General features: G+C 46.7%; 1 protein-coding gene across 1 annotated transcript; it reads right to left on the bottom strand.

Moving 5' to 3' along the window:
- Nucleotides 1–272: 272 nt before the first annotated feature.
- Nucleotides 273–27,595, bottom strand: LOC142289955 (chymotrypsin-like elastase family member 1). Its single transcript, XM_075333899.1, has 8 exons — nt 27,556–27,595; nt 27,299–27,396; nt 25,784–25,884; nt 25,265–25,390; nt 13,906–14,042; nt 8,553–8,698; nt 7,475–7,624; nt 273–340 (listed from the first exon to the last, which is right to left on the bottom strand). Exons 1-8 carry the CDS (start codon nt 27,593–27,595, stop codon nt 332–334), a joined length of 807 nt encoding a protein of 268 aa, XP_075190014.1. The 3' UTR covers nt 273–331.
- Between the last annotated feature and the right edge of the window lie 44,494 nt (nt 27,596–72,089).

Raw genomic sequence — 72,089 nt, forward strand, 5'->3', positions numbered from 1 at the left:
TCTCACTAGAGCTGTCACTCAAGGAGGAATGAATGCCCTACCATATAGTAAGGAAACGATATGGACACTGCATCTGAATTGCTCAAAGACTGAGCTGAGCTGCTCCAGAATCAACTTAACAATACCGCAATAAGCTTGACATGAAACAGGATAAGCATACTTTTAGTTTTGAATTAATAAGGATAATAGACTCTGTACGACACAAAAATGAATAAAACTCATTTTTTTTACTGGTTCTTTATTTTCTTTCTCATTCAAACCAATACAGATGTTATGTTTTGTTGCTGATGTAGGTTTTACTCTGGGGACTAAGATGAATGATGTTGTCCATTTAGATGTTCTAAAAAAATGAAAACAGTGAAGTTAAAATCTTTAGGATATCTAAAAATGTAAATGATTTAATTACACAGTTTATAAAATGGCTATCTGAAGCCTAATAGCAGACTTAATATGTAATGTCATTGTTTAACTAATTCCGAAAACTAAGCACTTTTGTAATGTACATGAATTACAAATGTCCACCATTTTTTTCTACTCTTACTTCCAGTTTTTACACTTCTGATAATGTTGAATTTGAGTCTGCCAGAATGCTCTACGAAACCTCAAACAAAATGTCTTCAGGGGGCTTCAGTCACTCAACCTATTCTTACCCTGCCCTGAAATGGAATTTCATCAAAGGGCTGGCGCTGTGATTACTCCCTACAGCTGCTTTTTCTGCCCTGAAAAAGGACGTCATAACTTAAGTGGCTGGTATATGATGTATTAAGGCTGTTCTGGTGTATGATATACTAAGCATGTACGGGTTTTCAATTCTGGCGGATGCTCAGTATGCTCTCCCTGCTCACCGCGTTCTCGCCCTTTCAATGTGCACTGATATCGCTGGCTCACTTCTCTTGTGCAGACTGAGATCTCCGCTAAATGATGTCCATTAGAGATGTCATGGAGTTGAGATCTCAATCTGCTCATGCGTCATCTCTGGCACCATTTTATTTAAGACCAGCTAGAGAATCAATCTGCGCCCGCGCCGCCCACAGCAAGGATTGCACAGACACAAAATTTCAAACAGGAGGCAGGTCCCTCACAAAGCCATAACCTGTCATTCAAACACCAGAGGCAGGTGGAGAGGCCAGGACAGCAGCAGAAGACCCACTTCGCAGTCCTGCACGTGTTCACCTAAATATTATTATCTGAAAACTTCAATTACGGATTATACAGTAGAAGAACAACATAGCAGATTTCTTCACTAAAGATATAAATTTAATCTAAAAAGTGGCATCATGGCCATGCCTTTACTTTATCTTGGAAATCTTGCTGATTGGTTCTCTTTAACGTCACAAAAGCTACACCCAATAAATTAAGTGATACATCATTGCAATCATGATTTCCTTTCCTACACTATGCTGCTCTCAAATGAGGTAGCAAAAACCTGGTGACAGATTTCCTTTAAGACTTAGGGGCACTTTGCACACTGCGACATCGCAGGGGCGATGCTGCGATGCCGAGTGCGATAGTGCCCGCCCCCGTCGCAGCAGCGATATGTGGTGATAGCTGGCGTAGCGAATGTTATCGCTACGCCAGCTTCACACACACACTCACCTGCCGTGCGACGTCCCTGTGGCCGGCAACCCGCCTCCTTGTTAAGGGGGCGGGTCGTGCGGCGTCACTGCGACGTCACACGGCAGGCGGCCAATCAGAGCGGAGGGGCGGAGATGAGCAGGATGTAAACATCCTGCCCACCTCCTTCCTTCCGCATATCCTACGGAAGCCGCAGTGAGGCCGGTAGGAGACGTTCCTCGCTCCTGCGACTTCACACACAGCGATGTGTGCTGCCGCAGGAGCGAGGAACAACATCGGACCGTCGCGTCAGCGTAATCATGGATTACGCCGACGCTGCACCGATGATACGATTACGACGCTTTTGCGCTCGTTAATCGTATCATCCAGCCTTTACACACTGCGATGTCGCATGCGATGCCGGAAGTGCGTCATTTTCAATTTGACCCCACCGACATCGCACCTGCGATGTTGCAGTGTGCAAAGTGCCCCTTAAAGCTGCTTTACACGCAGCGACATTGCTAGCGATGTCGCTTGTGAAAGCACCCGCCCCCGAATCGCTGCCCATGGCATACAAAATTGCTAGTCACACATACTTACCTTTTTAGCGATGTTGCTGTGGCCGGCAAACAGCCTCTTTTCTAAGGGGGCGGTTGGGGGTCACGAATTCCGTGACCCTAACGACATCTCGTTAGCGATGTCGTTGCGTGTAAAGCCCCCTTTAAGGCCCCGTTACACGCAACGACATCTCTAACGAGATGTCGTTGGGGGTCACAGAATTTGTGACGCACATCCGGCCTTGTTAGCGATGTCATTGCGTGTGACACGTACGAGCGACCGCTAATGATGCAAAATACTAGCCAAATCGCTGATTGTTGACACGTCGTCCATTTTCCAAATGTCGTTGTTGGTGCTGGACGCAGGTTGTTCGTCATTCCTGAGGCAGCACACATCGCTACGTGTGGCACCGCAGGAATGGTGAACAACACCGTACCTGCGTCCTCCGGCAACGAGGTGGGCATGACTTTCATGAGGCTGCTCTCCGCCCCTCCACTTCTATTGGACGCCTGCCATGTGACATCACTGTGATGCCAAACAAACCGCCCCCTTAGAAAAGAGGCTGTTTGCCAGCCACAGCGACGTCGCTAGGAAGGTAAGTATGTGTTACGGGTACTAGCGATTTTGTACACCACGGGCAGCGATTTGCCCGTGACGCACAAATGACAGGGGCAGGTGCTTTCACGAGCAACATCGCTGGCGATGTCGCTGCGTGTAAAGTGTCGCGGGCGGTGGGGACGCGCTCACCACGCTCGGGTCCGGATCTTCTGCTGCTGCTCGGTGGCTCGAGCGGTGGACCGGACTCGGGGACTCGAGCAGCACACCTCGCCCGTGAGTGAAAAGGGATGGTTTGGTTAGGGAGATTGTTCATGACGCCACCCACGGGAAGTGGTGATGATGGCACCACCGCTGCTGGTAACGGGGATCCCGGGAGAGATGGTAGGGTGCAGCTAGGATGTTGTCCCCTCCGTGGGTAGGGGGTTGGTGATCCCGGGGCCCGGTGGTGTAGGCCGGATGGCTGGGGTGCAGGGACTGTGCGGCATGGTGCCGGACGGCACTGGTGTACTCACTCAGACAATCACTGACAGAGTCGTTGGTAAACCAAAATGGCCGGATGGATGGGTCCCGCAGCCGGCTGCAGTGTTGTTGTTGTGCTCTCCCCGGATGGCTGATGGTGGCTGTCTTTCCCTGCACCTTTTAGAAATGTTCTGACTCCTGTGGTTGCCCACCGGTAGTCCACTCCCCGGCATATAGGTGCCGTAGGAGCCCATTTTGCCCGCAGGCGCTGGCCCTTGGATCTGTAGCCTGTGGCGGTGGCTGTATATCCTCTCTGGGTGGAAGGTTGCCTTCAATCGGGACTTGGTTGTTAGGAAACCCCTGGGGTTCCTGTCACACTCGGATTTGACTATTGACGGCGGCTCCAAGCCTGGTCGGGGTCCGATGGCCCTGCCTGTGTGCTTAGCTTCACTCCGTTCCCCGGTCCGGTACCGGCGGGCCGACGCCCGACCCCGGTTCTTACGGCTCTGCGGAGTTCCACCAACTCCTGCAGACGGCCACCACCGTCTGCCAACCTTGCTGTCAGTGCCTGGGCTCCTACCCAGACACCTCAAGTATTTACTCCTCTCACTTTCACCTCCAAGACTGAACTGACACTTTTCCCGCCTGCAGGCCTGTGAACTCCTCGGTGGGTGGGGCCAACCACCTGGTTCTGCCCCACCAGGTGTGGACATCAGGCCCTGGAGGGAGGCAACAAGGGTTTTTGTCTGACTGTTGTAACTGCCTAGGGTGGGGGTGTGTATGTTGGTATGTATGTGACTACCTGGCTAGTCCAGGGCATCACAAAAGCAGCCTTATGTCTTAAAGGAAATTTGTCACCAGGTTTTTGCTACCTCATTTGAGAGCAGCATAGTGTAGGAAAAGGAATCATGATTGCAATGATGAATCACTTAATTTATTGGGTGTAGATGTTGTGACGTAACCAGACTTTTTAGATATAGCCCAGATCAGAATGCTTATACCGCTCACACCACAGCTTTCTGTGTACACTTGATGATGACAGTAAGCTGCTAATCAGAGCTAGGGGCGGGGATGGACCTGGTCTCCCAAGTGCACCAGACCGGGCAGTGATAACCTCTCGCTGATAAAAAAAAAATCATTGTATTGAAACAACAGCACACAACCTAATAAATGACACATCCCTGAAATCAGCCCCTACCTCAGCCCCTACCTCAGCCCCTACCTCATGCTGTCCTTAGATGACAGCAAAAGCCTGCTGTCATATTCCTTTTAAAGTACTTCTTTTCTTTGCCCTTTTTTAAGACAGTCATTTAGGCTAGACAGTAGACAACAAGGTTTGATATCTACATCTTGTACTAGAATAGTTGAATTAGCTAAATGGTACTTTAATGTTACATTTACATGAACCTTTTTCTAGAGTGTTTTTTTCTGTACACCAAAAAACAAAATGTTGGCAGGAAAAACACTACATAAAATATGCAATTTTTTAAATTGTTTCATTCATTGTGTTGCCATTTAATTATATGGGTGAAAAATGCTGCAAACACACTTAATTAATTGACATGCTACAGATTTGAGAAAAAGAAAAAAACCCAACTCATTTACTTTATTGGTACTGTAAATGAAGCTTTTTATCGCAGAAAGAAACCTGGAGAAAATTCAGCAAAAATGACACATTTGAAAATACCTTAAAATTTCCCAACACAAATATGACTATGAGTGACCTTACAGGTAAAAAAAAAATTATCCAATTATTGATTTTTTTTGTGATATCAAAGAAATAAACACTGTCTTCTGTGATTGCAAAGTTGTTTGCCTTATTGTGCAGTTGAAAAAAAAAATGGCTATGTAGTTCTCATCTCATTATTACATATTTTTGCTTGGATAACCCCGTTTCCTATGGCTTATTAGATTCATTGAGCCTCTTCTGTATGAGCAAGAGCAGAAAGCCCCCAATACTAACATGGTCCACCATTCAGTTTAATTGTGCCATCTAATAGCAAAAAAACCCAGCCAGCTCACCTTGTCATTTCGGCTCAGGGTGTGCGTGGAGCACGAAAGTCAAGCGTGGTAGACATAATACAATGTAAGAAAAATAAAGAATTCCAGCTCCTTAAAATTCCAGGATACTTTAAAACACAGCACTAAAGAATGTACATAGTGCAAGTAAAAGCAATGCTTTTCGAATGTAGGTGCGTTGTTTATCGAAGCTCAAAACTTTGATAAAGAACACAGCCATGTTCAAAACGCGTTGCTTTTATTCACACTATGTACATTTTTTGACAAAAGACACAGACGGAGAAAAACCGCTCACCACTGCAGAGACAAGCCTGTATAGGTCCTCCAGGTAAATCCCATGGACAGCACGGATCACGGCAGCAAGCCGAATGGACAATAGAACAAGGTAATGGAAAAGATCCAGCTGAACTCCAACGGATAAATAAAAATTCTTCTTTATTTCATCTTAGATTAAAAAATATCCATGTTACAGATAATGACACCGGCTTGTACACAGGCCATGACTATGACCTGAGGAAGGCGTCCCGCCGAAACGCATAGTGTTGTAATTATCTGCCATCTACCAGTGTGTACGAGCCGGTGTCATTATGGATATTTTTTAATCTAAGACGAAATAAAGAAGAATTTTTATTTATCTGTTGGAGTTCAGCTGGATCTTTTCAATTACCTTGTTCTATGTACATTTTTTAGTGCTGTTTTTCTAATAAAGTATCCTGGAACTTTAAGGAGCTAGAATTTTTCCTTTTTCTGCCATCTAATAATAATAATAATGTGCAATTCCTCTTCATTGGTTCCATGGATGCAGCATCACCCAGAAAAAACAGCTGATGGTCATAAGTCTCTAAAGCATCATTATCAGGCATCAGAATGTTTCTCATAGATGTTTCCTATAAATCACACTGTTTTGTCTACCTGTCTTCTGCATCTTAGGCTAAGTTCACATTTCCGTTGATTGTATCAGTCACATGCGTCGCTTGACGCATGTGACTGATGCGCTGTTCAACGCTGTACAACGGATGACAAAGAACAGAATTCTTTGTCGGATTCCGTTGTGTGCGGGGGGCGGAGTTCGGGGGCAGAGCCGAGCGGGGGGCGGGGCCAGGTGCTGAGGATGTCAGTGGAAGTGCTGCGATCTGCATGGCTGTGGACAGGTGAGTGTATGTGTGAGTGAGTGTGTGTATGTGCATGTATGTATGTATGTATGTATGTATGTGTGTGCACATGCAAAGTGCGGGAGGGGGCGGAGCCGAGCGGGGGGCGGGGCCAGGCGCTGAGGATGTCAGTAGAAGTGCTGCGGTCTGCATGGCTGGGGACAGGTGAGTGTATGTGTGAGTGAGTGTGTGTATGTGCATGTATGTATGTATGTATGTATGTATGTATGTATGTGTGCACATGCAAAGTGCGGGAGGGGGCGGAGCCGAGCGGGGGGCGGGGCCAGGCGCTGAGGATGTCAGTAGAAGTGCTGCGGTCTGCATGGCTGGGGACAGGTGAGTGTATGTATGAGTGAGTGTGTGTATGTGCATGTATGTATGTATGTATGTATGTGTGTGTGTGCACATGCAAAGTGCGGGAGGGGGCGGAGCCGAGCAGGGGGCGGGGCCAGACGAAGGTGTCAGTGCTTGTCTGCATGGCTGGGGACAGGTGTGTGTGTGTGTGTGTGTGTGTACATACATGTGCGGAGTGCGGGAGGGGGCGGGGCCGAGCGGGGAAGTGTCGGCCTCCCTGCACACGTAACCAGCCTAAATATCGGGTAACAGCAAAGCACCCGATGTTTACCTTGGTTACCCGATATTTACCTTGGTTACGGGCCTACACCGCTTAGCGCTGGCTCCTTGCACCGTAACCAGGGTAAATATCGGGTAACCAACCAAAGCTGGTGACGTGTGCAGGGAGCCAGAGAGCATGCGCAGCGAAATCCGACGGATCTCGCTGCTCAAAAAACGTTACATGCTGCGTTCCTCCCGCCCGGCGGTCAGTCGTTCCACGACTGATCAGTCGGGCGGAGGGTGCAACGCAGCATCATCAGTCACAATCCGCTGCTCATACAAGTCTATGGGAGCAGCGGAATCCGCTAAACGGATTCCGCTGTTTACAAGAGCAGCGGATTGTGACTGATAGATTTTAGCGGAAATGTGAACTTAGCCTTACCAGATCTTTCTGCTTAATTAAAATTTGACCAACATTATTAAAATTTGAGTTACTGATGTATACGCTTGAAGACATGAGGCTCCTTCTACCATTACCTAGTGATCACATCAGTAGTTTTCATTTTTTTAAACTCATTGCTAAAACTTTGACAATATAATTAGAAATATCCACCACTTACGCTGTTGATCCAGGAGGTGTAAGAGGAGACTTTGGTAAACACGGATGGTTTCTGGTAGTAGTTGCATCCAAGAGAAGATCCAAAGCTGACAATACCATGGACCTGGTAGACACCATTGACAGCACAGTTGAGGGGTCCACCGGAATCACCCTAAGATACAAATTATAACAAAATGTACAAATTATTATTATTATTATTATTATTATAGCGCCTTTCATTCCATGGCGCTTTACAAGTGAAAGAGGTATACATACAACAATCATTAACAGTACAAAACAGACAGGTACAGGAGGAGAGAGGACCCTGCCCGCGAGGGCTCACGGTCTACAGGGAATGGGTGATGGTACAATAGGACAGAGCTGGTTGCGCAGTGGTCTACTGGACTGAGGGTTATTGTAGGTTGTAGGCTTGTTGGAAGAGGTGGGTCTTGAGGTTCCTCTTGAAGCTTTCCACGGTAGGGGAGAGTCTGATGTGCTGAGGTAGAGCGCTCCAGAGTATGGGGGATGCACGGGAGAAATCTTGTACGCGATTGTGGGAAGAGGAGATAAGAGAGGAGCAGAGAAGGAGATCTTGTGAGGATCTGAGGTTGCGTTCAGGTAAGTATCGGGAGACTAGGTCACAGATGTAGGGAGGAGACAGGTTGTGCATAGATTTGTATGTCATGGTTAGTGTTTTGAACTGGTGTCGTTGGGTGATGGGAAGCCAGTGAAGGGATTGGCAGAGTGGCGAGGCTGGGGAGTAGCGAGGGGAGAGGTGGATTAAGCGGGCTGCAGAGTTTAGGATAGATTGGAGGGGTGCAAGAGTGTTGGAAGGGAGGCCAGAGAGCAGGAGGTTGCAGTAGTCGAGGCGGGAGATGATGAGGGCATGCACTAATGTTTTTGCTGATTCTTTGTCATAATATATAATATGCTATAATACCAATGACTGCCATGATGGACAATCTATATTTAAATTTATACAAAGCAGAATATATGACTATATCTGTTTCCATGTTAAAAACGTACTTCATATTATGTGTATACTGATAGTAGAAAAGATATGCGACTGATGTCAAACATTGTAACGAGATACAACTCACATTGCAGGAAGACTTGACTCCATCTCCACCAGCGCAGACCATGCTGGACTTCACAGTGCTGCCCCACCAGTTGCTGAGGGAGCAGGTTGAGTGGGCAACAACAGGCAGAGTAGCTTGCTGGAGAATAGCAGCAAGAGATCCACCGGCTGCAAAAAATAGGATCATATTATAAGTAGGGTAAGCATTTATTATAATCAATGTAAAGACTGTACATACAGTCATGGCCGAAAGTGTTGGCACCCTTGAAATTGTTCACAAAAAATTATTCCAATTACACAATTATACACTCTTATTTCCTTTATATTTATTGGCACAACACAAAAAAACAGAGAAGAAAAGGAAAATTAGACATAATTTGACACAAAACCCCAAAAATGTTGGCATCCTCAACTTAATATTTGGTAGCACATACTTTGGAACAAATAACTGCAATCAATCATTTCCTATAATCATTAACAAGCTGCTTATACCTCTCAGCTGGAGTTTTGGTGTAATGAAAACTGTTCCAGGTCTCTCATATTTAAGGTGTATCTTCTCCAAACAGCAATTTTAAGATCTCTCCATAGGTTCACAATGTAATTTAAATCTGGACTCATTGATGGCCACTCCAGAACTCTCCAGCACTGGGTTTCTATCCATTTCTGGGGGCTTCTTGATGTATGTTTGGGGTCTTTGTACTGCTGGAAGACCCATAATCTAGAACTCAAACCCAGTTTTTTGACACTGGGTACTATATTGGAACCCAAAACCCTTTGGTAATCTTCAGATTTCATGATGTCTTGCACACAGTCAAAACACCTAGTGCCAGAGGCAGCAAAACAACCCCAAAACATCTTTGAACCTCCACCATATTTGACTGTAGGTACTGTGTTCTTTCCTTTGTAGGCCTCCTTCCATTTTCGATAAACAGTAGAATGATGGGTGTAACCACAAATCTCTATCTTGGTCTCATCTGTACACAAATCATGTTCTCCAAAGGATTTTGGCTTACTCGCGTACATTTTGGCAAACTGCAGTCTAGCTTTTAAATGTCTCTGAGTCAGCAGTGGGGTCCTCCTGGGTTTCCTTCCATAGTGTTTCATTGCATTCAAATGTCATTGGATAGTTTGCACTGACACTGATGCACCCTGAGCCTGCAGGTCAGTTTGAATTTCTTTGGAACCTGGTTAGGGCTGCTTAACCACCATTCTGACCATCCTGCGTTGCAATCTTTCATCAATTTCATCCACATCCAGGGAGATTAGTTACAGTGCCACAGGTTGTAACCTTCATGATTATGTTGCGTACAGTGGATAAAGGAACATCAAGATCTCTGGAGATGGACTTGTAACCATGAAATTGTTCTCTTCTCCTCTTTCTGTTCCCCATGCTTAGTGTGGCACACACACACACACACACACACACACACACACTGCAAATATTGAGTCAATTTCTCTCCTTTTTATCTGGTTTCAGGTGTGATTTTAATATTGCCCATAGTTGTTACTTATAACAGGTCAGTTGTAATGAGCATCACATGTTTGAAACAAAGTTGTTTGTTCAGAAATTTGGAAAGTGCCAATAATTTTATCCAGCCCATTTTGGGAGTTTTGTGTGAAATCATGTACAATTTGCCTTCTTTTCTCTCTTATGTTGTTGTTGTTCCAATACACAGAAAGAAAATAACCATGCATGTGTAATTGCAATAATATTCTGGGAGAAATACTTCATTTTCTAGAACAATTTCAAGGGTGCCTGTCATGATTGTACAACATGTAATTGCAATTTTCATTGGCATTATACTTGCTACTCTGCCATAACGTTCTTAAAGGATCCCAGTAAAAGAGCAGACATTCCAAATGTTTCTTAAATCTATCTCGTCATAAACATCAAAGACTCCCAAAACATCCCACCAGTCTGCTCTTTCATGTTTGAGATATTTATTTTGTAGGATGCCCTATCATAAAGTTTGACCCTAATATTAAAACGCACATTTAGGAGGCAAGAAACAGGTTATCAAAGGACAAGGCCAAAGGGGATAGGGTAAAAAAAAATTCAGTAGAGCTCTTAGAACACTTCGTTAAGAAGCCTTTTGTTTTGACTAAGCATCTCCAAAAGTTGGAAAGAACATTTGAGCCCAGAAATAGGTTTTCATGAGGTTCAGCTAAGTGAGGCAATTTTCACAAAACCGATCATAAGATACCCATGTCTTTCTTTGGCTATATTAATCACTGTCTTAGATACATAATTGGCTATTTTTTTCTATATTTTTTTCTATTATAACAATTGCAAATAGAGCACTATTTTTCATTTTGGCAGACACTTTCACCCTGGGCGGTGAGTCTTGAATATCACCATATTTTCATTAGTGAGGCACCAGTAGAAAATGGCTGAAAAGCCTTGCACAAGGTGACTGTAATGTGCAACCAGTATCTGAAAGTCATATAATGTATTATAAGCACAATTATTTAAGGATTCATGTTCAGTCCATATTGTGAACCACTTGGACTGATTCATAATTTGCAACTTTTTAAAGTCACTTTTCTTTCTTTATCATGGGCCATCCATTGAGGGTTTTTTTTCGCCAAAGTCACCAAAACAATTTGGTTCATTAATTTTCCAAAGTGTTTGTTTCAGAAGTTGCAATTGATAAATCGGGGAAAACATCTGGAAACCCTAAACTCTGCCCTCAGTGGCAAACTAAAAAACCCCGTAGCTGAACACACTAAAAAGTGATATGAAAAAAAGGCAGAAATAAAAAGCTGAATATTGTATAAACTAGAAAAAGGTGCAAAACACCAAAACTCTAGAGTCATATTTTACATATATTAGATATACACGTTAAGAACAAGATATGTTCTTTAGATATGTAAATAACCCAAATTTGTATGTAAGTTGGAACAGGGCTGGCAAAAAAACCCCCTAACACTCTTAACACCCCACTTCTCTCTGTTCACTATCTGGTACTCTTGATTTTTTTCTTGCCCCCCCCCCCCCCCCGATGATGCTTCGTTTGAGTATTCCAGCATGCACAGGGATTCTCAAATGAAGCGTCATTAAAGAAAAAGTAGTAGAAAAAAAATAAAACTGATAGAATAGTGGGGGAAGGATAGGGAATTTTTAATTAAAGACTATTAGAAGAAAGATTACATTATGACACTAAATAGATAGAATTTAGGATGAAAATAAAATTTAGTTTCGGACCATCCCTTTAAATACATGTGGAAAGTTACATGTAGATAATTGCAAATAAATACAATCTGCGTCTCACAAAAAGGACCAGAAGTGGAAAAATTACAATAACAATAAGCAATAGAATGTCGGCAGCAAAAAAAGGTGATTAAAACACTTCTGTCAGGAGGAGATCAGTTCAGAGTGAAGTGGAGTGGAGGAGTAAATCTGTCTGTGTCCTGGGTAGGAGCCCGGGCACTTTGGCTAGGAGGCAGACGGTGGTGGCCCTCTGCAGGAGCCGGGAAGACAGCCCGGTGGAACCGTAGGTAGCCGGGACAGGGTAGTGGCCCGCCGGTACCGAACCGGGGAACCAGCTGGAAACCGGAGCACAAGTGGGGGTACTCAGACCCTGAAACGCGGTCCCAAATCTACCGGACCCCGTTAATTAACTGATTGAGGTCTGGACTTTAGGTCCTTTCCCACCCAAAGTCCCGAAAGAAGGCAACAGCCCACCGATTCCGGATAACGGCCACCGTCAAGGGCCAAGAGATCCAACGGGCCAGCGCCTGCGGCGCAAACGGGCTCTCCCGACGTACACGCCGGGGAGCAGGACTCCCGTCGCTGAAGCGCGGTTGTCCAATTCTACAAAAAGGTGCAGGAGAAAGACGGACACCATCAACCGTTTGGGGACCGAAGCAACCGGCTGCGGGCACCTACCATCATCCATTTAGTTTACCAGAGACTCCTGTGTGTTTGTCAGACTGAGTACCATCATGCCTGCGGGCCACGCGCCGACACTGCACCACATCAACGGGTCCCGGGGCCACCACCCCCTGCCCATGGAGGGGTTAACATCACGAGCTGCCCCCAACAGCTCTCCCCGGGGTGCCCAGTAACCGGCAGTGGTGGTGCCTACATTCACCACAACCCGTGCGTGGCGTCACGAATTCTAATCTAAACAAAAACCCCCTCTCAACACGCCAGCCCCCTTTCAGAGCGACGTGACCCCCGGTCCGGAGACGCTTGAGCCACCGACACACGAGCCCGGATCCGAGCGGCTCGGCTGCAGCCGAGCGCAGGGCGGTACAATAGCCCTATACATAAGTCTGCAAACAAAGGTCCCAAAATAGCAATGTTACAGAGTAGTAGTATTATAAATTGTTACAAATATTATTAAAAAATAATATTAAATATTATAAATTGTCACCATCCCAAACGATTAGCTGGAGTGAATGTGTGTACAGAGATCCTCCCAAACAATTAACAGGAGTGAATGTCCATGTGAATAGAATCTCCAGATAAGAGTCCACAAATAGAATCCAAACATTGATTCCAAAAATAGAAGGTGGGTACAGATAAATACCACGTCGCTGCTACAGAGTAATTATTCTAAGAGGTCCAGGGAGCTGGAGAATGATGCGAAGATAAGCGCTGTCAGAACTACTAACCCAGGCTGTGGGATTGCAATTCTACCACTGTGGATGCTCCAGCCGGTGGCTCTCCCAGTAGTAAAGAAAAGCGCCACTGTCAGAATGGCGTGTTATGTCACACAGGCAGAGTACAGAGGCCTGTCGCAGCACTCTTCAGCTCCCTGGACCTCTTGGAATAATTACTTTGCAGCAGCGACGTGGTATTTATCTGTGCCCATCTTCTATTTTTGGACTCAATTTTTTGGAGTCTAGTTCTGAACTCTTATCTAGAGATTCTATTCACATGGATATTCACTCCAGCTAATTGTTCGGGATGATCTCTGTACAGACATTTACTCCAACTAATCATTTGGGAGGGTGAGTGTAATGTTTTAATTTTAGTGTATACTGCATGTGTCCTTTTTTATAACTATTTGTAACAATTTTTAATACTGCTACTCTGTAACTTTGCCATTTTGGGACCTTTGTGTGCAAACTTCTGTATAGGACTATTCACATTAGTTATATGTTTGAGGGCTGATTATTATAATTAGCTATCAACACTCCTGCCCTCTTCTCTCTTTGTCTGAAATAATATCAACTTTTATGGTGTCTAGCGCAGGGGGTTCATTCTTTCTTTTTCTATATTTTGAAAGTTGCATGTAGTTCATAATATGATTTTGCTTTTTGTAATGGTGTCCCATTGCATACAATGCATTATTTACTTATTCATTATGACATTATTTAATGCAGCAGAATGAAACTCTGGAAAAGATTTTACAGGTAAAACTTACTGCTTGTTCTTCCCCATCCAGTAACAACGCAGTTGTAGTTGTGGGCCAGGGTAGCGCCACTTGCTGGCAGTGTAGCAACTTGCACGACACTGTTCAGGCTAGCACTGGAGGCCAACCACAAGATAGCAATGTCATATCTGTACAGAAAGAGAAGAAACATACACTACTTAGTACAATAGTAATTCATGAGACTTCTGGTAACTAAATTATAGTTGTTATAGAAAAGAAAGTTTACTGACAATGCCCTATCTTATGATACCACTGTAGCCTGTGTTCAAATCCCACCAAGGACAACATATGCGAAGATTTTGTGTATCTTCCCCATGTTTGTGTGGATTCTCTTCCACAGTCCAAAGATATGCCGAGAGGGAATTTAGTTTGTGAGCTCCAGTAGGTACAGTGATTCTTATTACTGCAAAGTGATGTGGAAATTAATGGCGCTTTATAACAGAGTAAAGTAAATAAATATATAAAAATACTATGGCTATTACCAGTTTTATAGTTACATAATTTTTAAGGACGAAAGTAGACACAAGTCCATTGAGTCCAACCTAAAACCTAACATGTTGATCCAGAAGAAAGCGAGACCATCAATGATCCACCACAATATTAGACATGTGTATGATGTTACAAGTAGAAATAAGCAATCCTAACAAGGATCGGATCGGTTCAGCATGGTCGAACCCTCCTGAGATCACCAATTAGATAAGCAATCCTAGCCTATCTGATCGTCAATCTTGCCGAACTCATTAAATTCAATGGGGGGCAAAAATGATGTGTTGTAAAACGGTGTAGGGGAACTGTAAAAGAAAGAAAATAAAAAAGGTTAACAAATCTTCACGCGGCTGCAGCACTGCTTCCGGGGGTGATAATTATCCCTCATCCATATTCACTGTTTTCCCTGCCCACTGGTATCTCTGATTGGCTGCAGTCAGACCACACCACCAGCTGTAGGCTGCATTTAACCCCTTATTACCCTGATTGCCACCACACCAGGGCAATCACAACGAGCAATGTAAAGTTCTGGGATTGTCACATCTAATTGATGAGACAATTTTGGGTGGCTGCAGGCTTCTATTTTTAGGATGGGGGCACCAATAAGCAGGGTCTCCCTAGCCTGAGAATACCAGCCCCCAGCTGTCCCTCTTTATCTTGGCTAGGTATCAAAACTGGAGGGGACTGCATGCCAATTTTTTTTAAATTATTTATTTAAATAAGTTTAAAAAAGCTGTATGCGGTTCCTCTTATTTTGATACACTGCAAAGATAAACGACGGCTGGGGGCTGTAGCCTGTAGCAGTGTGCTTTATCTGTGCTGGTATCAATATATAGGGGAACCACAGCATTTTTTTATTCATTTATTTTACACCAGTAGTATAACGCTGTCAGAGAGGGTGTGGGCGAAGTCTGACTGCAGCCAATGAGAGATACCAGTGGGCGGGGAAAGCAGTGAATATAGATGAGGGGTAATTATTGGCCCCAGGACAAGCACTGCAGCTGCGGGGAGACTCTGTAAGTATGTACTGCTTTAACCCTTTTGCTTCCCTATTTTACAATGGCCAATCATACCCATGGTAATACTTGACATGGCCGTAAAGGGCAGGGAGAGGATGTTTTTTGCCATCCGAATATTTAGCGATCCTTGGAAAGATCGCCGACTTTTGCGGTAAATGATCGGATGTCTGATTCCGATCCAATCCGGCCAAAGATCGTACAATTTTAACATTTTCCGATCAATGCCGATCAGGATCGCTCAGGTTTAGTTACAAGCATTATAAGCTTCACCATGGCGCCTCCAGACTCACATGTGTCACATATGCTCGATATGAGTCTGGTTTCATCTGTGAAGAGAATGGGACATTAATGTCATATCTGTCAATTCATGGGATTTCAGGCAATTGATAATTGAGCTAGACTGAGAGCACATGTTACATAGTTTTAAAGTTGAAAGTATGCAAAACAAGAATGCCGCGGAGACACCATCACATGTTTCTCAACGCTGGCAGGAAACTATCCAGCTCTTTTACCGGCAAGGAACAACCACAGGAAGGGCAGCCTCCAGTCAAGGAGACCGCCTATGCCAAACATGGTATCCATCCACAGACAGCTGTTTCTGGGTATTTGCCACTCATCAGTGTGGAGTAGGAAACTGGCTAGTGGGAGCAATGCCTAGTAGAAGACTACATAGGTAAGGATGGTTGACCTCGGGGAGATCAACATCCAACACCGCGGAGACACCATCACGTGTTTCTCAACGCAGTGACACTAGAACAAGGCCCCCTGGGAAAATATGCAAAACAAGAATGCCGCGGAGACACCATCACATGTTTCTCAACGCTGGCAGGAAACTACCCAGGTCTTTTACCGGGAAGGAACAACCATGGGAAGGGCAGCCTCCAGTCAAGGAGACCGCCTATGCCAAACATAGTATCCATCCACAGACAACTGTTTCGGGGTATTTGCCCCTCATCAGTGTGGAGTAGGAAACTTGCTATGGTTGAGAAACATGTGATGGTGTCTCCGCGGCATTCTTGTTTTGCATATTTTAAGTAATACGTGGATACCAACAGTGGGTTCACACAAGTACGGCAAAAAGGCCTGCGCTTATCTGCGCCTTTTGTCTAATTCACAAAAATTCATCTAATTTAATACCAATAAAGAATATTATGTTAAAACATGTCTAAATTGCAGTAGCACTGACCTTATCTAAAGGATTTCATGTAGTTCCTGTAAAATTTAATATATTGGCTGTACTACCTGCACACCGAGGAGAATTTCTGAGCAGATTTATGATGTGCTCAATAAAATAACATGCAGCCTGTCCGAAGCTTCCCAGCATTTTCTAAATGTACATAAGGGGGATTTGAGTTCTCTTAAGGTACATGCTATAGAAAAAAATCATAAAACAGAGTGATGATTTACAGAAAATTTACATCAAAGAGATGGATTTTCACATTAAAAACTAGAAATCCTATGGGCATGAACATAAAAACACTGTTCGATTTGTATTAATTAACTGCATTTTTTTTCCACATATTTTTCCGCAGCTTTGATTGATTGTGCAGATTGCTGCATAATTTCCTGTCTTAAATTATTTCATCATAGCTTGTCATTGTGTGTGTAGATCATGACTCAGGACAGCAGTGTCCAAAACACGTAGTTTCTATTAGTTTTTTCCACCATACATTGATTTTTTTTTTCAATTTTAATGGAACCAATAAAAATCTTTGGTTGTACCTTGATATTCTCCTGTGGACATTGATGCCTGACCCACCCCTTTTTTGGGTGTAATTCTCAGCATCTGTATTATCCTATATATATACACTGCAAAGTACCACTTCTCCTGTCCTATATAATGGGTATAATTCTCAATATCTGTATTATTTTATATATATATACATATATATATATATATATATATATATATATATATATATATATATGTATATATATACGCTGCCCAGTGCCACTTCTCCTACCCTATATGCTGGGCGTAATTCTCAGAATCTACATTGCTCCCTATGTACACATGCACAGTGCCACTCCTCTTGTCCTGTATACTCAGTGTAATTCTCAGTATCTATATATATATATATATATATATATATATACATACGCTGCACAGTACCACTTCTCCTAGCCTATATACTGGGTGTAATGCTCAATATCTATATTATTCTGTATATATACACTGCACAGTACCACTTCTTCTGTACTGTATACTGGATAAAATTCTCAATATCTGTATTATTCTGTACTTATTCAATGCACAGTACTACTTCTCCTGTCCTGTATACTGGGTATAATTCTCAATATCTGTATTATATATATATATATATATATATATATATATATATATATATATACGCTGCACAGTACCACTTCTCTTGTCCTATATACTCAGTGTAATTCTCAGTATCTATATTATTCTGTATATAGACACTGCACAGTACCACTTCTAGTATACTATATACTGTGTGTAATCTTCGTTATCTGTATTATTCTGTATTTATTCACTGCACAGTACCACTTCTCTTGTCCTATATACTCAGTGTAATTCTCAGTATCTATATTATTCTGTATATAGACACTGCACAGTACCACTTCTCCTATACTGTATACTGGGTGTAATCTTCATTATCTGTATTATTCTATGTATATACACTGCAAAGTACCACTTCTCCTGTCCTATATAATGGGTATAATTCTCAATATCTGTATATATATATATATATATATATATATATATATATATATATACATACGCTGCACAGTACCACTTCTCCTACCCTATATACTGGGCGCAATTCTCAGAATCTACATTACTCCTTATGTACACAATCACATGCACAGTGCTACTCCTCTTGTTCTGTATACTCAGTGTAATTCTCAGTATCTATATTTTATGTATATATATATATATAATACACTGCACAGTACCACTTCTTCTGTACTGTATACTGGATATAATTCTCAATATCTGTATTATTATTTATTATATATATATATATATATATATATATATATATATATATATACCAGGGATCATTCAACAAGTGAAAAATCAAAGTTCACCACCCGATATAATTAATTTAACACAAGATGAAGTACGCCTACGTCTGAGTAAATTAAACATTGACAAATACCCCGGGCCAGATGGCATTCATCCACGAATATTGAGGGAATTGAGCTCCGTAATCGACAGACCGCTGTATCACATCTTTTTAGACTCACTTGTAACAGGGTTGGTGCCTCAGGATTGGAAGATTGCTGATGTGGTACCGATATTTAAGAAAGGTAAGAGGGTAGATCCAGGCAACTACCGTCCAGTAAGCCTGACATCAGTAGTATGCAAAGTTTTTGAGGGCATTTTAAGGGATGACATGCAAAAATATATTGCAGAAAATAATATGATAACTGACAAACAGCATGGATTCATGAAAGATAAGTCATGTCTAACCAACCTGTTGGGGTTCTATGAGGGGGTAAGTGCAAACCTGGATATTGGTAATGCAGCTGATGTGATTTATTTGGACTTTGCAAAGGCATTTGATACTGTACCACATAATAGCCTTATACTAAAGCTCCAGAAGCAAGGACTAGGGGACACAATATGCAACTGGGTAAGGAATTGGCTAAAAGATAGGAAACAAAGAGTAGTCATAAATGGAACATTCTCTAAATGGGCTATAGTCAGCAGTGGGGTGCCGCAGGGATCTGTGCTTGGACCGATTCTTTTTAATCTCTTTATTAATGACATTGTGGATGGGATTGATAGTACAGTGTCAGTCTTTGCCGATGACACCAAACTATGTAGGATATTAAAAACTGACCTGGATAGTACAATATTACAAACAGATCTGGATAAGATGTCAGAATGGGCAGATACTTGGCAAATGAGATTTAATGTTGTTAAATGTAAAGTAATGCACCTAGGACGGAGTAATCCTATAGCTGCGTATACATTAAATGGAAGTAAACTCGGGACTACAGAACAGGAGAAGGACTTGGGTATTCTCATTACAAATAAGCTGAGCAGCAGCACTCAATGTCAAGCAGCAGCTGCTAAAGCAAACAAGATTTTAGGGTGTATAAAAAGAGAGATTAGATCCCGTGATCCCAACGTATTGTTACCCCTCTATAAATCACTTGTAAGGCCACATCTGGAATATGGGATCCAGTTTTGGGCTCCACATTTTAAAAAGGACATTCAGAAGTTAGAGTCAGTTCAAAGGCGGGCAACTAGACTATTACAAGGAATGGAAGGCCTCCCATATGATGACAGGTTGAAAAAGTTAGATATGTTTAGCTTAGAAAAAAGACGTCTCAGAGGAGATCTCATTTATATGTATAAATATATGTGTGGTCAATATAAAGGACTGGCACATGACTTATTTCTTCCAAAGACAGTACTAAGGACCAGGGTGCACTCACTGCGAGTGGAAGAAAAGCGATTCCAACAGCTAAATAGGAAAGGGTTCTTTACAGTTAGAGCGGTCAGACTGTGGAATGCCCTACCACAAGAGGTAGTAATGGCAGATACTATAACAGCTTTTAAAAAAGGGCTGGATGATTTCCTCAGTACACAAAACATTGTTGGTTATAAATGACTTAGTGACTAAATGTAGAACTGGTGGAGGAAGGTTGAACTAGATGGACCTAGGTCTTTTTTCAACCTAAGTAACTATGTAACTATGTAACTATATATATATATATATATATATATATATATATATATATATATATATATATATATATATATGCTGCATAGTACCACTTCTCCTACCCTATATACTGGGTGTAATTCTCAGTATCTACTGTATATTATTCTGTATATATACACTACACAGTACCACTTCTCCTGTCCTGTATACTGGGTATAATTCTCAATATCTGTATTATTCTGTACAGTGCCTACAAGTAGTATTCAACCCCCTGCAGGTTTAGCAGGTTTACACATTCGGAATTAACTTGGCATTGTGACATTTGGACTGTAGATCAGCCTGGAAGTGTGAAATGCACTGCAGCAAAAAAGAATGTTATTTCTTTTTTTATTTTTTTTTTTAAATTGTGAAAAGTTTATTCAGAGGGTCATTTATTATTCAACCCCTCAAACCACCAGAATTCTGTTTGGTTCCCCTAAAGTATTAAGAAGTATTTCAGGCACAAAGAACAATGAGCTTCACATGTTTGGATTAATTATCTCTTTTTCCAGCCTTTTCTGACTAATTAAGACCCTCCCCAAACTTGTGAACAGCACTCATACTTGGTCAACATGGGAAAGACAAAGGAGCATTCCAAGGCCATCAGAGACAAGATCGTGGAGGGTCACAAGGCTGGCAAGGGGTACAAAACCCTTTCCAAGGGGTTGGGCCTACCTGTCTCCACTGTTGGGAGCATCATCCGGAAGTGGAAGGCTTATGGAACTACTGTTAGCCTTCCACGGCCTGGACAGCCTTTGAAAGTTTCCACCCGTGCCGAGGCCAGGCTTGTCCCAAGAGTCAAGGCTAACCCAAGGACAACAAGGAAGGAGCTCCGGGAAGATCTCATGGCAGTGGGGACATTGGTTTCAGTCAATACCATAAGTAACGTACTCCACCGCAATGGTCTCCGTTCCAGACGAGCCCGTAAGGTACTTTTACTTTCAAAGCGTCATGTCAAGGCTCGTCTACAGTTTGCTCATGATCACTTGGAGGACTCTGAGACAGACTGGTTCAAGGTTCCCTGGTCTGATGAGACCAAGATCGAGATCTTTGGTGCCAACCACACACGTGACGTTTGAAGACTGGATGGCACTGCATACGACCCCCAAGAATACCATCCCAACAGTCAATCCCTGGCAGCATCATGCTGTGGGGCTGTTTTTCAGCCAAGGCCTGGCCATCTGGTCCGCATCCATGGGAAGATGGATAGCACGGCTTACCTGGAGATTTTGGCCAAGAACCTCCGCTCCTCCATCAAGGATCTTAAGATGGGTCGTCATTTCATCTTCCAACAAGACAATGACCCAAAGCACACAGCCAAGAAAACCAAGGCCTGGTTCAAGAGGGAAAAAATCAAGCTGTTGCAGTGGCCTAGTCAGTCTCCTGACCTTAACCCAATTGAAAACTTGTGGAAGGAGCTCAAGATTAAAGTCCACATGAGACACCCAAAGAACCTAGATAACTTGGAGAAGATCTGCATGGAGGAGTGGGCCAAGATAACTCCAGAGACCTGTGCCGGCCTGATCAGGTCTTATAAAAGACGATTATTAGCTGTAATTGCAAACAAGGGTTATTCCACAAAATATTAAACCTAGGGGTTGAATAATAATTGACCCACACTTTTATGTTGAAAATTTATTAAAATTTAACTGAGCAACATAACTTGTTGGTTTGTAAGATTTATGCATCTGTTAATAAATCCTGCTCTTGTTTGAAGTTTTCAGGCTCTAACTTATTTGCGTCTTGTCAAACCTGCTAAATCTGCAGGGGGTTGAATACTACTTGAAGGCACTGTATAAACACCACACAGTACCACTTCTCTTGTCCTATATACTCAGTGTAATTCTCAGTGTCTATATTATTCTGTATATAGACACTGCACAATACCACTTCTCCCAATGCTGAAGACGTTTAAGTAGTCATTTTGTGACAGCTCCTATGCGATTTGCTCACTTACAGTAATATACCGATCAGCTGCTCATCCTAGTTCTTTCAATGTTCAGTGGCAAACTACAGCTCCTGCTTCATTGAGTGAAGCAGGAATCAATAGTTGTCACATGACCGGAAGTAAGAAAATTGTATATGAGTGGCCCTGTGTTGAGAGTTGGAACCAGCAACCACAGCTGAATCCTAACAGTAAGTATAGTATTTAATGCTGTTAGTATTAGGCATCGTGCATTGCTTAATTTTATAATGAAAGGGATATTCCAGGTTTGTGATGAAAGTCTGCAGTCACTGTAGGTAACTGCAGACTTTTAAATTCTTCCAGAACACGCATGGCACAGTTTCAGGATTCTCCCATGCTGGTGGCAAGTAAGGATAGTCATGTATACGATTTGAATACTTTTGGCCAGTTTCCTACCAGACAAGTATGACTCATTTCACTTGTGCTGAGCGAGGCGGCGCATGTCTAACTAGCACGTGACTGCACGTATGCAAATGGCATATTTGCGATTTCATGACCTCCCACTCTCACCGTTGGCACTAAACAGTGTACATGCTGTGAGAATTCAAAAGTCTGCAGTGACATAGAATGACTGCAGATTTTCAGCAAAAACTTGGACAACCCCTTTCATGCTCTGAACATAAACACATAAACACAAATGTAGTAATTAGTGAGGAGCTAGCATGCTCGCCAAAGCTCGTTACTGGATCAATTTTCAAAATACTTGAGTTTCTCATTGACTTAGTGTAGTGCTGATTTCCCTAGTGGATCGGCGCTCCATGGCGTCCTAGTGCCATGTCCCTGAACCCTCCTCTTTCCTGCGCTGCCATCCTTATTCTGCGCAGTCCGCTACTACCTGCATGGGCGCCCACGTGTCAGGTGGTGTCGCGGGCGGGGAGGACGCTAATGCTCGTGTCCGGCGCTGCTGCGGCTGCTGCTCGGTGGCTCAAGTGGTGGGCCGGATCCGGGGACTCGAGCGGCGCTCCTTGCCCGTGAGTGAAAGGGGTGGTTGGTTTGTGGGATTTAGTCCGTGACGCCACCCACGGGTTGTGGTGAAGCTGGGCACCACCGCTGCTAGTGACGGGGATCCCGGGAGCGATGGTAGGGAGCAGCTGGGATGTTGTTTTCCCCCTCCGTGGGTAGGGGTCGATGGTCCCGGGGCCGGGTGGTGTGACGGGGAGGCAGGGTTGGGGAGGTGCAGGGTTGCAGGGACAGCGCGGCGCGGTGCCGGATGGCACGGGTGTACTCACTCAGTAAGAGATGCACAAAGTCCTCGGTAAACCAAACGGCTGGATGGACGGGTCCCGCAGCCGGCTGCAGTGTCTCTCCCCGGACAGATGATGGTGGCTGTCTTTCCCTGCACCTTGATGTACTTGTTTGACTACGATGGATTCCCAATGGTAGTCCGCTCCCCGGTGGATGGATGCCGGAGGAGCCCGTTTGCCCACAGGCACTGGCCCTTGAGTCTCTAGCATTAGGCGGTAGCTGTATACCCTCACGGTGTGGGCGGTTGCCTTCTATCGGGTCTTTGGCTGTTAGGAAACCCCTGGGGTTCCGGTCACACTCGGATTTGACTATTGTCGGCGGCTCCAAGCCTGGTCGGGGTGTGCTGGCTTCACTTCGCTCCCCTGTCGGTACCGGCGGGCCAACGCCTGTCCCCGGTCCTATGGTTCCGCGTTGATTCACCTCTCCTGCAGACGGCCACCACCGTCTGCCAACCTTGCTGTCAGTGCCTGGGCCACAACCCAGACACCCAAGTGCTTGCACCTCTCACTTCAACCTCCAACTACAAACTCCAACTTCTCACTGACACTTTTCCCGCCTCCAGGCCTGTGAACTCCTCAGTGGGTGGGGCCAACCGCTTGGCTCCGTCCCACCTGGTGTGGACATCAGACACTGGAGGGAGGCAACAAGGGTTTTGTGTTTGGCTAATGTTACTGTCTAGTGGGGGGTTGTTTGTGTGTTACCTGTGACGACCTGGCTAGTCCAGGGCGCCACAGTGGTCCTTTGCACTCCCACATGGCCATCCTTATGTTGCATGTTCCTTTGCATCCCTTTATTGCCGTCCACATGTAGTGCAGTGTGTATCATTCCTCAGCTCTTTCCTAGGCCCCAGGCCCTGTGCATGCTGCACGGGGTTTCCTGGCCTCCAGCCTAGAGGGTGCGCGTATACTTCCTGTACTTTTTTAAGAGGAAGCATGTGCACCATGCTAAGGTGTCCACTCCCGCTTACCGCCTTCATCAGTTGTGAGTGTTACACTTAGATTATACTCGGTTCTTGAATTGTGCTTGAATAGCCCAATTCTGCATCGAGTAACGAGCAGTGCGAGAATGCTCGCCCATCACTAGTAGTAACCCCTAACTTATCAGATTGTAAAATATTTATTACCATAGCTATGTATCACATAAACTTAGAATTTAAGCATTGTTGCATGTGTACAGAACCAAACCAATAACAATGTAACGCCGGTGTACCTGCAGGGACGCCGGCATACCCACCCCCGCAGCCGTACTACATCCTCCCCATCCTTTCCGCTGCTGTCCATGTGCTATCTTGCTGCTTTCTGCTCCCAGGGCGTGTGCACGCCTCACAGATCCCCTGGTAGCATGCTTAGGGCAATCACATGCGCCTTCCCTGCTCTTAAAGGACCAATGCACCATTACCCGAAAAGACGCAAGTACCATTAACTGATGGGAGGTGGCATTCCACTTCTATGAGCTGGCTTTCAGCTTGACAGCTTGCTCAAAAAAAGGCCAAATTCCATTGGGTGGAGGGGGGGGGGTCGGAAAAATGCAGGAGTCGGCGAGATACCTCGCCCCCTGCAAGCTGCACCTAGGGCAAATGCACCCTAGATAGACCCGCTCTTATCATAAATTACTAATGCTTTCTCCACTGGTCTGTAGCTGTGTTCTGTGCTGACCATGGTCAGACAGAGCAAATAAAACAGTATATAGCAGGGAACTATTTACAAGATTATCTCAGCATAGGAATATTTCATATCATAGTGGAACTTATTTTATTACATCTGGTGATTAAAATGTACTTTATTTGTGAGATAACCCGTTTAAAAAATAAATATAAAAATAAGCTATACATATTTGGCCCCATAGTAATCATGCTGACCTGGAGAATCACCTTGCCTAGTCATTTTTATAGCACAATGAATGAAGTAAAAACAAAATCATAAAATTGCTAGATGAGATTGGCTTACCCAGCAGCAACATTGTTGGTGTTCCAGCTAGCGTGTTTTCTGATGGAAGAGACTGATATGTACTGCTCGGTACCATCATTGCTGTTAAGATTGTGTTCTCCTAATGCCACACGGAAGGAAACATTTCTGTTGAGTAAGAATATATTTATTTTGGCAATTGTACTTTTATAGTCACTTTTTAAAGCTCACTGAAAGGTTCAAGGAGAAGTTTGGGTAACCTCTACCCTATATTATTTGGGTACAATAAAAAGACATGACACATGAATGGTAAAACCGGGGTAAGGAATGCAAATGGATGAAAAACAGACCATCAGACAGATTAATAATTTTCTTATTCCAATGCATCATAGTTACTGATGTGTTAACATAAAAATCTATATACTGTGTGTATATATATATATATATATATATATATATATATATATAAAATATATATATATATATATATATATTATATATATATATATATATATATTACAGTATATAAAATTTAAGGGTTAAATCATTTTATTTTTCTACCTGTCCACACAATGAGCAGCCGTCATCACACGATTAGAGCGGATCAAGGAAGCCCCACAAGTGTGGTACCAATAACCGCCAGACAGGTACTGAAGAGAAACCTAGAGAAAGGAAATACAAATAGTAAATTCCCTCTTTTGGCAAAAACAATAAACTGCTAATATGGCTTTTAAATAAGCTAATTCATTATAAAGATAAAATTGGACAGTTGGAACGTTCTTAGGATTATTGTGCCAAATCTTTATGTTTATATACTTTCTCGATCATACTCTTCAATAATCCATGCCAATTGATTGCGCTATACCCATGGGAGTCAGCCACTTTTCAAGTACTCTAATGCACAATATTTTTTTCAAATTGTCTCTCCAGGAAAGGAGACAAACTCTAGCGCAGCGCCACCTATTGGAAGTAGCGTTTTTTTCTGCATGTAATTATGCAGTCCAAAATATACTCGACACTTTTCCTAAAATAAATATTGTTTGGCGGCAATCACTGGCATCATTAGCTTTGTGGATAGACAAGCACATCATTGGTGCAGCACTGCAATAATCAAGGTGTAACATAGCTGGTACAGAAAATGTATTAGGTTAGAAATGATTCTTTTATCTGATGTCATTTGCCCCCCTTTTTTTCCACTTTTCAAAAAACATTTTATTAATCTAATCAGTCTGGATTATCTTGTGATTGAAATTGTATTTTCCATAACAACCCATATAATAAAAAATATGCTGAATTAATGTTGAAATTCTAATAGAATAAGGTTTATGGCACACTTGGAAATACAAGTGCTCAAGAAAGGTTCAAAGGTTCTAATCGTTATTACATACAAAAGTATCATCAACATTAATATAAGGACTTTAAGATACAGGCAAGCAAAAAAAAAACGTTTTGACCCCTATATGTCTTAATCAGACATAATAGATTCTTGTGTAAGGATATGCCTTTAAGATGGTGATACTGTCAAAATATAGGGGTCAGAACATTATATTTTTAGGGGGAAACAATAAAGTCCCCAGAATCATTTTGGTGTGCCTAGTACTTTTGTATCGGATGTTGAAATTCTGTTATTAAACTGCTTTTGTGAGACTTTAACTGATGGCCTATCTTTAGGATAAGTCATTAATGTCTGATCGGTGTTGTTGTGACACCCGGTAGACCTGCCAATCGGCTCTTTTCAACGCCGTCTGAAAATGCTCAGTTGGGGAGCTACACAGTACAGCTTTATCAACTGAATAGTGGCCGATAGTGCACATCTGCCCCCTAATGAATAATGGTAGCTATACAGTGCACAGCTACGGCCACTGAACAGTTGATTGAGATGTGTATCTGTGCAGTTCTGGCCAGCACTGGGACCAGCTGATCAGCGGGGCTGCCCGGTGTTGCACCCCACTGATTAGACATTGATGACCTATCCCAAGGATAGTCCACTGATGTGTAAGTCCTAGATGACCCCTTTAATATATACATTGTAATAAATTATAGTTAATTAAATATAAACATGTATTGAGTACTGACCTGCCAGGGCCAGGAATTTTTTCCTGCATTAGTTCCTCCTACTACACGTGTATTTTGATTGTCTTCAAAATAGCGGATGTCATCATCATGACAGTAGCCTTCATGTAGAATAATACAGACATTGAGAATTAGGAGTTTTCAGGATTTACTTTCCATAAACAGTTCTAGACCTATAATTCTTTTGCCATCGCGTTTATTTTCCTATCCCTATATGAGATAAATTTATTTCATGTAAATTCTTTTAGTTAGTTACTTACCGCAAAGTACAAGAGTGGCAAGTACAAGAATCCTGAACATTGTGATATGATTTCACAAAAAAATCTCCTATAAAAAATTTTCAGCGGTGTCTTTCTTTATATACTACTGACTAGTGCTCACTAGCAGTGAGAATATTACCAGGTGTCGTAGATTAAACAGTTGGCACAAATATAAAAAAATGTTTCCAATTTTCCGCAAGGGCACATAACATAAATATGTTGTTTCAAGCAGTGTATCACCATTGGAAAATAATAAAAACGTGAAAAGGTTTGATAAATAGGTTATCAACAATTTCCAATGCCTAATATATAGTGATGAGCGAGCATGCTTGTAACTACTCGGTACTCGCACGAGTATCGCTGTACTCGGGCTGCTCGGCGGGGACCGAGTAATCTCGCGATACTCGTGCTGTACTCGTGGTCTTCATTTCTGCATGTTGGCACTCTTTTGAGAGCCAGCCCTCATGCAGGGATTGGCTGGCAGACCACTGCAATGCCACAGCCCTGTTAGTTGTGGAATTGCAGTGATTGGCCGGCCTGCACAGCGTGACCGAGCCTTTATACCGGCCGGCGCGCTGTGCTCTGCTCACAACTATCCAGACAGTCAGTGCAGGGAGAGTGTCGCTGATTCAGGGAAAGCTTTGCGGCCCTTTATAGTTAGTTCCGGAGCAGGGCTGCAAACAGTGGGACCAGAAGTCCTTCTCAGGACTATTCTAGTTGTATACAGGCAGGCAGGGTATAGCCAGGTCGGAGTACAGTAGCAGAGTCCTTCTCAGGACTATTGTTGCTATATACAGGCAGGGTATAGCCAGGTCTGAATACAGGCTAGTGACCAGAAGAGTCCTTGTCAGGACTATTGTAGCAGTATACAGGCAGGCAGGCAGGCAGGGTATATAGCCATTCCTAGTCGTGACCGTATACCAGCCTTCATCATATCTGGGGCTGGTGTACACAGTCTAAAACAGTCCAGATAGTGTCAGACTTCTCAGTAATTGTCGCTCCTAAAAACCAGTTAGGTTCTTATTGCGTCCGTGCTTGCATTTAAAAACAGCACGTGTGTGTCTGTCGGTGGCAGCGTACAGGTGCGCGTTTTGCACAAACTATTATATAACGCACAAGTCTAGTGTATAATACACGTCAGTCAGCAGTGTCTGATAGTGTCAGACTTCTCAGTAATTGTCGCTCCTAAAAACCAGTTAGCTTCTTATTGCGTCCGTGCTTGCATTTAAAAACAGCACGTGTGTGTCTGTCGGTGGCAGCGTACAGGTGCGCGTTTTGCACAAACTATTATATAACGCTCAAGTCTAGTGTATAATACACGTCAGTCAGCAGTGTCTGATAGAGTCAGACTTCTCAGTAATTGTCGCTCCTAAAAACCAGTTAGGTTCTTATTGCGTCCGTGCTTGCATTTAAAAACAGCACGTGTGTGTCTGTCGGTGGCAGCGTACAGGTGCGCGTTTTGCACAAACTATTATATAACGCACAAGTCTAGTGTATAATACACGTCAGTCAGCGACAGCAGTGTCTGATAGAGTCAGACTTCTCAGTAATTGTCGCTCCTAAAAACCAGTTAGGTTCTTATTGCGTCCGTGCTTGCATTTAAAAACAGCACGTGTGTGTCTGTCGGTGGCAGCGTACAAGTGCGCGTTTTGCACAAACTATTATATAACGCACAAGTCTAGTGTATAATACACGTCAGTCAGCAGTGTCTGATAGAGTCAGTCTTCTCAGTAATTGTCGCTCCTAAAAACCAGTTAGGTTCTTATTGCGTCCGTGCTTGCATTTAAAAACAGCACGTGTGTGTCTGTCGGTGGCAGCGTACAGGTGCGCGTTTTGCACAAACTATTATATAACGCACAAGTCTAGTGTATAATACACGTCAGTCAGCAGTGTCTGATAGTGTCAGACTTCTCAGTAATTGTCGCTCCTAAAAACCAGTTAGGTTCTTATTGCGTCCGTGCTTGCATTTAAAAACAGCACGTGTGTGTCTGTCGGTGGCAGCGTACAGGTGCGCGTTTTGCACAAACTATTATATAACGCTCAAGTCTAGTGTATAATACACGTCAGTCAGCAGTGTCTGATAGAGTCAGACTTCTCAGTAATTGTCGCTCCTAAAAACCAGTTAGGTTCTTATTGCGTCCGTGCTTGCATTTAAAAACAGCACGTGTGTGTCTGTCGGTGGCAGCGTACAGGTGCGCGTTTTGCACAAACTATTATATAACGCTCAAGTCTAGTGTATAATACACGTCAGTCAGCAGTGTCTGATAGAGTCAGACTTCTCAGTAATTGTCGCTCCTAAAAACCAGTTAGGTTCTTATTGCGTCCGTGCTTGCATTTAAAAACAGCACGTGTGTGTCTGTCGGTGGCAGCGTACAGGTGCGCGTTTTGCACAAACTATTATATAACGCTCAAGTCTAGTGTATAATTCACGTCAGTCAGCAGTGTCTGATAGAGTCAGACTTCTCAGTAATTGTCGCTCCTAAAAACCAGTTAGGTTCTTATTGCGTCCGTGCTTGCATTTAAAAACAGCACGTGTGTGTCTGTCGGTGGCAGCGTACAGGTGCGCGTTTTGCACAAACTATTATATAACGCTCAAGTCTAGTGTATAATACACGTCAGTCAGCAGTGTCTGATAGAGTCAGACTTCTCAGTAATTGTCGCTCCTAAAAACCAGTTAGGTTCTTATTGCGTCCGTGCTTGCATTTAAAAACAGCACGTGTGTGTCTGTCGGTGGCAGCGTACAGGTGCGCGTTTTGCACAAACTATTATATAACGCACAAGTCTAGTGTATAATACACGTCAGTCAGCGACAGCAGTGTCTGATAGAGTCAGACTTCTCAGTAATTGTCGCTCCTAAAAACCAGTTAGGTTCTTATTGCGTCCGTGCTTGCATTTAAAAACAGCACGTGTGTGTCTGTCGGTGGCAGCGTACAGGTGCGCGTTTTGCACAAACTATTATATAACGCACAAGTCTAGTGTATAATACACGTCAGTCAGCAGTGTCTGATAGAGTCAGTCTTCTCAGTAATTGTCGCTCCTAAAAACCAGTTAGGTTCTTATTGCGTCCGTGCTTGCATTTAAAAACAGCACGTGTGTGTCTGTCGGTGGCAGCGTACAGGTGCGCGTTTTGCACAAACTATTATATAACGCACAAGTCTAGTGTATAATACACGTCAGTCAGCAGTGTCTGATAGTGTCAGACTTCTCAGTAATTGTCGCTCCTAAAAACCAGTTAGGTTCTTATTGCGTCCGTGCTTGCATTTAAAAACAGCACGTGTGTGTCTGTCGGTGGCAGCGTACAGGTGCGCGTTTTGCACAAACTATTATATAACGCTCAAGTCTAGTGTATAATACACGTCAGTCAGCAGTGTCTGATAGAGTCAGACTTCTCAGTAATTGTCGCTCCTAAAAACCAGTTAGGTTCTTATTGCGTCCGTGCTTGCATTTAAAAACAGCACGTGTGTGTCTGTCGGTGGCAGCGTACAGGTGCGCGTTTTGCACAAACTATTATATAACGCTCAAGTCTAGTGTATAATACACGTCAGTCAGCAGTGTCTGATAGAGTCAGACTTCTCAGTAATTGTCGCTCCTAAAAACCAGTTAGGTTCTTATTGCGTCCGTGCTTGCATTTAAAAACAGCACGTGTGTGTCTGTCGGTGGCAGCGTACAGGTGCGCGTTTTGCACAAACTATTATATAACGCTCAAGTCTAGTGTATAATTCACGTCAGTCAGCAGTGTCTGATAGAGTCAGACTTCTCAGTAATTGTCGCTCCTAAAAACCAGTTAGGTTCTTATTGCGTCCGTGCTTGCATTTAAAAACAGCACGTGTGTGTCTGTCGGTGGCAGCGTACAGGTGCGCGTTTTGCACAAACTATTATATAACGCTCAAGTCTAGTGTATAATACACGTCAGTCAGCAGTGTCTGATAGAGTCAGACTTCTCAGTAATTGTTGCTCCTAAAAACCAGTTAGGTTCTTATTGCGTCCGTGCTTGCATTTAAAAACAGCACGTGTGTGTCTGTCGGTGGCAGCGTACAGGTGCGCGTTTTGCACAAACTATTATATAACGCACAAGTCTAGTGTATAATACACGTCAGTCAGCAGTGTCTGATAGAGTCAGACTTCTCAGTAATTGTCGCTCCTAAAAACCAGTTAGGTTCTTATTGCGTCCGTGCTTGCATTTAAAAACAGCACGTGTGTGTCTGTCGGTGGCAGCGTACAGGTGCGCGTTTTGCACAAACTATTATATAACGCTCAAGTCTAGTGTATACTACACGTCACTCAGCAGTGTCTGATAGAGTCAGACTTCTCAGTAATTGTCGCTCCTAAAAACCAGTTAGGTTCTTATTGCGTCCGTGCTTGCATTTAAAAACAGCACGTGTGTGTCTGTCGGTGGCAGCGTACAGGTGCGCGTTTTGCACAAACTATTATATAACGCTCAAGTCTAGTGTATAATACACGTCAGTCAGCAGTGTCTGATAGAGTCAGACTTCTCAGTAATTGTCGCTTCTAAAAACCAGTTAGGTTCTTATTGCGTCCGTGCTTGCATTTAAAAACAGCACGTGTGTGTCTGTCGGTGGCAGCGTCAGGCTCCATATTGTCCCTGGATAGAGACGTGCATGATGACCTGTAAACATGAAGTGCCCATTGTAAGGAAGTGGGTCTATTGTAGTATAGCCCTTAGGCAGGGCAGCCAAAAATTTGGAGGCTCCACATTGTCCCTGGATAGAGATGTGCATGAGGGCCTCAAAACATTGTTCCCATTGCAAAGGAGCGGGTCTCCTGTCGTTGTAATGCCCATTCAGAAAGAATGGGCGAAAAAATTTACCACTGGGGGTATACCTGAAACAGCGGCTTAACTATTGTAAGAAGGAGGAGCAGTCCAGCGATTAGCCAAAGTCCAGAAGTGTGTTACCATGGGTGAGTGGAGGTACATGGCAAATTCCCGTTACAAACTTTAAATTCCGCTGTCATTTGCTGTTGGTGTGTGGTGAAGTCTGGCCAAATCCAACCCTTGTTCATCTTGATCAGAGTCAGCCTGTCAGCATTTACAGTTGACAGGCGGGTGCGTTTATCTGTAATGATTCCACCTGCGGCACTAAAAACACGCTCTGACAAAACGCTAGCGGCAGGGCAGGCCAGGACTTCCAAGGCGTAGAGACTAAGAGCCAATTCATGCTACGTGTCCAGCTTGGATACACATTAATTGTAAGGCACAGAGGAATGTCGGAGTACAGTTGTTTGATCTGCAAGGTACTCCTTGAGCATCTGTCCAAACTTAGGATTTCTTGTGGCACTACCCCTCACCTCAGGGGCTGTGGTATGTGAGGGGCTGAGAAAACTGTCCCACATCTTAAAGACTGTTCTCCTACCTCTGGCGGATTGGACTTGTGCCCCTCTCGGCTGTACGCCTTAGTTGTCCACTGATTCCTGACCTATGCCGCTAGCGTTTTGTGAGGGGAATGCTTTGCCTACTTCCGTGACTATGGCCTTCTGGAACTGCTGCATTTTGCCTGACCTCTCCGCCTCGGGAATAAGAGACATAAAGTTCTCCTTTTAGCGTGGGTCTAACAGTGTTACCAACCAGTAATGATTGTCGGCCAAGATGTTCTTAACGCGAGGGTCACGAGACAGGCAGCTTACCATAAAGTCAGCCATGTGTGCCAGACTCTTAACAGCCATCACTTCAGTATCCTGACCAACACGATGACTGAACATGCTGTCCTCCTCCTCCTCCTCCTCATCATCTACCCTGTCCTCTGGCCAGCCACGCTGAACCGAGGATATGACTGCATGTCATATCCTCAATTTGGCCAGAGAGTTGCTCCATGTCTTCATCCTCCTCCTCGTCATTGTCCTCCACTGCACGTTGTGATGAGACGAGGCTGGGCTGTGTGTTATCACCCACACCCACTACTGTTTCTTGCTCAAACTCATCGCGCTCCGCCTGCAATGCATCATGGTTGTTTTTTGAGCAGAGACCATTTTAGAAGGCAGAGAAGCGGTATGGTGACGCTAATAATGTCGTCATCGCCGCTCACCATCTTGGTGGAGTCCTCAAAGTTTTGGCGGATGGTGCATAGGTCGGACATCCATCTCCACTCCTCAGGTGTAATGTGTGGAGTTTGACCCATTTCCCGACGGCTTAGGTGATGCAGGTACTCAACAACTGCCCTCTTCTGCTCACATATCCTGACCAACTTGTGCAGAGTTGAATTCCAACGCGTGGGGACATCACACACCAGTCTGTGTGCCGGAAGATGCAAACGGCGTCTTAAGCCGGCAAGGCCGGCTGAAGCAGTAGGTGACTTTCGAAAATGTGCAGACAGGCGGCGAACTTTTACCAGCAGATCAGACAGCCCTGAGTATGACTTTAGAAACCGCTGAACCACGAGGTTGAGCACATGGGCCACGCATGGAACATGTGTCAGCTGGCCTCGCCTCAAAGCCGCCACCAGGTTCCGGCCATTGTCACACACGACCTTTCCTGGCTTTAGGTTCAGAGTTGTGAGCCAGTGATCTGCCTTCTGTTTCAGAGCTGTCCACACCTCTTCTGCATTGTGGGGTTTGTTGTCACCTATGCAGATTAGCTTCAGCACTGCCTGTTGCCGCTTCGCCGAGGCAGTGCTGCAGTGCTTCTGTGTCGCCCTGGACAAGCCAGGGGCCACAGAGCACAACACTTAAACACCCCACACTCCCTGCAGGCATATCATAGTCAAAACACAAAATCCTTGTTGCCTTCCCCAGGGGCTGTTGTCCACACCAGGGTGTGGAGCCAGGCGGTTGGTCTCCACCCACCGAGGAGGAGGGAAAACACAGGCAGTGAGAGTTAAGCTAAGGAAGTGGAAGGAGGAAAGTAGTAGAGAGGAGAAAAGTGACAGCAAAGAGCCTGAAGTTGGTCCGGGTGTGTGGCCCGGACAGGACAGCAAGGTTGGCAGGATGTGGTGACCGTCTGCAGTGGAGGCGGATTGGAGTCTGCCGTAAGGACCGTGGACGGGTGGTGACCCGGCCGTACCGGACCGGTATACAAAGAGAAGCCAGCACCATTGGCAGAGGACTTTCGGATCCCGGCAAGGCTTGGTGTCGCCGTGAATTTGCCAAATCCGTTAGTGAAGGGGACCTCAGGGTTTCCAAACAGCCAAGTCCAGATAGAAGGCAACCGTCCAACCGTGAAGGGGAGACACCGCCACCGCCAAGGGCAACAGTCTCCCAGGGCCAGCGCCTGTGGGCAAAAGGGGCTCCTCCGGCCCATATCCAGGTCGGGGAGCGGGTTACCGTTGGGAAACCATCACTACCAACACTTAACTTAGGTGCAGGGAGAGACAGTCATCACTAACCTGCAGGGAGGAACAACCGCAGCCGTCCGAGTGACCCGTCCATCCAGCCACTTGTTTTACCGTGAACTGTGTCATCATCATTGGGCTGAGTGAGTACCTCCGTGCCGTGCGGCACAGCGCTGCCCCTGCGACCCTGCACTTCATCAGGCCCCGCAACCCGCCTGTCATCCATCTCTACCCCATCACCAGGCCCCGGGACAACCAACCCCCCTACCCACGGAGGGGAGAAATAACAACAAAGCTGCTCCCTGTCACAGGCTCCCGGGATCCCCGTCCAGAGCAGCGGTGATGTCCACACAATCACCACAACCGTGGGTGGCGTCACGGACAATATCCCCAAAACCCAAACCACCCCTTTTCACTCACGGGCGAGTAGCGCCGCTCGAGTCCCCGGGATCCGGCCATCGCTCGAGCCAACGAGCAGCAGCAGCCGTAGAGCTGCGTCAGCCGGACCCGAGCAGTGGGAGAGCGCACCGTCCCCTCCTCCGCCCGCGACACTTCCAGCTTGGGACTGGTGTGGAGGGTAAAGTGGATCAGGATGCGCAGGAGGAGGAGGAGGCTGAGGAGCATGACATTCCGGAGCTGTAGAGTGTGTGTGAAACCCTGACTGAGGTAGGGCCTGCAAAACTTGGTGTGTGAAGGACGTGTTCCGTCCCTCGCTCAGACTGGGTCCCAGCTTGCACAATATTAACCCAGTGTGACGTCAACGAGATGTAGCGGCCTTGCCCACATGCACTTGTCCACGTGTCTGTGGTTAGGTGGACTTTGGCTGAAACAGCGTTGTTCAGGGCACGTGTGATGTTTTGTGACACGTGGTTATGCAATGCGGGGACGGCACACCGGGAGAAATGGTGGCGGCTGTGGACCGAGTAACGTGGGACAGCTGCCACCATCAGGTCGCGGAATGCTTCTGTCTCAAACAGCCTAAAAGGCAACATTTCCAGCGCAAGCAGTCGCGAAATGTTAGCATTTAGAACTGTGGCATGTGGGGTGTTGGCAGTGTATTTGCGCCTGCGTTCAAAGGTTTGCTGAATGGATAACTGAACGCTGCGCTGGGACAAGGACGTGCTTGATGATGGTGTTCTTTCTGCGTAGGCAACTGCAGGTGCAGGAGTGGAGGAGGCTTGTTCGCAGGCAGCATGGACAGGGGATTGGCTCGCATGCACAACCAGCGAAGACGTAGCAGTGACATCAGCAAGCACTGCTCCTGGACTCTGTTGTACTTCCCACAAAGTCGGGTGCTTGGCTGACATGTGCCTGATCATGCTGGTGGTGGTCAGGCTGCTAGTTTTGGTACCCCTGCTGATGCTGGCATGGCAGGTGTTGCAAATGGCCTTTTTAGAATCATCTGGAGCCAACTTAAAAAACTGCCAGTGTCAGAGTTCCGGGTTTTCCAGTTTTCTTTTGAAAGAGCTTGCCCTTTGTTAACATGGAGTTTTCTGTTCTGTTGCCCTACTTCCTGTCCATCTGTTTAAAAGCCGCCCCTAAAGCTTAGTCCAGTGCTTGAGTATACTGCTTCCTGTGTGCTCCTGCCCTGCAGCTTTTGGTTCCTGATTGTTATTCGGATCCTCTTGGAAAACAACCGACACCGACTCTGGACTTCATCTGGTATCATCTAGCTGTGCCCGGACTCCGTTTGCCGTCTTTGGTCGGCACTTCTGCCCGGTTCCTTCCGTTTAATACCACTCTGGACTCACATCACGTACGGACATTTTTGGACTTACCTATTGCCCTTTTGTGTCCCGGCTGCTGCGCATTTAGGGCTTCTGGGGTGATTGCCAGACAGTCCCTGTATAGGGGTTCGCTCTTGGTGGTCTCCCTGGGGGAGTCCGGTGCGCGGTCCCGGGAATTCCCTTTCGCTCCGTCCCTGGAAGGTATTTCCTGTATTTATGTTCTACTGTGTTTTTGTTCCGTTTATGTACATATTTGCTGGTTGCATATTATAAACGTATTGCACCAAGAACTCGTCTCTGGTTGTCATTGCCCTAACGCAATCGAAATCCTCAATACATACAATAGTATTACAGCCAGACTCGGGAAGACCTAACATTTGTACAGGCACCTTGTGTCGTGTTGTTCCGGGGAACAGTTGCCTGACGTCTGCCTGGGGCCACCACTCTGCTTCTTACTGCCTGTTGGGATGCTACGCCTCCCTCCCCCTGTGCACTGCTGTCCTCGCTCTGCATATCCTCCTGCCAGGTTGGGTCAGTTACTGGATCATCCACCACGTCGTCTTCCTCTTCCGCACCCTGCTCCTCCTCCTGACTTCCTGACAATTGTGTCTCATCATCGTCCACCCCTTGTTGAGACACGTTGCCAACTTCGTGAGAACGTGGCTGCTCAAATATTTGGGCATCTGTACATACAATCTCGTCATGGCCCACTTCAACAGGAGCTGGCGAGAGGCCAGAATTTGTGAATGGAAACGTGAACGAACAGCTCTTCCGAGTGTCCAAGTGTGGGATCAGTAATGTCCGTGGACGTGTACTCGGCCTGGTGGTAGGAAGGAGGATCAGGTTCTGAAATGTGCGGTGCAGTATCACGGCTACTGACACTTGACCGTGTGGAAGACAGAGTGTTTGTGGTGGTGCCAATCTGACTGGAAGCATTATCCGCTATCCAACTAACAACCTGTTGACACTGGTCTTGGTTCAAGAGCGGTGTACTGCAGCGGTCCCCAAGAATTTGGGACAGGACGTGCGAGCGACTAGATGTGGCCCTTTGTTGTGGCGAAATTAGAGCTTGCACACAACCTCGGTCTCTGCCTGCACCACCATCACGTCCACCTCCTTGTTCGTTGACAACGCCCTTGCGCATTTTGCAATGCTGTGCTGATGTGTATTCACTAGACTTGTGCGTTATATCCAAGTTTTTGCAAAACTCACACAAATGCAGCGGAAAGCTGCCACCAACAGGCACACACGTGCGGTTTTTAAATGCAAGCACGGAGGCACTAAGAACCTAACAGGTCTCTATCCAGGGACAACATGGAGCCTCCCAATTTTTGGCTGCCCTGCCTAAGGGCTATACTACAATAGACCCACTTCCTTCCAATGGGCACTTCAGGTTTACAGGCCATCATGCACGTCTCTATCCAGGGACAATGTGGAGCCTTCCAATTTTTGGCTGCCCTGCCTAAGGGCTATACTACCCCACCTACTGTCTCCTCCCCAAAATCCTTTAGGATGTAAGCCCGCAAGGGCAGGGCCCTCTTCCCTCTGTACCAGTCTGTCTATTGTAACTTGTATATGTATTCTGTATGTAACCCCCTCATGTACAGCACCATGGAATTAATGGTGCTCTATAAATAAACAATAATAATAATAATAATAATAATACTACAATAGACCCACTTCCTTACAATGGGCACTTCAGGTTTACAGGCCATCATGCACGTCTCTATCCAGGGACAACGTGGAGCCTCCCAATTTTTGGCTGCCCTGGCAAAGGGCTATACTAAAATAGACCCACTTCCTTACAATGGGCACTTTAGGTTTACAGGCCATCATGCACGTCTCTATCCAGGGACAACGTGGAGCCTCCCAATTTTTGGCTGCCCTGGCAAAGGGCTATACTAAAATAGACCCACTTCCTTACAATGGGCACTTCAGGTTTACAGGCCATCATGCACGTCTCTATCCAGGGACAACGTGGAGCCTCCCAATTTTTGGCTGCCCTGGCAAAGGGCTATACTAAAATAGACCCACTTCCTTACAATGGGCACTTCAGGTTTACAGGCCATCATGCACGTCTCTATCCAGGGACAATGTGGAGCCTCCCAATTTTTGGCTGCCCTGCCTAAGGGCTATACTACAATAGACCAACTTCCTTACAATGGGCACTTCAGGTTTACAGGCCATCATGCACGTCTCTATCCAGGGACAATGTGGAGCCTCCCAATTTTTGGCTGCCCTGCCTAAGGGCTATACTAAAATAGACCCACTTCCTTACAATGGGCACTTCAGGTTTACAGGCCCTCATGCACGTCTGTATGCAGGGGCATTGGTGAACCTCACAATTTTGGACTGCCCTGCCAAAGGAAAATACTACAAAGATTCACTTCCTCAAAATGGGCACATTAGACTCAAGAGGCCTTCATGTACGTCTCTTCTCAGGGACATCGGAGTGCCACACAATGTTTTCACGTAAAATCTTTCATGTATTAATCTCAAAAAGTAACATACACCAGCTCTATCTCACTATTGCGTATGTGCCCTTAACATTTCTGCCATGAAAAATCATTTTGGGGTCATTTTGGAAGGTTTTCTGGTGAGTCCGTAAAAATGGCGTGAAACGCGGACAAAATTGTTCACAGCTGTGACTTTTGAGTGATAAATGCTTCAAGGGGTCTTCCCCATGCTGTTGCCATGTCATTTGAGCACTCTTCTGAGACTTTTGTGACATTTTTAGGGTTTCTCCATGCTGCCGGGGGGTCATTTCACAAAAATACTCGGGTCTCCCATAGGATAACATTGGGCTCGTTGCTCGGGCCGAGTACACGAGTATCTTGGAAGGCTCGGCCCGAGCTTCGAGCACCCGAGCTTTTTAGTACTCGCTCATCACTACTAATATATTTATTACACTTACTTTAACTTTGACTTGCAATTCTCGTCATTCATAGTTGCTATTGAAGGCAATTTCCAGTAAATTCAGCTTCTCATGCACACGACTGATTATGTTAGATGAGATTTAAAAGTGAAGACTACTACCATGTAATAAGACTGTTCAGCAGAGGTAAAAATTATTATAAAGCTTAACCTTTACTTCCAAAGTTAAAAAGGGTAACCCTAATGACATATAAACATATAACAAAAACAATGGCTGTGGACCAGACCTTGTGGACTGTGTTTGCTGAAAATATACAGAATGTTCGCTAATGTTATCAAAGACTATAAGCACAAATCCATTTATAAACCTGAAAATAGTTTTATCAGGATAGGAAGGCTGACTATAAAATACTAAATCATGGAACATTCTCACCCTTTGGCGTGTTCAATCGAATAATTATATGGGAACATCCAGAATTTGGGGGGGCACATATTGTAACTGCCACACATTACCCCAGTTCACCAATTACTGTTGCCCAGAGTTACTCCTTCCCGATGTATTTCCTCACGGGGTGGTTCATCAGGGGATCCAGAGATAAAGACAGATAGACGCCATGTCCACATGGAAAAAAGTAATGGTCACCAGGGGTTTAAATGAGGTACCGGGAGGAGGGGCCCAGAGTAACGTAAATTACATCATCATTGGTGGCAGGAAAGACCGGAGGGAAAGATACCTATTAGGAGTTCAACTTACATGTCCCAAGGTCATTGAAATTCCGCGCCAATAAAACTCCGGGATCTGTATGTGATGCTGCTGAGGAGGCTGCTGCTATCACTTCCGCCCTCTTTGTTCATACTAAGGGCGCTGCCATGATTAATTTCGCCCTCAACCGGGACTACAGCAGAAAAATTCCTCTGGAAACAAGTGGCGCTGTATAAAGCAGCTTTGTTGTAAGTGCATACTGCACTGTCACCGCCATTATAGCTTACGCCCAGACTGGTACTGAGGTAAAAACAGCCCCCAGAATGTAATATGATACCACCAGAGGCCACATCAGCACAATATCACTGCCAGACCACCAATTAGAACTGGCAGTTCTTAAAAGCAAGTAAAGAAGTGCCAGAGGTCCCAAGAAACCTCCCGGAAAAGTGAACTTTTTAGACCACAGTACCTCATTAACATATTATTATTATGGTGTAAAATAATCCAGAATAACAACTGGAAAAAGCAAAATGCATTAAAGATGTTTCAACAGATAACCCCTGGAGTGCAAGTCATTAGGAAAAAGTGGTAATACCCACTAAACCAAAAACCCATTATTCAATGGGTTTTATAAATTCATCTACAAAGCTGGCATAAATTAGCACATGATATTTAGGCAGGATCCATGTCCAGGAAAGAATACCGACTAATTGGCACACAAACAAACAGAGGCAAAATCAGAAATAGGAAAAGAGTAAAGGCAAATAATCCTAAGTACAGTGCCTTACGAATGTATTCGGCTCCCTTGAACTTTTCAACCTTTTCCCACATTTCAGGCTTCAAACATAAAGATAAGAATTTTAATGTTATGGTGAAGAATCAACAACAAGTGGGACACAATTGTGAAGTTGAACAAAATTTATTGCTTATTTTAAACTTTTGAAAAAAGGAAAACTGGGACATGTAATATTATTAGTCCCCTTTCAGTTAATACTTTGTGAAGGAAGGAAAGGGGGGAAAGTACAGTGCCATGATGTGCAGCTTTTTAAGTTCACAACAAAAATATACCAGAAATGTTCCAGAAGTGACCAGATGGTAAGAGTTATCACTGTTTATTAACTGTGCTTACCTTTTCTTTTTCACACCTTCTCTTTCACCATGTTCACATTCCCACAGACAGTTTTTGCCCCACTAATCCTAAGGGGTGCTTCACACACAGCGAGCTCGCTGCCGAGATCGCTGCTGAGTCACGCTTTTTGTGACGCAGCAGTGACCTCATTAGCGATCTCGCTGTGTGTGACAATGAGCAGCGATCTGGCCCCTGCTGCGAGATCGCTGCTCGTTACACACAGCCCTGGTTCGTTTTCTTCAAAGGCGCTCTCCCGCTGTGACACACAGATCGCTGTGTGTGACAGCGAGAGAGCGACAAATGAAGCGAGCAGGGAGCAGGAGCCGGCATCTAGCAGCTGAGGTAAGCTGTAACCAAGATAAACATCGGGTAACCAAGGTGGTTACCTGATATTTACCTTAGTTACCAGCCTCTGCAGCTCTCACGCTGCCTGTGCTGCCGGCTCTGGCTCTCTGCACATGTAGCTGCTGTACACATCGGGTTAATTAACCCGATGTGTACAGCAGCTAGGAGAGCAAGGAGCCAGCGCTCAGTGTGCGCGGCTCCCTGCTCCCTGCACACACAGCTAAACGGTGTGCGCTGGTAACTAATGTAAACATCGGGTAACCATACCCGATGTTTACCTTAGTTACCAGTCTCCGCAGCTTCCAGACGGCGGCTCCGTGCAAGCGCAGCGTCGCTTGCACGTCGCTGCTGGCTGGGGGCTGTTCACTGGTCGCTGGTGAGATCTGCCTGTTTGACAGCTCACCAGCGACCATGTAGCGATGCAGCAGCGATCCTGACCAGGTCAGATCGCTGGTCGGATCGCTGCTGCATCGCTAAGTGTGAAGGTACCCTTACTCTCCATCGCTATCCCCAAACCCAGCACTCTCCAAACAAATCATCTGCTGACCTGCTTCTAAACCTTATATCCCTACTACTAAAACACAAAACAGGCCATCCACTCTCCTCCCATCTCCTCTCCCACTCTCTGCTTCTCACTGCTCGCGATATATCTCCTAATCCCAGACCACCCAGCTAATACTTCCAATTAATTCTCCCTCCTATCACTCCCAACCTAATAGAAACTTCCACAATCTCTCCTACGTAAAACCCACTTCCTGACCCCCACTCCGCCACTCCAAGGAATGCTTGCTCTGTTTGTAATAAATTCCACAACATTTACAACCTCTTTACCTCTCACAATCCTTCCTTTCTGGGCCTCACCAAAACATGGTTAACATCTTCCAACACTGCTTCCCCTCCTGCAGTATATTACAGTGGCTTTCACTTAACCCACACTCCTCTCCCTGGCAATAGATATGATGGAGGACTGTTTCTTCTTCTTTTCACCAACTACACCTTCAAACCAACCCCTACCCTCCCTTATCCTCTCTTCTTTTGAAGTGCATTTGTGAAGCCCTGGCCGGGCCAGGTAGTCACAAATAGGGCAAAAAAGAGAAAATTGTATCCAGCTCACCTGTCATTAAAGTCCATGCTTTCCTCCAAGATGCACGAGTCCCGTTGGTCAGTCCATACCGGTACGTGTTGCAGAAAATTTGGAAGGAAGGAGTGGGCTCAGCACCAATATGATTGTCACGGGCGGGGAGGGCGCCGCCGCCGCTGCGCTCGCTATTGCTCGGGTCCGGCGCTGCTGCGATGGCTGCTCGGTGGCTCAAGCAGTGGGCCGGATCTGGGGACTCGAGCGGCACTCCTCGCCCATGAGTGAAAGGGGGTAGTTTGGTTTGGGGATTTGGTCCGTGACGCCACCCACGGGTTGTGGTGAGGTTGGGCACCACCGCTGCTATTGACTGGGATCCCGGGAGCTATGGCAGGGAGCAGCTGGGATGTTTTCTCCCCCTCCGTGGGTAGAGGTTGGTGGTCCTGGGGCCCGGTGAGGTGACGGGGAGGCAGGGTTGGCAAGGTGCATGGTTGCTTGGACTGTGCAGCGCGGTGCCGGATGGAACGGTAGTACTCACTCGGCCACAAATGTACGCAAAGTCTCTGGTAAACCAAACGGCTGGATGAACGGGTCCCGCAGCCGGCTGCTGTAGTTTCTCCTGGACGGTTGGTGGTTGCTGCCTTTCCCTGCACCTTTGTGTATGTTCGGTCCCGATGGATTCCCACTGGTAACCCGCTCCCCAGCGTGTATATGTGCCGGAGGAGCCCTTTTGCCTGCAGGCTCTGGCCCTTGGAACTCTAGCTGTGGCAGTAGCTGTATTTCCTTTTGCTGGTTGGACGGTTGCCTTCTATCGGGTCTTGGCTGTTAGGAAACCCCTGGGGTTCCGGTCACTGACGGATTTGACCTCTAATGGCGGCTCCAAGCCTGGTCGGGGTCCGCAGGCCCTGCCTGTGTGTGCTGGCTTCACTTTGCTCCCTGGTTCGGTACCAGCGGGCCACCGCTCGAGCGAGGTCCAACGGTTCCGCATTGATCTGCCTCTCCTGCAGACAGCCACCACCGTCTGCCAACCTTGCTCTAAGTGCCCGGGCCACACACCCAGACACGGTCAGTTTGCTCCTCCACTTCCACTTCACTCCTCTCACTTGCACTTTCCTAAATGTTCTCAACTGAACTGAACTAACTTCCTTTTCCCGCCTCCAGGACTGTGAACTCCTCAGTGGGTGGAGCCAACCGCCTGGCTCCACCCCACCTGGTGTGGACATCAGCCCCTGGAGGGAGGCAAGGATTTTGTGTCTGGCTGATGTGCCTATCTCGGGGTGGGGGTGTCGTGTTGTAGTACCTGTGACGACCTGGCTAGTCCAGGGCGCCACATGATAAAATATCAAAAACTTTTATTGGTTTCTAATTAAAATAATGTCAGGGAACACACTGTACAAAACATGAAACAGGTGAAACTTTACGCGTTTCGGGCAAAAAAAATTTAAAACCCGACGTGTCCTTAGTCATAAGTTACCTGTTAGAAAGCCTCAGAGGGAATATATCAATGTTTCAAGGGTGGAGAACCCAAACCCAATAGGAGGAGTGTCTCACACACAACTGCAGGAGGATGCAATCAAGATTCAAATCCAAGCTGGTGGACACAGGAGAGCAGGAAAATTAGAAAAGGGGGGAGGGGAATGGGAAATTATGGAAATTAGACATTCATATGAATGGGATTACATGCCATGAGATATCTACCCAGGCATTAGATATCTAGAAAATATACGGAAGAAAATCTCTTAGAAAAAAAAAAAATAAAATCTTATTCTGAAAATTGTATGTCCAAAAAAAATAATGTAGAAAAGTATATAAATGCGAGAAACATTCTTGCCGTTATTGATAAGTGTATCATTACCTTAATATTACCATGAAAAGAATCGTAACACTTCAAAGGATAACATAAAAAATCGCGAGAATGCATATGTCAGTGTACACCCCGAAAAAATAGCATAAATGTACGCAGTACAACAAAATTCCAAAGCAGATAAACTAAGATGTCATTAATCGTGAATCATATCAAAAAGGGGGGTTTCTTATTATAGCTGGTAAATTATTGAAATACATTAACGCATATGCAAATAGAAGCATGTATATAGACACATCATATATGTGAATTTGAAACAATGATCTAATGAATTCAAATGTTGTTAGTCAGTTAATCTGAATATCCACAAAAAACAGTGGTAACAGCAATTCATGAATACCGACCATGTAAGGAAACATTGAGAAGAAGAGGGTGGGTAGGAAGGGGAGGGAGGGGGTTTTGGTGAAAAGGGGCAGGGGGAATTATATGCGCGTACCTGCGCGTACCTGTATGTTTGCAGAAGACAAAGCAAAAATGTTTGCTGGCAGAAAAATTCCAATAAAATGTTAAAAAATGAAAAAATAAATGAGTGAAAGGTCGTAACTAAAGAAATATTGTGACTAAACATCAAGTATTCATGTCTATATATGAACATGAACTGTGCATATACTGTGCATATGGGTACAGGAGACTTTTCCTGAAGGTATACCGAAATCTGCACGAAAAAAAATTATACATGTGAAAAGAACACACATTCCCTAAATTATGTATCGCACATCGGAACGGAAATTTAAGCCCGTCGGGTACCTGGAATCCAATTTAAGTATCCACTTTGCCTCCGCCTGCAGTAAGGTGGCAAAACGATCACCTCCCCTAACCGATCTGGGGACATGCTCAATACCTGTGACCACCAAAGTGGAAAAGTTACCTTCATGTGTATCCAAGAAATGCCGCGTGAGCCCTGAAAGAGAGCGCTTTTTTCTGGGCTCGCTGGACGGTAGGGACAAGGCTGGGGATGCAGTTCTTATGTGTTCAGATAATCGCACCCTGAGACATCTGGAATTGCAACCTATGTAGTCCCTGATGCAGGAGCAGCAGGAAGCCTTATATATAACAAATGTGGACGAGCAGTTAATAAAGGATGTTATTTTAAAGGTTTTACCATTAGAATCCTGGAATTGTTGAGTATTACTCATATATCTGCAGAGTCCTTGTTTGTTAGAACCACACCGATATGAGCCAGTGGTACTAAGCCAGGTTTGTTTTTTGTTATTGCTGGGAGTATAAACGCTGGGGGTGATGGCATTACTCACGTTTCTGGCACGTCTATGTCGCGGGCGGAGGAGGGGACGCTGCGCTCTCCCACTGCTCGGGTCCGGCTACTGCTGCTGCTGCTGCTCGGTGGTGGCTCGAGCGGTGGGCCGGATCCCGGGGACTCGAGCGGCGTTCCTCGCCCGTGAGTGAAAAGGGGGAATTGATTGTGGGGAGTTGATATTGTCCGTGACGCCACCCACGGTTGTGGTGAGATTGGTGACACTACCGCTGCTCTGGACGGGGATCCCGGGAGCGATGACAGGGAGCAGCCTGGATGTTAGTTCTCCCCTCCGTGGGTAGGGGGGTTGGTTGTCCCGGGGCCCGGTGATGGGGTAGGGATGGATGGCAGGCGGGTTACGGGGCCTGGCGAGGTGCAGGGTTGCGGGGGCAGCGCTGTGCCGCACGGCACGGTGGTACTCACTCAGCCAATGATGTACACAGAGTCTCCGGTCAAACAAACGGCTGGATGGACGGGTCCCACAGATGGCTGCGGTGTTGTTTCTCCTGGCACGTTGATGGTGACTGCCTTTCCCTGCACCTTTGTAGTGTAAACGGTTCCAATGGGTTCCCACCGGTAACCCGCTCCCCAGCTTTGAAGGTTGCTGAAGGAGCCCCCTTTGCCCGCAGGCTCTGGCCCTGGGAACTGTAGCCTTGGTGGTGACTGTGTTTCCCTCTCTCGGTTGGACTGTTGCCTTCTGTCGGGACTTGGCTGCTGGGAAACCCAGGAGGTTCCCTTCGCTAACGGATTTGGCAAATTGCACGGTGACTCCTAGTCTTGCCGGGGTCCGTAAGCCCCTGCCGGATGGTGCTGGCTTCTCTTTGCGTACCGGTCCGGTACTGCTGGGCCACCGCCCATCCACGGTCCTTACGGTTGGCTCCGATAGGCCTCTCCTGCAGACGGTCACCACCGTCTGCCAACCTTACTGTACGTGCCCGGGCTCCAACCTGGACACCTGCAGTAGCTTAGCACACTTTTACTCTCTGCACTTAACTCTGCTCTGCACTCCAGCTCTGCCTGAGCTAAACTGACTCCAGTTTCCTGCCTCCAGGACTGTGAACTCCTCGGTGGGCGGGACCAACCGCCTGGCCCACCCCCTGGTGTGAACATCAGCCCCTGGAGGGAGGCAACAAGGGTTTTGTCTGACTTCGGTGTGCCTGACCGGGAGTGTGGGGTGTGTTGGTGTAGTACCTGTGACGACCTGGCTTGTTCAGGGCGCCACATTCCCCCTTAGTAAAATGCAGACCGTCCGCGGGCTGCCCGTCCATCACCGGTTTTATTTTCACAAACTGGAAAAATATGAAAACGGTAAACAGATTACAAGCATAATAACGTCTTCCCACATCGGGAGGTACTTTACTTAAACGTTACTAACATTTTTAACAACGGTTACGACTTCCGCTCTCTCCCATCCAAGCAACCTGGCCCTGATGCTGCCCCTAAGCAAACGGGCAGCACCCCTTGACCCCAGTCCAGCACAAGTTGCCCGAGCGGGTTCTGTCCTTTTCAGGGGACCCACGTCCATGGGGAACCCCTGAAACCCCCAGAGGATCGCCACTGGTTCCGGTGGTGGCTGGGCCCCAGCCTGCTCCACTGCGGGCCCTTCCTCCAATCTGCCTCTCCGGAGGCGGTAACGGTGAAAGTCACAAACATAATTATTTACAAGCCACAAGTTCGTGGTTGCCCTGCCAGTTCTCGGGCTTGTCCGTAAGGAGTCCCTTACGCAAAGGTCACAAACAGTCCCCACAGGGACAATGGTGCCGGCAACGACCAGTTTCAATCACGGTTTGTCAATCAGGTGAATCTTTGGTACTCATTTACTTATCATTTTAACTTTTAAAACTTTCAAAGGTTACTGGTGGTCTCAACGGGGACAACTGCAGCGGGACTCCGCTGACCTTGAGGCGGCTACCACTGCAGGGGGTCGGCCCACTCAGGGACCGAGCGGTACATGGAGTTCTCCCTCCATCGGCAGTTCAACCCCGAACCACTGACAGCCGTTAGGAACGGCGGCGGAGGCAGCATACTTGGGACCTCCTCCTCCATCAATGGCATTCTCTCCGGACCCCCGGCCGCGGTGCTGGCCTCCGTCTCCCACTCAATCAGGGCTGGTTCTGGGGTTTGGGTGGACTGATCGCGACGCGGCATGGCTGCAGCGGCCCCTTGCTCACGGGCCCCCACTACGGCAACCATTCTGCGCATCTCCGCCTTCCAATCCATCAACTGCTGCAGGCTCTGCGCCCTCACCTTCAAGCAGAACCGGCCCAATTCCCGCTCCAGCCACGCAGCGGTCCCGGCGGGGAGCTCACCCGGGCCGCAGTCTTCAAAGGATATTCCTCCTCGTTTCCCCCAGAGCTTGGATGCCCCGGTCGCGGGTATTCCCGCGCTCCAATTCGAGGACGCCGCCATCTCTCCATCCGTGTCCCCCTTAGTCTCTTTCCGGCTCCTCCTCTACAGGTGCGGGGTTTTGGCCTTTGCACCTCTACTGCTCGAGGAGACGCTCGAGCGGGAATCTTTCGCGCCAAAGATGGCGGCTACTCAAATTTTTCGGCCGGACACCTCTGGCGGTAACAAGGCGCACCTCTACCAGACGGCAGAGCGGTAAGATGCTGTTCGTGACGCCAAGTTGTCGCGGGCGGAGGAGGGGACGCCGCGCTCTCCCACTGCTCGGGTCCAGCTACTGCTGCTGCTGCTGCTCGGCGGTGGCTCGAGCGGTAGGCGGGATCCCGGGGACTCAAGCGGCATTCCTCGCCCATGAGTGAAAAGGGGGAATTGATTGTGGGGAGTTGATATTGTCCGTGACGCCACCCACGGTTGTGGTGAGATTGGTGACACCACCGCTGCTCTGGACGGGGATCCCGGGAACGATGACAGGGAGCAGCCTGGATGTTAGTTCTCCCCTCCGTGGGTAGGGGGGTTGGTTGTCCCGGGGCCCGGTGATGGGGTAGGGATGGATGGCAGGCGGGTTACGGGGCCTGGCGAGGTGCAGGGTCGTGGGGGCAGCGCTGTGCCGCACGGCACGGTGGTACTCACTCAGCCAATGATGTACACAGAGTCTCCGGTCAAACAAAACGGCTGGATGGACGGGTCCCACAGACGGCTGCGGTGTTGTTTCTCCCGGCAGGTTGATGGTGACTGCCTTTCCCTGCACCTTTGTAGTGTAAATGGTTCCAATGGGTTCCCACCGGTAACCCGCTCCCCAGCTTTGAAGGTTGCTGAAGGAGCCCCCTTTGCCCGCAGGCTCTGGCCCTGGGAACTGTAGCCTTAGCGGTGACTGTGTTTCCCTCTCTCGGTTGGACTGTTGCCTTCTGTCGGGACTTGGCTGCTGGGAAACCCAGGAGGTTCCCTTCGCTAACGGATTTGGCAAATTGCACAGCAACTCCTAGCCTTGCCGGGGTCCGTAAGCCCCTGCCAGATGGTGCTGGCTTCTCTTTGCGTACCGGTCCGGTACCACCGGGCCACCGCCCATCCACGGTCCTTACGGTTGGCTCCAATAGGCCTCTCCTGCAGACGGTCACCACCGTCTGCCAACCTTGCTGTACATGCCCGGGCTCCAACCCGGACACCTGCAGTAGCTCAGCACACTTTTACTCTCTGCACTTAACTCTGCTCTGCACTCCAGCTCTGCCTGAGCTAAACTGACTCCAGTTTCCTGCCTCCAGGACTGTGAACTCCTCGGTGGGCGGGACCAACCGCCTGGCCCACCCCCTGGTGTGAACATCAGCCCCTGGAGGGAGGCAACAAGGGTTTTGTCTGACTTCGGTGTGCCTGACCGGGAGTGTGGGGTGTGTTGGTGTAGTACCTGTGACGACCTGGCTTGTCCAGGGCGCCACATCTAGCTACCACATTAATCCCATGGGAAAGAATCTCATCAATATCCCTGTCATGCTGGAGTAGGGGAATAAATTTCAGGACCACATTCCTTATGGCAGGGAAATCAGAACTGTATGGAACTGTATGGAGTCGAAAACGTAATACATTCTGGATGATTTTGCAATTTCGATTTATCCTTCAATAAGTCAGACCGTGATTTATTACCCACAATATTGCGTGCCCTCCCCTGAGAGGAATCAGAATATCCTCTCCTTTTTAATCTCCCAGTGATACGTTCGGCCTCAACTGTGTAAGAAGCCTCAGAGGAGCAGAGTCTCCTTGCTTGCAAAAATTCCCCTACGGGTAGATTCCATATAGTATGGGAAATGTGGCAGCTGTCAGCGTGCAGAATAGTGTTGCCGCTTATAGCTTTACGATACAAGGCTGTGTCAATCCTGCCAGTGCTGGGGTTACCAGTAAGAGACACATCCAAAAAGGGTGCGGTATTTTCAAAACGGCAAATAGAAAAAGACAAATTAAATTGATTGCTGTTCAAATAAGTACTTAGACCATTAGCCACATCAGACGGGTTGGTATCGTCGAGCCTCTCGCAGATGAAAATCTGGTCATCAATGTACCATGCGTACCACCGGATATGTTTAATGTAAGGGTTACTGTCCACATAGATGAAGTGCTCCTCCCAATTTTTTCTGCTCTCCTGTGTCCACCAGCTTGGATTTGAATCTTGATTGCATCCTCCTGCAGTTGTGTGTGAGACACTCCTCCTATTGGGTTTGGGTTCTCCACCCTTGAAACATTGATATATTCCCTCTGAGGCCTTCTAACAGGTAACTTATGACTAAGGACACTTCTGGTTTTAAATTTTTTTTTGTCCGAAATGCGTAACGTTTCACCTGTTTCATGTTTTGTACAGTGTGTTCCCTGACATTATTTTAATTAGAAACCAATAAAAGTTTTTTATATTTTATCATATTGGTACTGAGCCCACTCCTTCCTTCCAAATTTTGTGAATCACAAATAGGGCCCCGCATTACACCCTTCCCTCACAGGTAACACACAGCCAACCTTAAAACCCTAGTCACCCCATAAGGGCTTGATAGACACACCAGGGGGCGGAACCAGGCAGTTGGAAGATGCCCACCGAGGAGTCTTAGACAGCCCGAGGCGGGGAAAAGTCAGTTCAAACCGATCAGTTGTAGAGGTCAAGGAGAGTGGTCCCTGGTGCCTTTGGCTAGGAGGCAGACGGTGGTCTCCGTCTGCAGGAGCCGGGAAGACGTCTCGGTGGAACCGTGGTGGACCGGGACAGGGTTATAGCCCGCCGGTACCGACCCGGGGAACTGACTCGGAAACCGGAGCACACAGGGGGGTACTCAAACCCTGAAGCTAGGTCCAGAAGCGACTGAAACTAGTTAATTAACTGATTGCGGCCAGGACTAGAGGTCCTGTCCCACCCAAAGTCCCGACTGAAGGCAACAGCCCACCGAGGGGGATAACAAGCCACCGCCACGGCTCAGAGATCCCAAAGGCCAGCGTCTGCGGGCAAAGGGCTCCTTAGGCGACACTTAGCTGGGAGTGGACTCCTGAAGTTGCAAGCACAGGCAGTCCACCATTCTAAAACAGGTTCAGGATAAAGACAGAGACGACCAGCCAGGTGGGGGAACCCGAACGCAGCCGGCTGCGGGCACCGACCACCATCACGTTTGTTTACCAGAGACTCGTGTGTTTTCTAATAGTGAGTACACCATGCGGTTGCCCATCTCCCTGCACCGCCAAACCTTAACGGGTCCCGGGCCACCATCCCTACCCATGGAGGGGTTAACAACTTGCTGCACAACATCTCCCCCGGGTGCCCCGTAACTGCAGCGGTGGTGTCCAACATCATCACATACCGTGGGTGGTATCATTCACGAACTCCGTACAGCCCAGCCTGTACATATACGTCCTACATCCACCATCCCATCACCCCCCTTTTCACTTGAAGTGACCGCGAGACCCCCCGGGTCCGGAGACCCTCAAGCCACCCACAGAAGGACCGGATCCGAGCAGCTTGGCTGCCGAGAGCGGGGCGGTACACCTCCTATCCATATCTACTCTACCTCCAACCTTTCAGTTGTTGAAAGGTCTAAAAGACTAGACAGATCTGTGGCTTTTACTGCTGAACCTACAACCAGGCATGGTCGTGTGGGATAAAATCTGTAAGCTGGCGGCAGCTGTAAATCTTGGCAAGCTCGCACATGTACCATACCTGGCTCAAAGGTTCAACTTAGTGGTTCAGCACTTTCTGAAAACGTACCCAGACTTGCCTGAGCTATTTGCAAAAGTACACCGCTTGTACACCCATTTCAGCAAGTCAGCTACAGCTGCCCCAATCGGACAGTACTGCAGGAGCACTTGCAAGTGCTGGATCTCCACATTTACACATGTTGGCAAAGCTTTGTGAGCAGCAGACGGCAGTTGTTGAATACTAGCTACAACATACACATCAGTATTTTGGTCTGCCCCCCGCACATAAGAACTAACGAGTGGTCATGCATCTCTGACATCTCTGAGGTTCTCCAAAACTTTAAGGACTCAAGGAAGATGGTGAGCGGCAATGACACCATAATCAACATAACCATGGAAGTCTTGCTTGTTGGGAGTCTGTCACACATGGCTGAATTTATGTTCCGTGATCCTTGTGTTATACGCATTTTGGGCTATACTGATTGCTGGTTGTTCATCATTCACCATTCTCAAACTATGATGCAAGGAGAACTTTTCATCTCTCATTCCTGTGGCGGAGAGAACTAGTAAAATGGTGCAATAATAGAAGGCCCTAGTTCAACAATTAGTCAAAAAATTCCCACGTCACAATGCTGGTGGCAGAGGTCATAATTCCTTGTACAACCAAGGAGTTGAGATGAGGGACACACACACCATGTCCAGTAGAGGCAGGGGAACACTATCAACGTTCTGGGACAGTTTCATTAGATATTTCAGAGCCCAGGCCCTGATATGCTGGTTACTCTGAAAATCGGAAAAAATTGGGGAAAATGGTGGAGTAAGTAACATATAAATTCCCAAAAGTACAATATTTATTAATTTATAAAAAGTACATAAGAAAAACACACACAGTAAGAATATAAAAACATTTGCCACACTGGTAATCAGATAAATAGGTACCGTCCACCAGAGTTAAGTGTAAACCCAATCCAATCCGGAGAGCTTTCCAACCAGGGGGTAACCACCAAAAGGTAATACTACCCCAATGCACACTGGTAAAACTTACCCTCACTCACACCCTGATTAGATACACAAGGCGTAGGTGAAACAGGAAATTAGAAAGCAAGGAGGGAAAAAGGATTTGCACATATAATCAGTAGCAATATTTTAAGGACATATGAACAGGGCACAACAAAGAATAGGAAATCCTCCAGCATATGATACTTAGCATCAAGTGGGTGGAGGGTCCTTTACATCAATATGTATTCACAGATGCAATAAGCCAAAATACAAAGGTCAACATAACAAGAAATGTTTCAGTTGCTGAGTACAAAATATGTTGTGCATAACAGTCCTTTTAGTGATACAGCTGCCAACGATGCCGCCCAAACCATGCCTCCCCCTTTGCATGGTTTGGGCGACATCGTCACAGCACTATCTGTGCCTACCCCTATCTGTACTCCCTGTAGATATGCACTGAAGGATTGTGTGTCTGGACTCCACATCTTTACTATTATCCATTTCAGGCCTCATGATGAACCGTCTTTATGGAGAAACGCGTTGAGGCATGCAAATTATTTCATCGTCGGCAGCTTTTGTTGGTCTACCTGATCGTGGTTTGGTTTTTACAAAGCCCGTGATTTCCATTTGAACACTGTTGACTAACATTACCAATTCCTTGGATATCTTTTAGTATCCCTCTCCTGTTTTATACAGTTCAAATATCTTTTCCCGTAGATCAGTTGACAATTCTTTTGCTTTCCCCATGACTCACAATCCAGAAATGTCAGTGGCTGGATGAAAGATGCAAGAGTCTGTTTGGATCCCAGAAACTCATTCAGCTTTTATGCACACACACTGATTACAAGCAAACAGGTCACAGGTGAGGATATTACTTTTATTAGCCATTAAAACACATTTGTGTCAACTTCTGTTCATGTTATCAGGCCAAAATCACCAGGGTATGTGAACTTTTGATAAGGGTCATTTGGATGTTTTTGTTGTCATTATGATTTAAAAAGAGTAAACACAGTAGATTGACAATAAATGGCTTCACCCAACCACTAACCATGAGTGGAAAAAAAAGTTTTTATATTATCATTCATATTCTCTGAAAAAAGAAAGGAAGAAAGCAAAAATTCTGCAGGGGTATATAAACTTTTGAGCTCAACTGTATATATGTACATTCCCCGGGGTAAAGGCTATGTGCGCACATTGCGCTTTTTCTTGCATTTTGGTTGCATTTTAAATGGCACCATGTCAATGACAAAATGCATGCATTGTGCTTCCTCAGCAAAGTCTATGAGAAGTCACAAAATTCCATGCGCATGTTTCTTTTTTTCTGCAGCGTTTTGTTTGACAAATATTTGTCAAAATCGTTGGCTAAAAAAAAGCAGCATATCACTTTTTCATTGCGTTTTGGTTGCATTTTCCACACATTGAAATGAATCAGATGTGTCAAAACGGAACCAAATGTTTTGCTATGCGTTTGCACTGCATTTTGGTTGCATTCTCGATGCATTTTGGATGCGTTCTTGTCAACAAAAACGCAGGTCTTTCGCTCTCTCTCTGTCGGTGTCGGTCTCTCTCTCTATCAGTCTCGGTCTCTCTCTCTGTCGGTCTCTCTCTCTCTGTCGGTGTTGGTCTCTCTCTCTGTCTCTCTCTGTTGGTCGGTCGGTATCTCCCTCTCTCCCCCTCTCTCCCTCCTTCATACTCACCGATCACCAGCGTAGCGCTGCACAACACGAATGTCACACTGCTCCCATGGCTTCTCCTGCTTCTGAAAGTAAACAATGTATAGGGAAATAATGAAAAGCAAAACTGCTATGAGAATACTAGACTGAAAAATACAATGGACTATCTGAAAAATGTGAAAAACATGAAAATGATATATGCATAACTGCTATGAATAATAGGAATGAGAGATGTTTAGCCATTGTATTGATCAATGCAAAGGAGCCCCAAAACCAAACGCCAAGGTAATCTCTATTTTTGGGGTCCCTAACCTACATGTAACCTCACCTGCAGTTAAAATACTTGCTCTGTATGGGAAGCAAAGGACCAAGCTATATATGTGAAACAAAACACATGGCTATGGGTGGGGCAGAGTTCTCAAACAGAAAATGCATACTAATTAAAGAATGTACGTCTGGAACACCAATGGTGTGAACAAGGTGCATATACCATTTTCATGTTTTTCACTTTTTTCAGATACTCCATTGTATTTTTCAGTCTAGTCGAGCCACCCCCCATGATTAATCTGTAAGTGAAAGTAAATAAACACATACACCCAAAAAATCCTTTATTTGGAATAAAAGACAAAAAAACACCCTCTTTGACCACTTTATTAACTACCAAACTGCCTTCCAGGTCCGACGTAATCCACACGAGGTCCCACGATGCTTCCAACTCTGCTACATCGGAAGGTCATAGCGAGTGGCCATAGAGCACGACTGCTAGCTGTGAGCTCCATGCAGCAACTGAAGGGAGTCGCACTATCAGCGGTGACATCACTGTTACTTGCAGCCACAGCTGGAGTCCTCCACCTGTTACAGCAAGTCGCCCGAGTGACTAAAGTGAGCCGCGCGATCAGCGGTGCTGTCACTCAGGTGATTAGCGATCACAGGTCAGACCTTAACCTGTGACCGCAAATCAGGCCGCGACACAGAGACAGAGCTGCATGATGAAAGTGAACTTCGGTGAAGCTCTGACGTCACAGTTGCGGGGCCCGCACTCCTGCCTATGTCATGGCGTTGACCTCAAAGGTTCACCTGAGTTTATGACAGCACGCAGAGAAAGAGCAGAGCAATGACAATGAACTCAGGTGAAACTCTGATGTCACAGCTGTGGGTCACGCACTACTGCCTGTGTTGTGTCACTGACCTCAGTGGTTCACCCGAGTTCATTCTCATCGCATGGTTCTCTCTGCTGTCAGTGGGCAGTCATGCTATCTCTTCTTTCTATCTATTTTTTTTTTATCTATCCCTCTATCTATCTATGTATTCTAGCTATCGATCAAATCCTATCCTATCATATTTTATTTCTCATTTAAAAACGCACTGTCCAAAACGCAGCCCAAATGCAGGGAAAACGCATTAAAAACGCATGCGTTGTTACTGCGTTTTTTGTCAAACGCAGTATTTACATTTGTCAAGAGTTTGCCAGAGGGTGCATTTTTTTTTTGTCAAACCAGACTGCAGTGTGCGGACAGAGCCTAAGGGCGGCTTTGCACGTTGCAACATCGCACGTGCGATGTCGGTGGGGTCAAATCGAAAGTGACGCACATCCGGCGTCACTTTCGACATCGTTGTGTGTAAATTCTAGATTATACGATAAACGAGCGCAAAAGCATCGTTATCGTATCATCGTTGCAAGCTCCGACTTTTCCATACTTTTGCTGCAGCGATGGTACGATGCTGTTCCTCATTCGTGTGGCAGCACACATCGCTGTGTGTTACGCTGCAGGAGCGAGGAACTTCACCTTACCTGCCGCCGGCGGCTCTACGGAAGGAAGGAGGTGGGCGGGATGTTTACATCCTGCTTATCTCCGCCCCTCCGCCGCTATTGGCCGCCTGCCGTGTGACGTCGCTATGACGCCGCACGACCCGCCCCCTTAGGAAGGAGGCGGGTCGCTGGCCAGAGCGACGGTCGCAGGGCAGGTGAGTGCATGTGAAGCTGGCGTAGTGATTATTTTCGCTACGCCAGCTATCACAAGATATCGTACCTGCGACGGGGGCGGGGACTATCGCGTGCGACATCGCAGCATCGGCTTGCGATGTCGCAACGTGCAAAGCCCGCCTAAATGTTTTTCAGCCCTTGCACTTAGTGTATAGGTTTTCCCAGTTTAGAAGTCCCAGTCCTTAATAATGGGAATAAATGGTTTTGTGGGGCCCTCCTTACCGTGTCTTCCAGGGTCTATTCCAGCACCTCCTTCTAATTTTTAGCAGTTCTTTCACTTAGTACATTGGCTTTATTAATGTAGAAGTCGAACTCTTAATATTAAAGGTAAAAAAATTCTGAGGCCTTTCTCTACGTGTTTTCCTAGGTACAGTGGGTACAGAAAGTATTCAGACCCCTTTAAATTTTTCACTCTTTGTTTCATTGCAGTCATTTATTAAATTCAAAAAAGTCCATTTTTTTTCTCATTAATGTTCACTCTTCACCCCATCTTGACAGGAAAAAACCAGAAATGTAGACATTATTGCAAATTTATTAAACAAGAAAAACTGAAATATCACATGGTCTTAAGTATTTAGACCCTTTGCTCAGACACTCATATTTAAGTCACATGTTGTCCATTTGTCCATTTCCTTGTGACCCTCCTTGAGGGTATGTGCGCACGTTGCTTTTTACCTGCTTTTTACCTGCTTTTTGCTGCTTTTTCTTCTGCGCTGTTTAATGCCAAAATGGATGTGTTCTTCTATTCAAGCAAAGTCTATGGGAATTTGGGTTTCTTGTTCACACTATGTTGTTCAAAATGCTGCCTTTTTGTGGCAGAACTTTGGTCAAAAACTCAGCTTTGCAGTGCAAAACCCAAATGGCAAAAACAATTGACATGTTGCTTCTTTGAAAAGCTGAGTTTTTGACCAAAGTTCTGCCACAAAAAGGCAGCATTTTGAACAACATAGTGTGAACAAGAAACCCAAATTCCCATAGACTTTGCTTGAATAGAAGAACACATCCATTTTGGCATTAAACAGCGCAGAAGAAAAAGCAGCAAAAAAGCAGGTAAAAAGCAGGTAAAAAGCAACGTGCGCACATACCCTGAGAGGGTTCTGCTCCTTCATTGGAGTCCTGCTGTGTTTAATTAAACTGATAGGACTTAATGTGTAAAGGCACACACCTGTCTATATAAGGGTATGTTCACACATCAGGTTTTTTGCTCTGCGGCACAATCCAGCGATTTGCGGGAAAAATGCATCCGTTTTTTTTGCCGCCGGGTACGTTTTTTCCTCATAGACTTTTATTAATGCCGGATTGTGCCGCATGTACTTGCGTTTGATCCGGTTCTTGACGGATGCGGAAAAAATCGTCACTCCGGCGGCTGCACAGGACGCAGAGAGGAACGTTTTTTTCCTGTGGCAAAAAAACGCACAGCACCGGGTGCGGCACTGTGTGGCATGGTGCATAATGAAAGTCTATGCGTCCCGGATCCGGTGGCATGCTTCAAACGCCAGAAGCATGTACCGGATCCGGGTTTTACTTCTGAGCATGCCCAGAAGTGATAAAAAGTCATTGCTTGTCAGAAAATCAATCACTCACTCACTCTCTCTCAAACTCTCTCACTCACTGACTCACTCCCTCACTGATTCATTCACTCTTTCTTTCCTACTCACTGATCATGGGTGCAGCGCTGCACGGCTGTCACACTCCTCTGGTGGCTTCTTCTCCTGATTTGAAAATGCCGGCCGCCCATTATTCAATCTCATATTCCCTGCTTCTCCCGCCCACCGGCGCCTATGATTGGTTGCAGTCAGACATGCCCCCACGCTGAGTGACAGCTGTCTCACTGCAACCAATCACAGCCGCCGGTGGGCGGGTCTATATGTGCAGTAAAATAAATAAATAAATAATTTAAAAAAAAAAAAAAAGGCCGTGCGGTCCCCCCTAATTTTGATACCAGCCAAGATAAAGCCACATGGCTGAGGGCTGGTATTCTCAGGATGGGGAGCCCCACGTTATGGTGAGCCCCCCAGCCTAACAATATCAGCCAGCAGCCGCCCGGAATTGCCGCATCCATTAGATGCGACAGTCCCCGGACTCTACCCGGCTCATCCCGAATTGCCCTGGTGCGGTGGCATCCGGGGTAATAAGGGGTTAATCATGGCAGGCCCCCAATGATTAACCTATAAGTGAAAGTAAATAAACACACACAAAAAAATCCTTTATTTGGAATAAAAGACAAAAAAACACCCTCTTTCACCATTTTATTAAAATCCCCAAATACCCCTCCAGGTCCGACGTAAGGGTACTTTCACACTTGCGTTGTTTTCCTTTCGTTACAATCTGCCCTTTTGGAAAACAGCGGAATCCGTTAACGGATTCCGCTGTTTCCCATAGACTTGTATGGTTGACGGATTGTACCAAAATCTGCGTTGCTTCTACTGGGTGACGCTCCGTTGCTTCCGCCCAGCGGGAGGAACGCAGCATGTAACGTTGTTTTGAGCAGCGGAATCCTCTGGATTTCACTGCGCGTGCTCTTTTTTTTTTTTAAAATCAAACTTTATTTTGGCTTGCGGTGGCCGAACGTTCAGCTGAGCGCCCGGCCGTCGGCAAGTGACAGCGCTCAGCTGAGCGACCGGCCGCCGGCATGCCCGGCCGCCAGCAAGCCCGGCCGCTGGCAAGTGACAGCGCTCAGCTGAGCGCCCGCCCGCTGGCATGCCCGGCCGCCGGCATGCCCGGCCGCCGGCAAGTGACAGCGCTCAGCTGAGCGCCCGCCTGCCGGCATGCCCGGGCGCCTGCAAGTGACAGCGCTCAGCTGAGCGCCCGCCGGCATGCCCGGGCGCCGGCAAGTGACAGCGCTCAGCTGATCACCCGGCGGTCAGCTGATCACCTGGCGGCCGTCAAGTGACAGCGCTCAGCTGATCACCGGCGGTCGGCTGCAGGGAGCGATCAGCTGATCACCCGGTGGCCAGCTGCAGGGAGCGATCAGCTGATCGTTCACAATAGTAAAACTGTAAAAAAAAAAAATCAAAACGAATTGCGTTGTTTTGCAGCATCCGTTGCATCCGTTGTGCCACTATATGCAACACATCCGTTGCATCCGTTACACAACGCAATGCAACGGATACTGTTCAACGCAAGTGTGAAACTAGCCTAATCCACAGAGGTCCCACGACGATTTCAGCTCTGCTACATGAAGCTGACAAGAGCGGCCGTAGAACACCGCCACTCCTGGGAGCTCAACGCAGCAACTGAAGTGAGCCGTGCTGTCAGCGGGGACGTCACTGAGGTAATGCCTGTGTGTGCGGGGATGGTGCTTGCGGGAGTGCCGGTGTATGTGCGGTTATGATGCGTGCGGGAGTGCCCGTGTATGTGCAGTGATGATGCGTGCGGGAGTGCCGGTGTATGTGCGGTGATGGTGCGTGCGGGAGTTCCGGTGTATGTGCGGTGATGGTGCTTGCGAGAGTGCCGGTGTATGTGCGGTGACGATGCTTGCGGGATTGCCTGCGTATGCGGTGATGATGGGGGCGGTAGTGCCGGTGTTTGTGCGGTGATGATGGGGTCTCTCAGCATAAAAAAACAAAAAAAAAACAAAAAAAACAAACAAAAAAAAAAAAACTGATCCTTTTTTTACCAGATCCGTCACATCCGTTTTTACACAATCTGAGACGGATCTGTTGCATCAGGCACAAACCGGATTGTGCCTGATTGGAAAAAACTGATGTGTGAACTTAGCCTAGGCTGCATTCACACATCAGTTTTTTTGCAATCAGGCACAATCCAGTTTGTGCCTGATGCAACAGATCCATCTCCGATTGTGTAAAACAAAAAAACCTGATGCGACGGATCCGGTAAAAAACGGATCCAATTTTTTTTTAATTTATGCTGAGAGAGAGAGAGACCCCATCATCACCGCACAAACACCGGCACTATCGCCTCCATCATCACCGCACAAACACCGGCACTATCGCCCCCATCATCTCCGCACAAACACTGGCACTATCGCCCCATCATCTCCGCACAAACACCGGCACTATCGCCTCCATAATCTCCGCACAAACACTGGCACTATCACCCCCATCATCACCGCACACGCAGGCACTACCGCACGCACCATCTCCGCACACCCCTGCACTACCACATGCACCATCACCGCACACCCCTGCACTACCGCATGCACCATCACCGCACACGCAGGCACTACTGCACGCACCATCCCCGAACACGCAGGCACTACCGCTCGCATCATCACCGCACACGCAGGCACTATCACACGCATCATCGCAGCACACGCAGGTACTATCGCACGCATCATCACCGCACAAACACTGGCACTATCGCCCCCATCATCACCGCACATGCAGGCACTACCGCACGCACCATCTCCGCACACCCCTGCACTACCGCATGCACCATCACCGCACACCTCTGCACTACCGCACGCACCATCATCGCACACGCAGGCACTACCGCACGCACCATCACCACACGCGCAGGCACTACCACACGCACCATCCCCGCACACGCAGGCACTACCGCACGCATCATCACCACACACGCAGGCACTATCGAACGCATCATTGCCGCACACGCAGGCACTATCGCACGCATCATCACCGCACACGCAGGCACTATTGCACGCATCACCACTGCACACGTATGCACTATCGCACGCATCCTCACTGCACACACCCCGGCATTACCTCAGTGATGTCACCACTGACAGCGCGATTCACTTCAGTTGCTGCATGGAGCTCCCAGGAGCAGCGGTGTTCTACTGACGCTCCTGTCCGCTTCATGTAGCAGAGCTGAAATCGTCGTGGGACCTCTGTGGATTACTTCGGACCTGGAGGGGTATTTGGGGATTTTAATAAAATGGTGAAAGAGGGTGGTTTTTTGTCTTTTATTCCAAATAAAGGATTTATTTCGGGTGTATGTGTTTATTTACTTTCACTTACAGGTTAATCATTGGGGGTGTCTCAAAGACGCCTGCCATGATTAACCCCTTATTACCCCGATTGCCACCACACCAGGGCAATTCAGGATGAGCTGGTTAGAGTCCCGGGACTGTCGCATCTAATGGATGCGGAAATTCCGGGCGGCTGCCGCTGATATTGTTGGGCTGGGGGGCTCCCCATAACGTGAAGCTCCCCATCCTGAGAATACCAGCCTTTAGCCGTGTGGCTTTATCTTGGCTGGTATCAAAATTGGGGGGGACCACACGCCTGTTTTTTTTTAATTATTTATTTATTTATTTTACTGCACGATATAGACACGCCCACCGGCGGCTGTGATTGGTTGCAGTGAGACAGCTGTCACTCAGCGTTGGGGCGTGTCTGACTGCATCCAATCATGGGCGCCCGCGGACGGGGAAAGCAGTGAATACGAGATTGAATAATGGGCGGCCAGCATTTTCAAATCAGGAGAAGCCGCCAGCAGTGTGACAGCCGTGCAACGCCGCGCCGTGATCGGTGAGTGAGTGAGAGTGAGTGAATGAGTGAGAGAGAGTGAGAGAGTGAGTGATTGATTTTCTGTCAAGCAATAAATCTATATCACTTCTGGGCATGCTCAGAAGTAAAAACCGAATCCGGTACATGCTTCTGGCGTTTGATGCATGCCACCGGATTCGGCGGGCTTCGACTTTCATTATGCACCATGCCGCACAGCGCCGCATTGGGGAAATTTGATTAAAAATGTTTTCTGCGGCCCTCCTCTACATGTCTTCCAGGCTTTATTATAAACCTTCTTTTAATATTTGACTAGGCCTTGCATTTAGTGCATAAGTTTTACCAATGTAGGAGTCCCACTCTTTTTAAAATTGTGAAAAAAAAATATCCTGAGACCCTCTATGTGTTTTCCAGGGTGTATTGTAAGTTAAATTCTAGAACCTCTAAGGTGGTGTTTTCAGAAATACTACCGGTGCCGCAAGTATCACTAGAAAGGCAGCGGGAGTTTAGGGAGATGAGTAAGTGGCTTAGAAATTGTTGAAGATAGGGTTTGGGTTCATGGAGAACAGAGCGGACTTCTCTGTCAGCTACGAGCTCTACGGTAGTGTCAGGCTGCACCTCAAAGGGAAGAAGAAATAGTCATATGGATGGAGGAGCTTTTAAACTATGATCTGAGGGGAAGGAAGGTAGCTTTGCAAGTATGGAAATAGAATAGGTAGAGAGAGTGAGACAGTAGGGGTCAATGAGGATTTAGGGGGGCTAGGACGTGCAATGAAACTAGGGAGGTGAGTAAGTGTAATAAAAATAGTATTATATGGTTGTTGGCGAATGCAAGAAGTCTTGCAAGCAAAATTAATGAATTGGAAATTCTAATGTCAACCACAGATAATGATGTGGAGGGCATTACATAAACCTGGCTGAAGGAAAGCCATGACTGGATGAGATATGTAGACAGTTACACCACATTCAAAAAGGACAGAAAAGACAAAAAAAGGTGGAGGGGTGTGTATTTTCATTAAATCTAACTTAAAACCTGTGCTCAATGATGAAATCGAGGGCAGTTGCGACAATGTAGAGTCAGTATGGGTAAATATACATTGGGATTTCACTAATGGAATGCTGGTATCTGGAGTTTGCTATAAGCCTCCTAATGCAGCGCCCCACGGGGCAGGTGGTTAACCTACTCATTGCCGAGCCATTACAGGTCGGGTTAGGCGATGTCATGGGTGGCCTTGGCCGGTTCCGTTGCCCCGAGGCATTCAGTAAATGAAGGGAAAGTTTGTTGTGATGCCACATGTGGTATGCGGCCAGCAATTAGCCGCCGCTGCATGGTTCCTTGCTGGGGCTGGTGGTAGTGCAGCTCGGGTGTGATAACTCCCCACAGGAGGAGCGGGCCCCAGGAGGATGGGGATGATTGTATTGGTGCAATAGGGTACAGGGCTGGACGCCGACAGTAACTGGATGACACAAGTTGGTAGTTTCCTCTTTACCTTTACTGGTAGGTGTTATGGTCCAGGTTTACAGTGGCCCGGTCAGCCCAGATGCAGCGGGGATCTCTTCTTCCCTGGCGGGTTGGAGAACTTTCCTTAATGTGCTCTTGGTGGGAGCCACTGCGGCCTGGAGCAGCACAGCGTCCCCTTCTCTCTCTTTCCTCGAAGATGACTGTCCCCTGTGAAGGGCAATGTGAACCGGGTATGGGACCTTCTTGCTTTACTGCGATCTCAGGTTCTATATTGCTGCTGCATCTTTGAACTAAAGTGGGCCAGGAATGTAGAATTTCTTGCCCTCCGGGTTTTGCTACTAGGCCGTTAGCACCCAGTAACCAAGGACCCCGGTGTCCTGTTCTAGCGCTCGTTCCCGGAATGCTCACACCGAAGCTCTCAAACAGCAACCGCTCTTTCTCTTCAACAACACTGTTCTGACTCACTTCCTTCCTGTTCACTCTTACCCTTCCCCCAGGTCAGCATGTACAGAAAGACTTCCTTCAAAACAGGTTATAAGCTCCCCCTGCTCGCCTGGAGTAGGAGATGTATGTGATGCTCCTAACAAGGAGAGGACCCACCCTGCCTCCAAGCATAGCATTGATCCCGGTGAGGAAAACAACGCCACTGTGGCTCCCATGACCACTGGGGTGCCACACTAACATAGCTGAGCAAATAGAATAAATGGAAAAAGCAGCAAATAATAACATATTATTCCATAATAAGTCCATATTATGGAGAATTTCAACTATGCTGACATGCAATGGGACATAGAATCTTCGGGTTGTGCTAAAAGCTGCAAGCTCTTACCTACAGTTCAAAACAATAACCTCCATCAGTTGGTAGATGAACCAAACAGAGGAGATAATTTCCTGGATCTGGTCCTGTCAAATAGACCAGATTCCATTTCAGATCAACAGCTTCAGGAACATTTGGGATGCAGTTGTGACGCCCTGCCAAAACCAGGTAGTCACAGTTAGGCCCCCACACAACACCATTCCCTCACTAGGAAACACACAGCCAACCAGAAAACCCTAGTCACCCCCCTTAGGGAAAGATAGACACACCAGTGGGTGTGACCATGCGGTTGGCACACGCCCACCCAGGGGTCCAGACAGCCCGGGGCGGGAAAACAGTCTGTCTAGTCTGAAGTTCAGTTTGGAGAGGATTGTGCGCTGGATCTAAGTGTAGCTCCAGCAGTGAAGTTCAAGTTCAACGGTACCAGGGTAGGAGCCCTGGTGCCACTGGCTAGGAGGCAGACGGTGGTCTCCGTCAGCAGGAGACGGGAAGACGGCTCAGCAGAATTGAGGTGGACTGGGACAGGGTTGTAGCCCGCCGGTACCGACACGGGGAACCGACCCGGAAACCGGAGCACAAAGGAGGGTACTCGGACCCTGAAGCCAGGACCAGAACCAAGTGGAACTGGTTAATTAACCGAGTGAGGTCAGGGCTAGAGGTCCTGTCCCACCCAAAGTCCCTCATAGAAGACAACAGCCACCGATTAGGGATAAGAGGTCACCACCAGGGCCCATAGATCCCACGGGCCAGCGTCTGAGGGCACGGCTTCTTAGGCCACATCCAGCCGGGAGCGGACTCCTGAGTTTCACACTAGGAAAGTCCACCTTACACAAAGCAGTGCAGGAAAAGGATAGAGACCACCAGCCGGGTGGGGGACCCGAACGCGACTGGCCGTGGCACCGGCCACCATCACCTTGGATTACCAGAGACTTGTGTGTTTTACTAACAGTGAGTACACCAACATCCCCTGCAGTCGCCATCCCCTGCACCGAGCCACCGGGTCCTGGGGCCACCATCCCTACCCACGGAGGGGTTAACAACTTGCTGCAAAACATCTCCCCCCGGGTGCCCCATAACAGCAGCGGTGGTGTCCCACCTCACCACACATCGTGGGTGGCGTCACAAACTTACTACGGCCTAACCCGTACATCTACGTCCCCCCATTTATTCAGCGTGTCCGCGAGACCCCCGGGTCCAGAGACTCTCGAGCCACCCCCTTAGAAGGTCCAGATCCGAGCAGCGCCGGCTGCTGGCACGGGGGCGGCACACAGTGACCATAATATGATAAGTTTCAATGTAATATTCAATAAAACACTTCAAAGGGCAAATGCTAAAACCTGGAACTTCAGTAAAGCTGATTTCAACAAATTAAGGAAAAAGCTAAATCGTGTAGAATGTGACCATGACATGGTAACTGGGGATACCAAACAGAAATGGGGAGTGTTTAAGGTTATGTGCGCACAGTGCGTTTTTCGCGGCATTTTTGCCCGTTTTTCGGGTGCGTTTTTGGCCTCAAAACTGCATGACTTTGCTTCCCCAGCAAAGTCTATGAGTTTTTATTTTTGCTGTCCGCACACAACTTTTTTTTAAAGCTGCGTTTTTGAGCTTGAAAAAAAAAATGGACATGTCAATTCTTTCCTGCGTTTTTCTGCGTTTTCCCCCCATGCAATGCATTGGAAAAACGCAGCAAAACGCAGAGATCAAAAACGCAGCAAAATGCAGCCAAAAACGCACCAAATCTCAGCGTCAAAAAAACGCAGTGTGTGAACTTAGCCTAAGGATATATTACTAGAATCCTTAGAAAATGTATACCCTCTGGTAATAAAACGTCCAGGAATAAAAAGAAACCACTATGGCTAAGTAAGACTGTACAAAGTATAATAAAACAAAGGACATTCAAATACAGTAGGATTTCAGAAGTATAAAGATATCAATAGGAGATGTAAAAAAGTCAAGCTGGCAATGTTAACTACTGAAACAATAATCGCCAGTGACATTAAAATAAATCCCAAACATTCTTATAAATACATCAATGCCAAAAGAGAAACAAAGGATCGTTTCGGCCCTTTAAAAAATGATCATAATAAGATAATTATAGTGTCAGGTCTGGTGGTTTGCATGTTGATGCACGTCATGGCAGGTCTCCCGTGGTTAATTGGTTAATCCTTTTGATACCTCTGTACCAAAGCGAGTCCGTCACACTCCTGGGCATACTCTCTGTCGGGTCACCTTTCACCCCTCACTGGCCATGAGAGGTAGGGTGTCGCTTCCAGAGGGCGGAGCTAGTGCAGGTGCTCACTCTGGCTGTGTTTTGCACTCTAAGAGACTCACTTCAGGTTGTGGTATTGCAGAAAGGTAAGGTGCCGTTGCTCCCCGCAATTATGCGATACAAGGATTCCGGAACACCGGGTTCTTTAGTGTCAGCTGTTGACAGGGGTTATGGGATGCCTTGTCTCCTGGTTCAGCAAGGTGGTGGGAGGTACCTTCCAGTCAGTCTTCCCCACTTCCTCCTTTGCCACTCTGGGTTGAAGGCGGAGACTGGGCGTTACCTCAGCAGTGTCAGCTGATCCATGAGAGGGATATTTAACCTGGGTATGTCATGGATCATGTGAGGTTAATTCAAACGGACAGCCGTGGGCAGTCCGTGGCGATCCGCACACATCTCAGCTGATTTCAACAGCTGAGATGTGTGCATTCAAGGCGCGGGTGGAACGCGATTATTAACTCCTTACATCTCGCTGCCAAAATCTGACAGCGAAATGTATCAGCGTGCCACCATAAGGATAACTTACCCACCCCCATCAGAAGTCATGTAATATGATCACGTGACTTCTGGTGGCTGCCATTGTAGCATAGGGTCATGTGATGACTCCTGTAGCTATCATGAGTCTCTTTCTCTCACTGCCAGCAGAGGGCAGTGTGTGAGAGTAAAACAGCTTTTCTCCAGATCTCAGCTGTGTAGCTGTGATCTGGAGAAATGGAAGAGCGATTAGACTGCTGATCATTATAGTCCCCTAGGGGACCTAGTAAAATTAAAAAAAAGTTAAGAAAAAGTTTACAAAAATGTAAAAAAAATAAAAAAACCTAAAAGTGCAAATCACCCCCCATTCACCCCATGGAAACTTAAAGGATTAAAAAAATAAAAAATATGCACATATTTAGTATCGCCCCGTTCAGAAACAGCCAATCTATCAAAATATATAATCAATTAATCTGATTGGTAAATGGCAGAGCGGTAAAAAAATTCCAAATGCCAAAATTAAGGTTTTTGGTCACTGCAAATTGTGCATAAAATACAATAACAGGCAATCAAAATGTAGCATCTGCACAAAAATGGTAACATTAAAAACGTCAGCTCGAGACGCAAAAAATAAGCCATCACTGAGCCATAGATCTGGAAAAATGAGAACACTATGGGTTTTGGAAAATGGCGCACAAAGTGCGCCACTTTTTTTGAACAAAATTGTTTATTTTGTTAACCCCTTAGATAAAAGTAAACCTATACATGTTTGCTGTCTACAAACTCGAACCGACCTGAGACATCACACCAACACATCAGTTTTATCATATAGTCACTATAGTGAACACGGTGAATAAAATACCCCAAAAACTATTGTGCAATCGCACTTTTTTGCAGTTTTTATGCACTTGAAACTTTTTTGCTGTTTTCCAGTACACTATATGGCAAAACATATGGTTTCTTTTAAAAGTATAGCTCGTCCCACAAAAAACAAGCCTTTATATGGCAAGATTGACGGAAAAATAAAAAAGTTACGGCTCTCAAAAGACGGGGAGCAAAAAACTCCCAAACAAACGGAAAAACAGAAAATCGTCCGAGGGTGAAGGGGTTAAACCCGCCATCTACTCTGGTCAGTACTGATTATTTTCAGTTGTGCCTGGGTAGTAAGGTTACTTGTTTGTGTTTCTGCTGGTTTGTTCTCTGCTCCGGTCTTTTGGTTTTGGCTTTGTCCCTAGCCTTACCTAATACCTGTCCAGTGGTTACTACTTTCCTGCTGTTATTGGTGCTTTTGATCTGACTGTGGCCTGTGGGCCCAGCCACCAGCCACCCAGCTATTGTCACCTGGAAAGGACTCCCCCTTCCAGGACCGGAGGGTGGGTGAAAGTACCTGGCCCTTAAGGGTGTACAGTTGTGTGACTGCTAGTGCAAAGTGTGTCTGGCATACTGCACTTGCTGGCCTGCAGTCCGATTATCCCATCACTACCCATGAATTACATATAGTGGAAACAGAAAAGACTGAGATGTTAAATAGACACTTTTCATCCATGTTCACCAATGAACTGACTGCTCCAGGGATCATTCAACAAGGCAAAAATCAAAGTCCCCCTGATATAACTAGTTTTAAACAAAAAGGAGAACGGCTGTGACTGAGCAAATTAAACATGACCTCAGTAATTGACAGACTGCTGTATCTTATCTTCTTAGACTCTCTTGTAACAAGGTTGGTTCCACAGGATTGGAGGATGGCTGACATGGTGCTGATATTTAACCGCTTCATGACTTAAGATGTACCAGTACGTCCTAAATCATGAAGGGATGATCATAGCTGGCTGCTGCAGTGAGCCAGCCGCGATCCTCACATATGTTTGCTGATTTGTACAGCAGACGTGTGCCTCACAGGCGCAGGTGTTAACCCCTCAGATCGCGCTGTCAAAATGTAGCAGCGCGATTTAAATGTCTGCTGTGGGTAACGCGTACTTACCTGCTGCTATCAGAAGCAGAAAAAATAGAAAAATTCATTCAGCTCACCCTTTCAATAGTCAGGATCGATGCTGGTGCATGGAGCTGCCCTGGCCTCAGGCAGAACACTTCCAGGCAATGTGGAATATAGTCTCCAGCACTCCAGAAAGTAAAACTAATTATTGAAATCCATTTAAAAAAGTCCTAAAACATGATCACAGTGGGGGGTGATACATCAAGAGAAATCCGACATGTTTCGGCTAATAGCGCCTTACTCCAGGATTAACCTTGCATGTCCAATGTGCACACAGATATATTGAAGAATATTACCTGCTGCTATCAGAAGCCCCATGACATGATGTTTGACATGATAGCACAGGGCCATGTGATGATGACTCCTGTTGCTATCATGACTCACTTCCTGTTACAGGCGGCAGAGTGCTGCCTGTAACACAGGGTGGGGAACCTTTTTAATTGCGGGGGCCATTTGGAATTTCCTACCAACCATCGGGGGCCGCACAAAATTATCAACTTGAAAACTACCTGGCTATATTTGGTCAAACAATTAATTATCTCACTCCTACTGTGGTGGCCGGAGCTGCTTCTCTTTGGTGTGGCTGTGATGTTCGGTGATATTGATCATCTTGTTTCTCACAGCTGCTTTTCCAGGATTGTCTCGGTCTGGAGATGCTGGGGGCATACCCATCAAAGGAGACACTGGGGTGCATAAATTACAGGAGACACTAGGAGTACACATCACAGGAGGGGCTGGGGCATATACATCACAAGATGGGCTGTTGCATATACATCACAGGAGGGGCTGGGGCACAGGGGTGTAACTACCGCAGACGCAGCGGTCGCCATTGCGACCGGGCCCGGGAGCTTAGGGGCCTGGCAGCCGCCCGGCAGTTCAGCAGCCAGCTCCTGTCAGTGAGGGAGGAGCTGCGCTGATCTGTCACAAACCACGCGGAGGCTATATGACCTGCTGCCGCCGACACCGGGCCCCCCTGCCTGGTGTCAGAGGCGGCAGCGGGGCCCCCTCCCCCATCACCGCGCACAGTAATGTTGAAGCATAGAGCTGCCGGCGGCACTCTATTCATCATCATTCCCCTCTCCCCCCCTCCGTGCCTGCGTGGTGACGTCACTCCTGTGCGACTGCTGTGCTTAGAGTGCACAGAGCGCAGGACGGGAGGACACCGACTGGAGCACTGGGAGAATGAAAAGGGGGGAGGACGAGCAACGGTGGAAGAGGGGAGCAGTGAGGACGAGCAGCGGCTGGGGAATGAGGGGAGCAGTGAGGACGAGCAGCGGCTGGGGAATGAGGGGAGCAGTGAGGACAAGCAGTGGCTGGGGAATGAGGGGAGCAGTGAGGACGAGCAGCGGCTGGGCAATGAGGGGAGCAGTGAGGACGAGCAGCGGCTGGGGAATGAGGGCAGCAGTGATGACGAGCAGCGGCTGGGGAATGAGGGGGAGCAGTGAGGACGAGCAGTGGCTGGGGAATGAGGGGAGCAGTGAGGACGAGCAGCGGCTGGGGAATGAGGGGAGCAGTGAGGACGAGCAGCGGCTGGGGAATGAGGGGAGCAGTGAGGATGAGCACCGGCTGGGGAATGAGGGGAGCAGTGAGGACAGCAGCAGTGGAATGAGGAGGCGTGAAGACAGAGCAGGAAGAGAGAGGGTGAGTACTTGTTGTTTTCTTATATATATATATATATATATATATATATATATATATATATATATATATATAAATTAGTGAATACACGGTGTCCAGAGGCCTGGGGAGGCTCATTATACATGGAGGCCTGGAGAGGCTGTCTGCATTAGTATACATGGAGGCCTGGAGAGGCTGTCTGCATTAGTATACATGGAGGCCTGGAGAGGCTGGCTGCATTATTATACATGGAGGCCTGGAGAGGCTGTCTGCATTAGTATACATGGAGGCCTGGAGAGGCTGTCTGCATTAGTATACATGGAGGCCTGGAGAGGCTGTCTGCATTAGTATACATGGAGGCCTGGAGAGGCTGGCTGCATTAGTATACATGGAGGCCTGGAGAGGCTGGCTGCATTATTATACATGGAGGACTGGAGAGGCTGTCTGCATTAGTATACATGGAGGCCTGTATAGGCTGGCTGCATTAGTATACATGGAGGCCTGGAGAGGCTGGCTGCATTAGTATACATGGAGGCCTGGAGAGGCTGGCTGCATTATTATACATGGAGGACTGGAGAGGCTGTCTGCATTAGTATACATGGAGGCCTGTATAGGCTGGCTGCATTAGTATACATGGAGGCCTGGAGAGGCTGGCTGCATTAGTATACATGGAGGCCTGGAGAGGCTGGCTGCATTATTATACATGGAGGCCTGGAGAGGCTGGCTGCATTATTATACATGGAGGCCTGGAGAGGCTGGCTGCATTATTATACATGGAGGACTGGAGAGGCTGGCTGCTATATTATACATGGAGGCCTGGAGAGGCTGGCTGCTATATTATACATGGAGGCCTGAGTAGGCTAGCTGGTATATTATACATGGAGGCCTGGAGAGGCTGGCTGCTATATTATACATGGAGGCCTGGGGAGGCTAGCTGGTATATTATACATGGAGGCCTGGAGAGGTTGGCTGCATTATTATATATGGAGGCCTGGGGGGGCTGCATAATAAACATGAAGGACACCTTATACATGGACTATAGGGGTGTATTATACATAAAGTAGTATGGGGCTGCATAATACAATGTGAAGTTTTATGGGGTTTCGTTATAATACATATAGGACTATGGGGGCTACATTATAATATATGGAGGATGATGGAGCCTACCTTATACATGGACTATGGGGGTGCGTTATAAACCATGGAGGACTGTGGTGCAGTATAATATATGAAGTACTATGGGGTGAATTTTAATACATGGAGAACTATGGGAAATGCATTATAATTGAAGGGCTACTTTATACATGGAGAACTATGGGGTGCAGTATAATATATGGAAAACTATGGGGTGCATTCTAATATATGGAGAACTATGGGGTACAGTATAATATATGGAGAACTATGGGGTGCAGTATAACATATGGAGAACTATGTGGTGCAGTATAATATATGGAGAACTATGGGGTGCAGTATAATATATGGAAAACTATGGGGTGCATTCTAATATA

The sequence above is a fragment of the Anomaloglossus baeobatrachus genome, chromosome 2, assembly GCF_048569485.1.
Source record: "Anomaloglossus baeobatrachus isolate aAnoBae1 chromosome 2, aAnoBae1.hap1, whole genome shotgun sequence".
Lineage (NCBI taxonomy): Eukaryota > Metazoa > Chordata > Amphibia > Anura > Aromobatidae > Anomaloglossus > Anomaloglossus baeobatrachus.

Bases quoted from the DNA above. Each gene is read 5' to 3' on its own strand.
- LOC142289955 (XM_075333899.1), bottom strand. From the start codon at position 27,595: ATGTTCAGGATTCTTGTACTTGCCACTCTTGTACTTTGCG. The intron at 27,397-27,555 runs GTAAGTAACTAA...TTCTACATGAAG, and splicing joins TGCCACTCTTGTACTTTGCG to GCTACTGTCATGATGATGAC. The intron at 8,699-13,905 runs GTAAGTTTTACC...TATTTTTTGCAG, and splicing joins TGGATGGGGAAGAACAAGCA to CCGGTGGATCTCTTGCTGCT.